At 43.2% G+C, this 72,089-nt stretch overlaps 6 protein-coding genes across 7 annotated transcripts in view; 2 read left to right on the forward strand and 4 right to left on the reverse strand.

The window, feature by feature from the left end:
* Positions 1 to 909: 909 nt before the first annotated feature.
* Positions 910 to 12,620, reverse strand: LOC308295821 (alpha-1-antitrypsin-like protein GS55-MS). The gene is made up of 7 exons (XM_080738882.1): positions 12,493 to 12,620; positions 7,915 to 8,002; positions 6,812 to 7,354; positions 3,990 to 4,060; positions 2,978 to 3,177; positions 2,283 to 2,424; positions 910 to 1,172 (listed from the first exon to the last, which is right to left on the reverse strand). The coding sequence occupies exons 2-7, from the start codon at positions 7,994 to 7,996 to the stop codon at positions 984 to 986; spliced, it is 1,227 nt and encodes a 408-aa protein (XP_080595008.1). The 5' UTR covers positions 7,997 to 8,002; positions 12,493 to 12,620; the 3' UTR covers positions 910 to 983.
* A 5,252-nt stretch (positions 12,621 to 17,872) lies between these two features.
* Positions 17,873 to 29,176, reverse strand: LOC308295820 (alpha-1-antitrypsin-like protein GS55-MS). The gene is made up of 7 exons (XM_080738881.1): positions 29,060 to 29,176; positions 26,874 to 26,961; positions 25,182 to 25,724; positions 23,758 to 23,828; positions 21,736 to 21,935; positions 19,432 to 19,573; positions 17,873 to 18,135 (listed from the first exon to the last, which is right to left on the reverse strand). The coding sequence occupies exons 2-7, from the start codon at positions 26,953 to 26,955 to the stop codon at positions 17,947 to 17,949; spliced, it is 1,227 nt and encodes a 408-aa protein (XP_080595007.1). The 5' UTR covers positions 26,956 to 26,961; positions 29,060 to 29,176; the 3' UTR covers positions 17,873 to 17,946.
* A 1,456-nt stretch (positions 29,177 to 30,632) lies between these two features.
* Positions 30,633 to 43,284, reverse strand: LOC308294991 (dual specificity protein phosphatase 26-like; the record flags this gene model as incomplete). The annotated part of the gene is made up of 4 exons (XM_080737927.1): positions 43,153 to 43,284; positions 41,244 to 41,381; positions 32,286 to 32,497; positions 30,633 to 30,829 (listed from the first exon to the last, which is right to left on the reverse strand). Exons 1-4 carry the CDS (start codon positions 43,191 to 43,193, stop codon positions 30,633 to 30,635), a joined length of 588 nt encoding a protein of 195 aa, XP_080594053.1. The 5' UTR covers positions 43,194 to 43,284.
* A 5,254-nt stretch (positions 43,285 to 48,538) lies between these two features.
* On the forward strand, positions 48,539 to 49,648 carry LOC308294992 (lactosylceramide 1,3-N-acetyl-beta-D-glucosaminyltransferase A-like; the record flags this gene model as incomplete). The annotated part of the gene is made up of 1 exon (XM_080737928.1): positions 48,539 to 49,648. The coding sequence occupies one exon, from the start codon at positions 48,539 to 48,541 to the stop codon at positions 49,646 to 49,648; it is 1,110 nt and encodes a 369-aa protein (XP_080594054.1).
* Positions 49,649 to 63,743: 14,095 nt separating this feature from the next.
* LOC308294993 (lactosylceramide 1,3-N-acetyl-beta-D-glucosaminyltransferase A-like) lies at positions 63,744 to 64,775 on the forward strand (the record flags this gene model as incomplete). Its single annotated transcript, XM_080737929.1, has 1 exon — positions 63,744 to 64,775. One exon carries the CDS (start codon positions 63,744 to 63,746, stop codon positions 64,773 to 64,775), a length of 1,032 nt encoding a protein of 343 aa, XP_080594055.1.
* Positions 64,776 to 68,539: 3,764 nt separating this feature from the next.
* Positions 68,540 to 72,089, reverse strand: part of bag4 (BCL2 associated athanogene 4) — an 18,419-nt gene continuing 14,869 nt past the window's right edge. For both annotated transcript variants that reach the window (XM_080738955.1, XM_080738954.1), the window contains exons 5-6: positions 71,565 to 71,885; positions 68,540 to 70,492 (exon numbers count right to left, since the gene is read on the reverse strand). In XM_080738955.1, the coding sequence (XP_080595081.1) occupies positions 70,274 to 70,492; positions 71,565 to 71,885 (540 nt within the window). In that variant the 3' untranslated portion in view covers positions 68,540 to 70,273. The remainder of the gene's footprint in view (positions 70,493 to 71,564; positions 71,886 to 72,089) is intronic.

The following is a 72,089-nucleotide window of genomic DNA, read 5'->3' on the forward strand; positions in this document are numbered from 1 at the left end:
TTTTACAAACCTTCTTCACCATAAAGCATATATAGCAGCAGTAGTATGATAGTCTTCCAAATCAAATGCTATGATGTACTGTATATCGGGGGATGACATATTTGCGCAATGCAAGTAGGCCTATCAATTTGCCTAATTCATTATTTGGACGCAACTGATTCCAATAGCTCTAATCTGTATTGATGTTATTTCTGTCGACGGGTTTCTTGTTTACAAACATTGAGACTAAATGCACAGCTGACTGTATCATGTAATCAATTCCGTCCAATCCCCAAACCTGTTGTTTTGGGGAGCGCTGGTTTCATTGGCTAATTTTGGTACGGACCCTGCGCACGCATCTAGTTTTATCAGTGTAACGTGGACCAGAAACCCGTCCATGGAGAGCATAGGATAGCCATGTGTAATGGTCTCCGTTTGACAGGTAACACCACTGTCACTATAATATTTAAATGACAAATGGATAATATGCAAACGTGGACAGTCTCACAGCAGAATTGAGGGTAGCCTATATGGCGAAATGGCTCTTCAACGGCGGTGAAAAGACTTGCCCCCACGGCGAAAGTGCCAGGCGAATGTACCAAATGTGTTTAGGCGAATACGTTTTAGTCGAATCGGCCTGACACCAAAACATAGAATCAACAAGAACCAACCAGAACAAGACAGACAGCCATTTAGTTACGCTGAGGGGGGAGAGGGAGTGGTGTACTGGGGGAGTTCAGGGATCGTATGGTTGTAGGATAGAAAGTGTCTTTGAAGCGGGTGGTCGAGGCATGGATTGATCTGGTATGGAGAAGGGCTTTCATAGCTTAAAAACGTACACATTTGAAACACGGAGATACAAGGTTTCTCCCTGACCGTACCACTCATACAAACAATACACATGTGGTAGAAAGAAGAGACCAGGAGAAGCAGGTTTTGAGAGGGTTTAATGTGTTGACAGGTCATCATCTGTATTTGAATGCTTGAAGGTGAGCAGACCCTCCTCAGAGGTTGGGGTTGAGGATCTTCCCCATGAACAGGATGTTGTCCGAGTCGGCGATGAGGACCATGAAGGGCCGGTTGAACTTGATCTGGGGGACGTGGTGGAAGGACAGAAGCATGACGCCGATGCCCGTGGCTCCGGTGGCGGTGGCTCCGCTTTCATCTACGTCCAGCGTGGCTTGATGGACCACCTGAAGATGAACCCAGCAATGATGATTAGGGCATTAACAACAAAGTCGACATGCCGACTGAGTCTGTAGTTCTAATGGAAGCTAGGGAGCGGGTCTGTAGTTCTAATGGGAGCTAGGGAGTGAGTCTGCAGTTCTAATGGAAGCTAGGGAGTGAGGCTGTAGTTCTAATGGAAGCTAGGGAGTGAGTCTGCAGTTCTAATGGAAGCTAGGGAGTGAGTCTGTAGTTCTAATGGAAGCTAGGGAGTGAGTCTGTAGTTCTAATGGAAGCTAGGGAGTGAGTCTTTAGTTCTAATGGAAGCTAGGGAGTGAGTCTGTAGTTCTAATGGAAGCTAGGGAGTGAGTCTGTAGTTCTAATGGAAGCTAGGGAGTGAGTCTTTAGTTCTAATGGAAGCTAGGGAGTGAGTCTGTAGTTCTAATGGAAGCTAGGGAGTGAGTCTGTAGTTCTAATGGAAGCTAGGGAGTGAGTCTGTAGTTCTAATGGAAGCTAGGGAGTGAGTCTGTAGTTCTAATGGAAGCTAGGGAGTGAGTCTGTAGTTCCAAGTGTGACAGAGTTTATTCCACAGTTTGGGGGCCAGGAGGGCAAATTGTCTAGGACGAGTGGAGGACCCCCAGGTTCTTGGTATGCATGCGGGCCATTACTATCATTTAGCTTGGGACCCCTGGAAACCCCTCAAGGACGGAGTTTGAGAACCACTGGATTAGATAAGATATTCTTTAATGATACGCATGGGGAAATGCAGGGGACATAGCATATTTAGCTATTTATTTATAGCTAACTTCTACACCAATCTTTCCTTTGGGTCCCTGGCACAAAACCTTTTCAAATGGGGGTCCAGTTCACAGTCAAATACATCATCAATGTGGGGGTCCCTGACATGAAGATGTTTGAGAATCAGTGCTGTAGTGCAGAGCACATCCCAGTGGTCCATGTGTGAATGTGTCAGAATGAAACATGAGTCTTTAATCCAAGAATAGAACACAACATATGAGGGTCAGGCTTGGTTGAGGAGCCTGATGGCTGCTGGACTGATGGACTGACTGTCCTTTGTTGTGGTATAAAAGAAGGGACAAATAGACAGTCAGACCCTCATCCTCTGTGACGGCTCTTACCTCTGACACGGCCAAGTTCTCTCCAATGCCAGTGAGATCGGCGGCAGCACCAAACACGTCCGTTATCCCCATCTGACCCAGCACATCTTTTAGGCTCATCTTGGTCTTGATGGAAAACTTGGGAACAAATACACGGTACTCCCTGAAATGGAAATACAAACTTTAAAATGTGAAAGTAATGTAAAAGTCATTACTTGGCACAGAAAGTAATATTCTAATTATACAGTACCATACCAAAGCGACATTGGGAACCTTGATAAGTGCTACAGTATATTAGTACAGTATATTAATACCTAGGACTTGCGACGTAAAAAAGACAGTGAAAAGACTTATTTGCAATGTTCCTTTTAGGCAGGGTGTTTAACTGTACTTGTACTGTACTACATTCTTTAATGTATTGACTATACTTGTTATATTCTCCACTTTTGTCTAATAAAATACTCAATCAATCAAATCAATCAGTGCCATGTAGTGTTATTCATTATTATAATTTAAAGTAACATGTAATGTACAAAGTTCCTTATCGACTTTAAAAAAAACGCAACCACTTAACCTGACGTTCCAATGTTGCGCATGTCACGTTTTCTTGACAAAATAGCCGCTTATCTACAGGTTCACAACACGCCACAACATGTAGATAGGCAATTTCCGAAAGAAATTAACATTTGTGAAAACCTTGTGTCATCATGTCAAACCTTTTCTTCATCCACTTGAGCCACTTGGCCAAGTGCATGGGGCAGATGTGCTCCTCCAGCTCGGTCAGATGACCTGCGTCAGGCAGCATCAGCAGCATGGAGTAGGAGTTGTTGAAGGGCAGACGGAGGACAGTGGTGGAGATGGACTGGTCAATGTAGACGTCGAAACCGTCCTCCACGTTCATCATCTGGACTGGAACCTGCAACAACCAGAGGGGTCACAAGGGGAGGGGGGGGGGGGGGGGATTACTAGGGCCCAAGGTGGAGGGCCCTTATTTATTTCATACTTTAGCTATTGAAAAATAGCAGATATACAAGCCCTGTGGTTATGATCTTATACTGTACTTTATAAAGACTGCAAGGCTCGAAACATTGTAGCCTATCTGCTGCCGTTTGCCGCCAAAAAAAAAACAGCACCAAGAAACCCAGGATGTGCGTTATTTCTTCTTTGAATAGGGCCTATTATCTTCATGAACAGTGAAAATCAAAGCATAACTATAGTAAAATACAAGGTACTGTACAATACACATAGGTGCCAGAGGCGTCAATTGGGTATCTTGGCTACAGGGGAAACAAATAAAATGTACTTCATAAAATAAATTCATGGTATGGCAACATGACTGATGTCTTGCACGCGCGCCTTTGCTGAACTGACACCACTGAAATGTTGGTGCAATCAGTGGTCACCAACAGGGGCGTCAATTGGGTATGGCAGAGGTATGCAGCTGCCATACCCTGGGTCCAGAGGGAAAATAAAAGTTACTTTTAAATATAAATCCATGAATGTCTCTTTGTCTATCTGTGGTGGTTATTATGTTGTTAAATTACAGTAAAATAACTACAAATGCAAAATTTAATAATATGGTCACTTTAACAAGGTAACATGACTGGTGTCTTGCACGCGCGCCGCCGCGCGCGTGCAAGACACCAGTCATGTTGTCATACCTTAGCTTTTTCTGAACTGACGCCACTGGTCACCAAACACATACAAAACGGTGGTGTGTGCTGGTACCTGGGTTTGCCCATCCACATGGAACACATCCGCCCTGGTGTCTGCAACTTCAAACGGAGTCTGCCATTTCCCTGTTTGACAAGAAAATGTAGACACGACAATGGCAATAGTCATTGAAATGAGGGAAGATGACTGTGTTCTCTGTGTGACCACCAGGGGTCCAAAGAAGAAAAGGACACTGAATGGGGATTAGACTCTAATGTTATCAAATGGGGATTAAACTCATGTTTATCAAATGGGGACTAAATTATTAAAGTTGAATAACTGAACTAATGAGCGTCACGATTGGTAGCCATTCTTGGCAATGCTTTAAGATGCTTTCTCGGAGTACCTAAGGTACTCTGAATCATCACCAAAAACAAAAGATAAATATATTGCTCATTTTATATCAATAATCCTACATTTATCCATTCATGAGTTGTCCTGACTGAAAGGTTATCAAATGGAGGTCCATGGCCTAATCTAATGTATATCTTCTGAGGGTACAGAAAATTAACACGATTAAAGAAATCAACCCATTTTAATCTCACTTAGTTTTTGCACCACAGAACCATCAGTTTCAAGCATAATGATCATAGTGATGCACCAACCAAGAAGAGACAACAAACGCAAAGGGAGAAGTGGCCGATCAGAGCGCTTTGCTTGGCCCAGTGGATGCGAAATATAGATTAAAAAAACTCACTCGTTGATTCACTTGTACAACAAAATGTGTTTTACTTGAAAAAAAATGCTTCTCAGGTCAAATATCGATGTGCGATTAAAATGCGATTAATTGTGATTAATTAATCACAGAGCCTGTAATTAATTAGATTACATTTTTTAATCGCATCCCAGCCCAGCCCTAATATATATATATATATATATATATATATATATTGTGTCAGTCTAACCAGTGTGGCTGCATGCCACAACACGAGTCACACTTGCAAATTAATTCCATCATTAGTGGCGTTTCCATAAACTTATTCGAATTAGGGAAGCGAATTATCAGAAATACGCATTAAGACAAAGCGAATTTAGCATGTTTCCATTTGCGGGTGTCATTCGAATTAGCGACGTTCGCAAGAGTTGATCGGGCTGATTTTTTTTCAGACCGAACCTGCAGCACTGCACCGTCTGCACGTCTGACTGCTGTGACTCGGTCGCTGTCTAGTAGTGGGAAGAAGGGATTATCAGTCATCATCATGGCCCCAAATAACTTTTAAATATATTACAATTGGCGACGAGTCTCTTACGAAATTGGCAAGAGTTCCTCTCAATACATAAAGCTACCGGTTCACCGGGAAAACCGCGGTCGCGTCGCTGCACAGTGCAAGTTTCAGCGTCCTCTGGAAGGTCAGGTGGCCGATCTGCAAGCTCACAACGCGGCGCGGAGACGTGGATGCGAGCTGCTGTGCCTGTGAGCTTGTAGATTGGGCACTTCAGGCACGCAACACCGTGGGATGAGGAAGGGTTCACTCGCCACCGATGGCTTGAGGTGAAAACGGGAGGAATTTACACATGGTCCGTGTCACTCCGTGTGTAACAAACAACAGGTGTGTTTTGTGGGCTAACGCTATAGGCTACCATGGACAAAGCGGCAGGGGAAATGGACCTAGAACGTCATAATCTATTCGCATTTATTGTCTGACCCGTTTCCATTCACTTAAGCGCATTTAGTTTATTCGATAAAGGCTCAAAATCCTCCTCCTCCAAGCGGATAACTTTTTTTGCGGATAATGAAAGTTTATTCGCATTTTGAAGTGTTTCCATAAAAACATTTTGCGAATAAGCCGTTAATGCGCAAAAAGTGGCTTTATGGAAACGCCACTACTGTCCATTGTATGCCCATATATGGAGATCCCTGATGTCATCAATATTAAGCCTATATCTGGGAATGCAAATGTACATTTTGTCAGTCTAACCAGGGGGGCTGCCACAACACGAGTCACACTTGCAAATGAATTCCGTCCTTGTCCATTGTGTGACCATATACAGAAAGATCCCTAATGTCATCAATATTAAGCCCATAGCTTGGAATGCCCATATATGGACACATTGTGTGTGAGTCTCATGTGGTCTATAACAAGACATATACGATGTCAGATGTCAGTCATATCCATATCTGGGAAAATATTTTATCCACATTTTGTCCAACTCAAACAACCAACCGCAACTCGAATCACACTTGCAAATGATTTCTATTCTGTCCTGCTTTTCGCACATCGGGCATCTTACTGGCAGTTATTTTAATGTATGTCTGGCGTTAGCTCTGGTCCATCGCGTCACCTCCCGGTGACGCTCTGACAGACCCGTCTCAGCCCCTACCAGGGCTCAACTTCAGTCAAAATAAACTAAACTACTTCACTACTCACCAAACCAAAGGTAGTTTTGCGTTGTTGAAAGTCTATTCTCCGCGGTGGTGAACCTCTCTGCACCCCACCTACTCTGTAAAATACATTATTTTTGTCATGAAATAAAACGCACCCACCTCGAGCCACCCAGCGGCCACCGCAGGTACAATGGTTCACAACCCGGAAATAAGTGGCGGTCGAGTTGGATGCACTTTATTTCATGCCAAAAATTGTGTATTTTGCAGATTGGGTGGGGTGCTGAGGGACTCACCACCGTGGAGAATATACTTTCAACAACGCAAAACTACCTTTGGTTTGGTGAGTAGTGAAGTAGTTTTGTTTATTTTGACTGAAGTTGAGCGCTGGTAGGGGCTGAGAAAACGTGGTCTATTCATTTGCCGACGGGTCTGTCAGAGCTGGACCAGATGCTAGTCTGGCGTATGAAAATGATATTAAAAACAATGCAGACAATAGACGGACATCTCTTACCTTTGTAGTAGATGTAACTAATGAGATACATGACAGTAGCAGGATCCAGGTCTTCCACCAGTTTGTCTATCTTGCCGTGGGTCTTCTCGCCCACATACTTGTTGATGGTAGCAGCGCTCTCCGTGGGATTGGTAAAGTCCAAACTCTTCCCGTCCGCCTGGTAGGACTGGCTCAGGGCCTGCAGGAACTCCGGCTGTGGCTTGAACTTATTGTCCACAAACACGGCGGTTCCTGCGTTAATGTCCTCGGACGAAGTCTTGCTGGCTGCGGTCAGAAGTCCATGGAAGGCCTGGTCTACGTCAGCCTGGGTCAGCAAGGAGCTGTTGAAGCCCAGACCACTGAAGAGCTGCTGGTGGGTTTGGCCCCGGGCCCCTACAGACAAGGCTGCCAGGGCCAGGCTGACACTGGAGGGGGAGAAGAAGATGTTCTTGCCCTGGTTGTTCGCAGCCAGTTTCCTGTACAGGCTGAAGGCGAAACCTTTGTTTGCCGACGTCACCGCAGAGAGGCTGGCTGCGGCGCGGTCTGCGCTGTTATCTGCATGATCTGAAGGTGATGAGATAGATCTGTTAAACACATGGAATATGAGAAATCGGACAGAACCGTCTTGATCACATGTGACAAAATCTGTACGAGTAATATAAAAACAAAACGCTATGGAAGACCCATGTGAAAAGAGAGGTTTTTCCATGGCCTCTCAGGAGTATGCGTGCAAAGTTAGATGCAGATCGGTCCAATTATGGGTACGCACGTGAAGCGGCCTGGATGCCATGAGGCTGATTTGAAAAACTGTAGGGTGGTATTTCATCCTTGGTCTAGTGGGAATTTGTTTCAAAGTGGGACCTTAATTATTTTATACTTTAGCTGCTGAAAAATAGCAGATAATATACAAGCTCACAGTGCGGCACCGAGTACTGTGCTGCACTGCTGCTGGAACTAAATATTTTTAGATGGGCATTTTGGGGGTCCTTCACATGAAAAGGTTTGAGCATCACAGACAAAGCACCTTCAAAAAACCTTAGATTTGAAATATTCAAAGACTTCACGATTTTTCAAAAATAGCAGATCTACAAGCTTGTATAGTGATGACCTGAACCCAGTCATACCTTCATGTCCTGCATGGTGATGACCTGAACCCAGACACACCAGCACTGATAGAATCAACACCCCCACGGCTCCTTGCATCATGGTGACCTGAGGTTCAAAAGGTTCTGTCGTTAATTTTGTCCAAAGTTCTTCAGTTGTGCAGGGAAAAGATGAGTCAGGAAGTGGCTAGTTGCAGGCTGTCAACAAACTTTATTTTCTTCACAGAAATATGCAGAATATGAGCATAGCGTCGCCTCTCGCATCGGATTGGAACTAAAACCTGAGTGGCTAGAGACAGGTTTCTGAACCCCGAACTCAGGTTTTGCAGCCCCTTAAGTATTCAACACTTCAAAAGCCCTGAATAGGGGTGGGGCTTTGCCCACATGGCTTCTGGCAATAGATGGGCGGGGCTGCAGTCAGTACAGAATTAAATGCAGATCATAAAATATGTTCCAAACACAAAGTTACAAGATGACAAATCATTCTACAATCCATAATTCACTCATAACTCAAATAATCATACTCATACAGCCAACTCCTGTTGAAAATGGTTAAGCAGAAGTTACTTTTTCCTCAGAGACCAATAATTAAAACTCCTCTCTCTGAGCGGGGAGCGAACAGTGGATTCCCTCCCAAGAACACTTGAGAAGTCTTCACGTCCTATACCGGTTAATCATGAATATATGTTCCTGCTTGCCACATTTCTCGTTAATGGCCTGTTAACGGCAAATTCTGGCAATATAGAACCATATTATCCATTTACCAACTTTCTGACAGCGTCAGGCTGTCAGAGAGTTGGCTCCTCTGAGTCTGCTCCCCCCGACATGGGGTCAGTCATTGTAACCAGATGGTCAACTGATTACCATCCCTATCAGCATGAGGCGGGCTTGAGTGGCCCTGCTATCTTTACGCATGTTAATAGGCTCTATGCATTTACGCCATTTTGTTCTACTTCCAGGTGTCTTTCGACTTCCTTCACAGGTGTTACTGATGATACTAATGAAGGGTCTGTTTGATTTATTGTACAGTGGTTCTTTAATTTCAAGGACCCCCATAACTCTGTACAAATGGAATCAACAAATGGAATCAAATGGACCCTTGCGGGTCCATTTGCTTCCATTTGTACACTGTCAGAGATACACACCTGTATGGGGACATTAACCCACTCAAGGACACTTTGAGACCCACTGGACTGGTGTAGCAGAGTGTTTCCAGTGAGCCAACATGCACAATATCAGCACCCTGACTCTGTTTGACCAGAATGGAACAGACCCTTCATTAGTATCATCGGTAACACCTGTGAAGGAAGTCGAAAGACACCCGGAAGTAGAACAAAATGGCGTATACTGCATAGAGCCTATTCAGCTGCTGGGGAAGGGCCACAAATCACACAGCTCTGTTGTTTGTGATCTGTGGAATTTACCAGATTACCTTGATTCACTCAAATCTCGGTGCCTTCCCGTCTAGCCCCTTGTCCTCTGCTTTCATGACTTGTACTTTATGAATATGACCCAAAATATACGACAGTTCCATCAGTCAATAGTTCACTCACTGTTAACCAAACAGACCTTTCACTCTAGGCTAGCGCTTCTGTCTGGAACTACAACTACCATGAATGTGTTGTAGTCCAGCGCTTCTCAACATTTGGCCCATGGGTCCACTTGTGGGCCTGGAGGATATTGCAAGTACTCCCCCAAATAAATTGAACAAAACACTATGATTTTAAAGGTTGGGTCAAGTGATTTTCCTTTTAATTAAGATCTTAAAGTTCTAAAAGCACTCTATAGTGTTTGTTCAGCAAGAGGGGTCTCCTCAGCGTGGTCTACCTATATGTTTTTTGTTTTTCTAGATTGATATTCCTGTGCATTTGTTGTATTGCTGTTGATGTACTGTCTGACATATTATCTTGCTGAACAAACACTCTATAGCAGGGGTCAGCAACCTTTTTGAAATGAAGTGCCTTGTTTTGATTTTCTAGATAGTGAGTGTGCCATGTCAACATCATTTTTAATGACTCTCCATCAAACATTCTGCCATATTTGTTAGAACATTGTTAAAACGATCATTAGACACAGTGAAATAACCTACCTATCTCCCCGACTCCCTTCCCAAGTCAGAATTTTAATGAATGTAGAAATATGTGCAGGATGTAATTTGCTGCAAATTAGGTAACTTAATTTCAATATCCACATTTTAAAAAATATATTTAAAAATAAAAATCCTCTGTCCACACTTCTGCCAGTGTGCCAGTCATCATCCTCCCCTGTGCCAATGCTGGCACCCGTGCCTAAGGTTGCCTACCCCTGTTCTATAGCAATGATTACTATCACAATATAGAACTATTTAACACTGTTACTAAACAAACACTCTATAGCAATGATTACTGTCAGAATATAGAGCTATTTAACACACTGTTACTGAACAAACACTCTATAGCAATGATTACTGTCACACTATAGAGCTATGTGACACTGTTACTAAACAAACACTCTATAGCAATGATTACTGTCACAATATAGAGCTATGTGACACTGTTACTAAACAAACACTCTATAGCAATGATTACTGTCACAATATAGAGCTATTTAACACTGTTACTGAACAAACACTCTATAGCAATGATTACTGTCACAATATCGAGCTATTTAACACTGTTACTAAACAAACACTCTATAGCAATGATTACTGTCACAATATAGAGCTATGTGACACTGTTACTAAACAAACACTCTATAGCAATGATTACTGTCACAATATAGAGCTATGTGACACTGTTACTAAACAAACACTCTATAGCAATGATTACTGTCACAATATAGAGCTATGTAACACTGTTACTAAACAAACACTCTATAGCAATGATTACTGTCAGAATATAGAGCTATTTAACACACTGTTACTGAACAAACACTCTATAGCAATGATTACTGTCACAATATCGAGCTATTTAACACTGTTACTAAACAAACACTCTAGTCTATAGCAATGATTACTGTCACAATATAGAGCTATTTAACACTGTTACTGAACAAACACTCTATACTATGAGTACTATCCCAATATAGAGCTATTTATTTAACAAAAAAACACTTAGCTATTTAATGATAAATTAATATTAATATTAGTTTTTCTTAGTTTTTCTTTCTTTAAAACCTTGTGAAGTGAGTTGTCATTGTGATATGGATAAATATGCTGCTGCTGTCTTAAGTGGCAACCTTGGGCACCGCGGGTGCCAACACTGGCACAGGGGAGGGTGATGACTGGCACACTGGCATTAAGTGTGAGAGAGAGGATTTTTCTCTTAAAATCTAAATATTCAAAAAGGTGTTGGTCAGTTAAATTAAGTCCCCTCACATCTATATATACGAATAACATGATTCTACATTCATTCATTCTCATAAAACTGGGGAGGGATCCGCTCAGACCAGCCAACACAGGGATGCTGACAGAGCCCTTGCTAAAAAAAAAAAAAAAAAAAAGAGGAAAATGGGACAATAATCCACTCGTCCCCCTGGCCCCAGCACACATGAAGCTAGTTAGCATTTTTAGGTTTTAGAAACGTTTTTTATTTTATTTTTATTTTATTTATTTTTTACTGCTTAGGTGTGTGGTCTACCCATGTTGTTTTTGCTAGATTGATATTCCTGTGCATTTGTTGTATTGTTGTTGATGTACTGACATATTATCTTGCTTATTATATTGATGTATTACCTGCTTATACATCAATATAATAAGTCGCTTATATAGTAAATCGCTTTGGATTAAAAACGTCTGCTATAGTAAATCGCTTTGGATTAAAAACGTCTGCTAAATGCCTAAATTGTAGGATACTGTAGGTGATGTTATTGCTGAATGATTTTAATGATCAATACATCCACTGAAGAGCTGCTGAGCTACATGTGAAAGAAAATATTTCTAAAGAATAAAAAATATAGAGAGAAATCAAGGTTGTTGACAATCAAAATGGAAATATTACATTTTGATTTGGTGTCATACTTTAACTTAATGTTAATATGGCAACACTGACTATCAAGAAAATGAACATGTCAAAAAGGGTGTCTCTGGATTAGAGATTTTCAAGCGGGACCTGATATGGAAAAGGTTGAGAACCACTGTTGTAGTCCATTCAGGTTGAGAACCACTGTTGTAGTCCATTCAGGTTGAGAACCACTGTTGTAGTCCATTCCCAAGTCAAATATGAAGTAAATAACCTGCATATAAAATTGTCTTTTCATTGGGCCATTTCACTTTCCCATTTTAAATGGACAGAAGCGCTCTAGGATTCTCTAATATTCAGAAGTGAAACATCTTAAATTGAAGATAGCAACGTCAATGCTGGAGAGACCTCAATAACCAAGTATCATAAAAGACCTCAATAACCAATATCATAAAATACTTCAATAACCAAGTATCATAAAAGGAAAAGCTGAAACAGGTACTAAATGATAATGCAAGTATGGCAGGGTCACTCAAAGAAAATGTATTATTTTTCAAGTGAATGTGATTTAATAAAGAAGAAGATATAGCCTATATTTATTTCGGTAAGCAATACATTATAAATTAGCTCATCATTTGAAGTACAGCAGTACATTACTCACCTTCCTAATGTGCAGACACCTCACCACAGACTGCTGAGAGACAGACAGAGATGTTGCCTTTTAGCAAATGCTGACATCCACTGCACTTTGACATGTTTGTTTGACAGTATGTCCTTCTCCTATTTGCTCTGCATGGCCTCTGTATTTATTCTGTGTAATGATTACTGTTAAGCAATCAAGCATGGAATCATGGCTGAAAATACAACAGGAATATGGCATTAAGTCAGGTAGCCATAGTCGTCTCTTAGGCTTATATACTGTATCTGTAGACTCTAGGAGGCTTCCATAGATCTGCTATTTTTGGCTAAAGTAAAGGAATATAGGGTCAACCAGGGTTCAAGTGGTTGATATTAAAAAAATAAAAAAAGGGGGGTTTCTATCACACAAAGATTAGGAGGACCCCCTGTAGTAACTCTTTGGACCCCCAAGGGGTCCCGGACCCCCTGTTGAAGACCCCTGCTCTAGGAGGCTATTCTAAACATTATAACAAACATAGCCTTTTCAGTTTAACCTGGATGAAGACAGCTGGTTGTAACCGAGAGACATCCTCTGGTACCTACGTTGGCACATGTAATTTAACCCTATTTATTGAAGAATGCTTGCACTTTATTCAATTTGCACAGCTATATTATGCACAGCAGAGAATTAAAGACCCAGTCATGATTGTGCTGGTTAAGGGTGTTTAACTGTAACCCCATGTACTGACATGCACTGATTTGTCTTTTTGTGCTTTTTTTCCTATAGCACCTTAATAAACGCCTGTCAAAAGGATTTCCATTGAGTGTGTGTGTGTGTGTGTGTGTGTGTGTGTGTGTGTGTGTGTGTGTGTGTGTGTGTGTGTGTGTGTGTGTGTGTGTGTGTGTGTGTGTGTGTGTGTGTGTGTGTGTGTGTGTGTGTGTGTGTGTGTGTGTGTGCATGTGTGTGTATCTGTTGGGAGGAGAGCAGCTGTAATTATTACAGGAAAACAAAATCAATAATACATTAATTCATAACATTTCCAATAAACCATTCAATTAAAACAGCATTAACAATATAGAACCTTGTGGTGTTAGGGTATATTTGTATGGTGTGTGGGTTAAATTCATACCCTCTGGTAACATTCTAACATGGTGTGGTCTCGTAGAGAAGGTCTGGAGTTCTCTACATCAGATCCACTCCCTCAACAGTGGATCCACCCTGAAGGTCAAACACAAAGGCCATAGGTCACAAACTTGTGCACAGCTATATTTATAATCTATTCATTTCAACAGTAGAATAATGATCAGATCCTACAGCTATAGGCAGTTATATTTATAATCTATTCATTTCAACAGTAGAATAATGATCAGATCCTACAGCTATAGGCAGTTATATTTATAATCTATTCATTTCAACAGTAGAATAATGATCAGATCCTACAGCTATAGGCAGTTATATTTATAATCTATTCATTTCAACAGTAGAATAATGATCAGATCCTACAGCTATAGGCAGTTATATTTATAATCTATTCATTTCAACAGTAGAATAATGATCAGATCCTACAGCTATAGGCAGTTATATTTATAATCTATTCATTTCAACAGTAGAATAATGATCAGATCCTACAGCTATAGGCAGTTATATTTATAATCTATTCATTTCAACAGTAGAATAATGATCAGATCCTACAGCTATAGGCAGTTATATTTATAATCTATTCATTTCAACAGTAGAATAATGATCAGATCCTACAGCTATAGGCAGTTATATTTATAATCTATTCATTTCAACAGTAGAATAATGATCAGATCCTACAGCTATAGGCAGTTATATTTATAATCTATTCATTTCAACAGTAGAATAATGATCAGATCCTACAGCTATAGGCAGTTATATTCATAATCTATTCATTTCAACAGTAGAATAATGATCAGATCCTACAGCTATAGGCAGTTATATTTATAATCTATTCATTTCAACAGTAGAATAATGATCAGATCCTACAGCTATAGGCAGTTATATTCATAATCTATTCATTTCAACAGTAGACTAATTATCAGATCCTATAGCTATAGACACATTTTATACGGCCCGCGGCTTCATTCCTACATTGTATTATAAAGGGCTCACCAACACCGTCAAACAAAAATATACTACTCAAAGAAATGAAGTAGAGGTGGGACGTTCGCGGAACGAATCGAGTCTTTTGAACGGCTCTTCAAAATGAATGATAGCAGGATTCGGTTCACAGTAGGGAGCCGTTCCTTTCTAAATGAACAGTGGTGGGAAAAGTACTCAATTTCTTTACTTAAATAAAAATATCAATACTGCAATCAAGTAGAAGTTTGGAATGTTAATGTACTTGACTTGAGTAAAGTAAAAAAGTATTGGTATCAAAATGTACTTAAAGTACCAATATTAGAACGTACTCATTATGCAGAATGTCCTGTTTCACAGAAAATGAGTAAAATGTAGAAAAATCTTTTGAAAATAGCAGATCTACAAGCTTACAATGCGTCACGTTGCGACGCATTGTGAGCTTGTAGATCGGCTATTTTCAAATGGCTCACTTCAAAGAGCCATAAATCCCATCTCTAAAATGAAGGGATTAAAAAGTTCCCTTAATTTATTTGAATTTATTTGAGTATAGTATACTGTACTACTGCTCAAAGAAATGAAGGGATTAAAAAGTTCCCTTAATTTATTTGAATTTATTTGAGTATAGTATACTGTACTACTGCTCAAAGAAATGAAGGGAACAAAATGTTCCCCTACTTTATTTGAATTTATTTGAGTATAGTATACTGCTCAATGAAAGCTCAAAGTACCTTCATTTCTTTGAGCAGTGTATATTACTCAGGATTCCTTGTTCCCTGTTGTCTCAATCTGAAGGGGTCAAAGAAAGGCTATTTTGTTGATTTTCTTTTACCTTTCACGTCTGGTTACATTTGGTAATGTGAGTTATTTGTGTTTTGTTCAGAGCATATTGAATATTGATGATGATAGTTAAATCAAATTAAGAAATTGACTTTGTTATGGTCCGACCAAAAGTACATTTTGTCAGGATATATAGCCGGCTCATGGGTGTTTTAATATTTTCTAATGTGGCCCCCTTTGAACAAAGTTTGGACACCCGTGATTTAAGAGGTCTAAATCGGCCTCAAATCTTAATGGGAGGAGAACAGCCCTTTGTGAGTGATTCAGATTGTAACTAAACGCCTATGTTGAAAGAAGTTAACAACTCACATTCATAATCAGTGATCTGCTGCCATTTGCTGTACAGCATTTACCCTTGAACACTCACAGCCATGGTTTTACTTTGTGTTAGTAAAATAGTCTGATATAACAACAAAATTATGCATTTATCTTATCCAGAGCGACTTACATTAAGCAAAGTAAACACATACATACACACATAGAAGTGTAGTGTCTCAGTAAACTCGGATCACATAGAGACAGCGTAGTCATGTGTCAGTAAACTAGGATCACATACAGTAGAGACAGTGTAGTGCTAAACCATGGGTCTTCAACAGGGGGTCCGGGCCCAAGGAATGTTTTCGTGCAAAACAAATGCTTGCAATGGATTCAGAATCATTAAAAAACCCTAGTTTGACCCCTCACATGCTACTTAAAGCATATTTATTTTGGTGTGTTTTATCCTGTATAGTTAAAGGACAACTCCGCCCTAAATCACTTCTAGGCTCATTTTCCTACTTAGATTGATCCAAAATTACTGTCCATGGGGTCTATTAGGCAGAAATCCCCCTGTTGTCCAGTTTCCCCAGCAGAACCCAGCAGCCCTCATAGCAATGGAGTGGAGCCTGTAAGCCTATCGCTTTTACACTATTTGTTGTGGTCAAAAGTGTTTTTATTTTTCATGAATGTGTTACTAGTTGTCATTACAAACACAGCCATGTCGTCGTTGTCCCACACAAGCCATCACACTCTGATAAAAAGATGTTATACTTGTATGTGTTTTGCCAAGTCCCGGAAAAGAGGCCCTGTGCTTGGCCAGTAAAGTCACTTTGATTGGCAGTTGTGCCGAATGCTCACCCCAAAACATGTTCTATGATATTGTGGTGGCTTGTGTGGGACAACCAAGACATGGATGTGTTTGTAATGACAACTAGTAACACATTCATGAAAAAGAAAATCAATTTTGACCGCAACAAATAGTGTCAAAGCGATAGGCTTATAGGCTCCACTCTATGCTATGAGAGCTGCTGGGTTCTGCTGGGGAAACTGGACAACAGGGGCATTTGTGCCTAATAGACCCAATGGACAGTAATTTTGGATCAATATAAGAAGGAAAATTAGCCTAGAAGTGATTTAGGGCGGAGTTGTCCTTTAAGTTAATGGGATCCCAACTTTCAGCAGCTGTCACGGATTCTCCTAGGGAAACTGAATTTCAGTCTTTGTGGGATGTGTTACTAGACACCTTTACAAACACATTGGTGAAGACATTTTTTGGTAAGGAATTTATTCCAGGACTTTTTAAGATATCCCCCGACTATATGGCTGTAGGATAGAACGTGTCTTTGAAGCGGGTGGTCGAGGCATGGATTGATCTGGTATGGAGAAGGGCTTTCATCGCTTAAAAACTTACAAATTTGAAACATGGAGATACAAGGTTTCTCCCTCACAGCACTACTCATACCAGTAAGACTCCCTAATCGGGAGATAAGCGACCGTAGGTCACATGTATACACAAAGAGGGCTGTAACTGCCATTGGTTCCTAGTTGTGTGGGCAATGTGTAGACATACTGTGTACCGATGTGTGTGATTTTAGGGCAAAATCTGTAGGAGCAGTGTCCAAAAATGTGTTTTGCAAGAATCGGCCTCATGGTGGCGCTAGAAGAGGGCCATGTGAGAAATGAGGGGTGGGGTCTCCGCGTTGCCTTGGCGGACGAATAGGTACCGGCCCCGGCTCTCCCGGACGCTCCTAGCCCGAGTTACGGCATTTTATGTGAGCTGCAGTGGAGGGGGTCCTCCACTGGGGGCGCCACCACTTTGGCGTCCGTTCTGGAGCACCAGGAGTCGGTGGTCCCCGGGAATTCCCCGTGAGCAGCCCCGTTGGGGTGGTCATTTGGTCATTTTTGCACATTTGGTCATTTTTTACATCTGGGGGTCCCCCAGGGACCTGGGGGTCCCTGGAGCTCGGGGGGTCCTTGGAGGTTGTAGTTTGGCAGGCAAGGAGTGTGTGTGCAAAATTTGGCATGGATTGGGGCAACGGTTGCGGAGATATGAGCAGGGCAATAGTGTGACGTGTGACGTGTGAGGTGTGACAGACAGACGGACAGACTGACTGACTGACTGACTGACGGACTCACTCACAGTTTGTGCAGGTTTTGATAGTAAGTGCGACCTACGGTCGCAACAAACATTACACATGTGGTAGAAAGAAGAGACCAGGAGAAGCAGGTTTTGAGAGGGTTTAATGTGTTGACAGGTCATCATCTGTATTTGAATGCTTGAAGGTGAGCAGACCCTCCTCAGAGGTTGGGGTTGAGGATCTTCCCCATGAACAGGATGTTGTCCGAGTCGGCGATGAGGACCATGAAGGGCCGGTTGAACTTGATCTGGGGGACGATGCGGGCAGAATACAATGTGATGCCGATGCCCGTGGCTGCGGTGGCGGTGGCTCCGCTCTCGTCGACGTCCAGCGTGGCTTGATGGACCACCTGAAGATGAACCCAGCAGGGAGGATTAGAAGATCAGTGATCATCACACTTCTTCATTTGGAGGACAGTTTACAGTTTAGGCATTTAGCAGACGCTTTTAATCCAAAGCGACTTACAATAAGCAGATAATACATCACTATAATAAACAAGATAATATGTCATTAACAATATAACAAATGCATAGGAATAGCAATCTATTTAAAAAAGATTCTAACTAGCTTCATGTATGTTCATTGAGTGTTACAGTAGTGCTATGGGTTTAGGTGGAGTCTGAAGAGGTGCGTCTTCAGTCCACGGTGGAAGCTAGGGAGTCCATAGTTCTAAGTGCGACAGGGAGTTTATTCCACAGTTTGGGGGCCAGGAGGGCAAATTGTCTATGATTTAGACCACGGACCCCCATAACTTTCATTTAGCCCCCAGGAAACCCCTCAAGGACAGAGTTTGAGAACCACTGGATTAGATAAGATATTCTTTAATGATACGCATGGAGAAATGCAGGGGACATAGCATATTTAGCTATTTATTTATAGCTAACTTCTACACCAATCTTTCCTTTGGGGTCCCTGGCACAAAACCTTTTCAAATGGGGGTCCAGTTCACAGTCAAATACATCATCAATTTGGGGGTCCCTGACATGAAGATGTCTGAGAAGCAGTGCTGTAGTGCAGTGCACATCCCAGTAGTCCATGTGTGAATGTATCAGTAATCCAAGAATAGAACACAACATATGGGTGTCAGGCTTGGTTGAGGAGCCTGATGGCTGCTGGACTGATGGACTGACTGTCCTTTGTTGTGGTATAAAAGAAGGGACAAATAGACCAGGGGTTTTCAAAGTGGGTGACGGGGCACCCTGGGGTGCCATGACGGCAGTCCAGGGGTGCCGCGAGAACATTTGGAATTTATTTGGACACTTGAAAAAAATATTTAGTATCATTTTAAACTTGAAGTACAAAGTTATTTTCAGTCAGTTCTAACCAAAATGGCTATTATCTCAACGCTTTCCTCGCAACATAATCACTAAAATATCGTCACTTTCGGGCAGAAACCTTGTATCTCCAAGTTTCAAATGTGTACGTCTTTTGGTAAAGCAAAGCCCTGCTTCATCATACAAGACTGTCGCACAAAACTAGTGAAAACAGCCGATCTACAAGCACAATGCGAGGCCTGCTGGGAGTGAAAGTTATAATGTAGGGGTGCCTAGGATTAAAAAAATATTCATGGGGTGCCCTGAGACAAAATGTTTGGGAACCCCTGAAATAGTACAGTCAGACCCTCATCCTCTGTGACAGCTCTTACCTCTGACACGGCCAAGTTCTCTCCAATGCCAGTGAGATCGGCAGAACCACCAAAAACGTCCGTTATCCCCATCTGACTCAGCACACCCTTCAGGTTCATCTTGGTCTTGATGGAAAACTTGGGAACAAATACATTGTACTCCCTGAAAGGGAAATGCAAACTTTAAAATGTGAAAGTAATGTAAAAGTCATTACTTGGCACAGAAAGTAATATTCTAAAATACAGTACCATACCAAAGCGACATTGGCAACCTCGAAAAGTGCTACAGTATATTAGTGCCATATAGTGTTATTTTATTAATTCGCTTTAATTTAAAGGGATCCCTAGCTAATACGACAAATATGCCTTAATACATTATAATTGTCCTCTATATCTACCAGTAAGACTCCCTAATCGGGAGATAAGCGACCGTTGGTCGCTTATCTCCACAAATAGGCCAAAAGTTTGTTTTACCAATTATCAAGACATACGGGCAGTTGACAGTTTGCCATGGTTACTCATTGAAGTTGAATCTCCATATATGGAGATAACCTACGCATCACACTAAGTCTGACCTCACCAGCCCATATTTGGGCATGAGCAACTTATGTCTCCATATATGGAGATATGATGACATCACACAGTCCTCAGCCGATGATGTGGCGTTATGTCATACAATACACAAACAAGCCCTACAGTATAAAGGGGCAATTCTTGCCAGGAAAGAAGCATTTCTTCGACTCAGACCTTATCGCCAGGGTTGGCTTATAGCAGCTGTCGGTAGGACCATATATGGATTCTGTTAGTGTGGATCTCCTAACAGGGCATCATCTGGGATACAATCCCTTTTATGCCCATATATGGAGATCCCTAACAGAATCCCTTTCATGCCCATATATGGAGATCCCTAACAGAATCCCTTTTATGCCCATATATGGAGATCCCTAACAGCATCCCTTTTATGCCCATATATGGAGATCACTTACAGCTAACAGAATCCCTTTTATGCCCATATATGGAGATCCCTAACAGAATCCCTTTTATGCCCATATATGGAGATCCCTAACAGAATCCCTTTTATGCCCATATATGGAGATCCCTAACAGAATCCCTTTTATGCCCATATATGGAGATCCCTAACAGAATCCCCTTTATGCCCATATATGGAGATCCCTAACAGAATCCCTTGTATGCCCATATATGGAGATCCCTAACAGAATCCCTTTTATGCCCATATATGGAGATCCCTAACAGAATCCCTTGTATGCCCATATATTATGGAGAAATCCCTGCTCTGAGTATCTGACATCAGTGTGATGTCACCTGTTTATGCCCATATATGGAGATCCCTGCTCTGCGTATCTGGTTGCTATGGTAAACAGTTGGTTGCTAGGGTAAAAAAACATGGTTGCTATGGTAAACAGTTGGTTGCTAGGGTAAACAGTTGGTTGCTAGGGTAAAACCATGGTTGCTAAGGTGGTTGCTAACGTACACTAACAGACCAGCAACAACAGACTGTTGCCACAGCAACGTACACAAAGGTTTGTGTACACATGTGGTGTGATGTCATACTGATGCGGAGATATGAGCAGGGCAAAGATGTGACGTGTGACGTGTGACGGACGGACGGACGGACGGACGGCCGGTGGAGGTTTTCATAGTAAACTGCTCCCTGACGGTCGCAACAATGTGAAATTAAAAACACCTTAAATATTTTATTTCTTCTAGAAATAGCTAATCTTTCACTCAATAGGGGAAATGCCTGTCGTAAGTTGATGATGTCATAAATGTAATTTGTGATCTATCCATATGGAATTTATGGCATGCATGTGCAAATAAAAACAAACGTAATACTTCCTATGGTTAATATGAGCATTAAAACAATATTTCAAATGTGTTTTTTTTTTTTTTTTTTTTTGCACATGCATGCCATAAAAATTACACATGACATTTATGACATCATCAACTTGCGACAGGCATTTCCCCTATTGAGTGAAAGATTGGCTATTTCTAGAAGAAATACAATATTTGAGGTGTTTTTAATTTTACATAGTAGTTATAGAGAACAAGTATAATGTAAGGCATATTTGTCGTATTAGCCAGGGATACTTTTAAAGTAACATGTAATGTACAAAGTTTCTTATCAACTTTAAAAAAAAAACGTAACCACTTAACCTGACGTTCCTATTTTGCGCATGTCACGTTTTCTTGACAAAATAGCCGCTTATCTACAGGTTCACAACACGCCACAACATGTAGATAGGCAATTTTCCGAAAGAAATTAACATTTGTGAAAACCTTCTTTGCAACAGTGTCATGTCAAACCTTTTCTTCATCCACTTGAGCCACTTGGCCAAGTGCATGGGGCAGATGTGCTCCTCCAGCTCGGTCAGATGACCTGCGTCAGGCAGCATCAGCAGCATGGAGTAGGAGTTGTTGAAGGGCAGACGGAGGACAGTGGTGGAGATGGACTGGTCAATGTAGACGTCGAAACCGGCCTCCACGTTCATCATCTGGACTGGAACCTGCAACAACACCGCCATGTGGATCATTAGAAGAGCCGGAGATAGGGGGTGCTCACTTCTGGCCTCCTTCTCTGGCCTCCTGAAAGGTGACTTTTGAGGGCAGTTTTGAGGGAGGCCAGCGAGCTACATGTTTTAAGGGAGGTGGTCAAGGAATTCCACACCTGGGTGGCAGTGTTGTAGAAGGAGAATGTTCCCATATTTGTCTTATGGGTTTTTGTAACCAGATCGTTGTTGTGGCTGTAGGCGTGGCTAATTCTGTGTAGATGTTTGGTCAGAAATGCAGGCATTGAGGGGATGGAGGGCAGAGTTCCATTGACTATTTTGAAAGCCAATTCCAAAAGGTTCAAGTGGTTCCAGGTCTTAATGGGTTAAATGTTCATCATTCACACAACTAGTGATACCAATGCAGACAGAATTGCATGGCACCAGAACCACATGGTTCACACATGACGTACTGTACATACAATATCAGTACATTGACAGCATTTCAAGCAAGTGTGAATAATAGGGCTGCCCATTGCTTTTCTTTGAATATTATCTTCATAAACAGTGTAAATCTTTTTTTTATACTTTCTATTGCAATGATGGTTTTAAATTTCACATTTTATATCCGTAGTTGCAATTATTTTCTTTTCTTTTTTTTTCTATAAATGTACATAACACGTGCAAAAACCCACCTCCTACTTAACAACATTAAAATTAAACAGTGTAAATCTAAGCATAACTATAGTAAAATATAAGGTACTGTACAGTACAAATAGGTGCAATCAGTGGTCACCAAACAAACACATAAAAAGCCATTCAGTTAGACCAGGAGTGTCTAAAGTGCAGCCTGTGGGCCAAATGACAAATTGAATGCGGCCAGCGGCTTCATTCCTATATTGTAATATAAACGGCCCGTCAGCACTGTCAAACAAGAATGATTTATAGTATAATTTGTCAGGATTTCTTGTTCCCTGTTGTCTCATTCTGAAGGGCTCAAAGAAAGGCTATTTTGTTGTATTTTTTACCTTGTACATCTAATGTGAGTTATTTGGTAATGTGAGTTATTTGTGTTCTGTTGAGAGCAGACACCTGACAAAAGACCATTGACATTAAATATTAATGACGACAGTTAAATAAAATATTGTAAATGTGATGCATATCTATGTGACTTTGTTATGGTCCGACTGAAAGTACATTATTATTAGTCGAAAAGGGTCTTATAGCCCCTTTTCGACTGCAGCTTTAGCACCACACCACACCACATAAAAATATCTACATTTCCATTACACAAAAGTACCCCTATCGGTAAGAAACAAATTGACCCTTTTAACTGTGATTATAATACAATATAATTACAACTATCCTAAATTATAATACTATAATGGATTATAACTGTGATTATAACACACTATGAAGTATTAATGTATTACTATGATAACTATATTACACTATAATAGATTATAATTGGTTATAAGAATAAACAATAGAATCTATTATCATGTATTACAACTATATCCTGGTGGTCTAAATGAAAAGTCAGTGAGTGATCAGTCATTATGAAGTGATTGGCCCTGTTTGGCCTAGCTCAGACCTACTCTAGATTAGATACTTTTTAGTACCACGGTTAGTACCACTTTCACACTTTCAGGTCCTTGTAGTGGAAAACCTGGCACAAGTGGGCGGTGTGGAGTGGTGTGGTGTTGGGCCAGTGGAAAAGGGGTATGTCAGGAGATATAGTCGGCCCTTTGGGTGTTTTAATATTTTCTACTGTGGCCCCCTTTGAAAAAGGTTTGGACGCCCCTGAGTTGGTCCCTGAGACGGTGGTGTGCGCTGGTACCTGGGTTTGCTCATCCACATGGAACACATCCTCCCTGGTGTCTTCAACTTCAAACGGAGTCTGCCATTTCCCTGTTTGACAAGAAAATGTAGACAGGACAATGGCAATAGTGAGACGTCATTGAAATGAGGGAAGATGACTGTAGTGTCTTTGTGGACCACCAGGGGTCCAAAGAAGAAAAGGACATCAAATGGGGATTAGACTCATGTTATCAAATGGGGATTAAACTATTAAAGTTGAATAACTAAACTATTGGGCGTCACGACTAACCATTCTTGGCAATGCTTTAAGATGCTTTCTCTGAGTACTTTGCATGTAACCTAAGTACTCTGAATCATCGCGAAACAAAAATAAATATATTGCTCTATGCTTTATATCAATAATACATTTTATCCATTCATGAGTTATCCTGACTCAAGTTATCAAATGGAGGTCCATGGCCTAATGGATCTAATGTATATCTTACTGGGGGTCTTTGAAAAAGGTTGAGAATCACTATAGAAATTAACCTTATTAAACCATATAAGGTTGAAGGCCCAGTTCACCTCTGGGACAACCAGATCTTATTGCATTTTGCATCATATGATGCAAAATGCATCACTAGTCATGCTGAAATACTAAAATATCTCAAAACACAGATTGAACACAAAAAATAACTCAGGATTTTGTTGATCGCGTCCCAAACAACAATAAAATAAGATCTGGTTGTCCCAGAGGTGAAGTGGGCCTTTAACAACTAATTGCAACAGGTCGCAGTTAACTATGAAAACCAGTACATCCTGTCTGTCTGTCCGTCCGTCCGTCCTCCCATAACGCCTCAATGTCTATAGCTGACCTGTTGTGACATCACTTTTTTGACCCATATTTAGCAATGCCCATATTTGGCAATGCCCATATATGGACGCTTCCAGGTGATGCCCTGTTAGGCTTTCATGCCCATATATGGAGATCCCTGATATCATCAATATTAAGCCCATATCTGGGAATGCCAATATACAGAATACATATTGTGTCATTCTAGCCAGTGTGGCTGCCCCGACATGAGTTCCGCCCTTGTTCCTTGTATGCCCATATACGGAGATCCCTGATGTCATCAATATTAAGCCCATAGCTTGAAATACCCACATACCGGTCTGTGGTCTATAACAAGACATCTATGATGTCAGACTTAAGTCAAATCCATATTTGGGAAAATATTTTGGCCAAATTTTGTCCAACTTAAACAACCAACCGTCCGCAACTCAAATCACACTTGTAAATGATTTCCATCCTGTGCGAATTCCATCCTGCGCGACCTCGCCCTATGGTTCGAGGTCGCTTTCCGCCCTTAGGGCGTCTTACTGGCAGTTATTTTTTATTTAATTCATGTCTGGCGTATGAAAATGATATTAAAAAACTGCAGACGATAGACGGACATCTCTTACCTTTGTAGTAAATGTAACTAATGAGATACATGACTGTAGCAGGGTCCAGGTCTTCCACCAGTTTGTCTATCTTGCCGTGGGTCTTCTCCCCCACATACTTGTTGATGGTAGCAGCGCTCTCTATGGGGTTGGTAAAGTCCACACTCTTCCCGTCCGCCTGGTAGGACTGGCTCAGGGCCTGCAGGAACTCCGGCTGTGGCTTGAACTTATTGTCCACAAACACGGCGGTTCCTGCGTTAATGTCCTCGGACGAAGTCTTGCTGGCTGCGGTCAGAAGTCCATGGAAGGCCTGGTCTACGTCAGCCTGGGTCAGCAAGGAGCTGTTGAAGCCCAGAGCACTGAAGAGCTGCTGGTGGGTTTGGCCCCGGGCCCCTACAGACAAGGCTGCCAGGGCCATGCTGACACTGGAGGGGGAGAAGAAGATGTTCTTGCCCTGGTTGTTCGCGGCCAGTTTCCTGTACAGGCTGAAGGCGAAACCTTTGTTTGCCGACGTCACCGCGGAGAGGCTGGCTGCGGCGCTGTCTGCGCTGTTATCTGCATGATCTGAAGGTGATGAGATAGATCTGTTAAACACTTAACACTTTACTTCTCCCTCGTACGACAAATAGCAAACATATGGCTGGCATTGAGTGGCATTTCCTCCTCAGCCTATAGTGGGAAAGTTCGTGCATATTTTCACAGCAATCGGGCGCTGTGTTCAGGATTTGGGGCATTTTGTTCAAAGTGAAACACCCCTGGTTCGCTGGTTCCCTTGCCAATTTTATCCAATCAGTATGGAATATGAGAAATCGGACAGAACCCTCTTGATCACATGTGTCCATGTGTTTTGACAAAATCTGTACGAGTAATATAAAAACAAAACGCTATGAAAGACCCATGTGAAAAAAGAGAGGTTTTTCCATGGCCTCTCATGCAGATCGGTCCAGTTATGGGTAAAAACGTGAAGCGGCCTGTTATAGCGCCACCATGAGGCTGATTTGAAAAACTGTAGGGTGGTATTTCATCCTTGGTCTAGTGCAAATTTGTTTTTAGGTTTCACTGCAATCGATGGATGCTGCATTGATTATTTGAGGCTTTTTGTTCAAAACCTCTCTTGCCAACTTTGGAATCCAATCTTATATTTGGACAAAATCTGTAGGAAGTAATATCAAAAGAAGTGCAAAAATCTGCCTCCTGGTAGCGCTATAACTGTCCGATGTGAGTAATTTGGAGCAGAGGTTCTGCTCTGACATCCAGGGAGGGTGTGACTGTGCATGTGCACCGTTTCACGCAACAGTCTCCAACAGCCAGGGGCGTCACAAGGGGGGGAAAAGTGGGACTGAGTTACTAGGGCCCAAGGTGGAGGGGCCTTAATTATTTTATACTTTAGCTATTGAAAAATAGCAGATATACAAGCTCACAGCGCTGCACCGAGTGCCGCACTGCGAGCTTCTAGATCTGCTATTTTTGAAAAGTCGTGAAAATGTGTGCAAATCTTTGAATATAGGCCTACAGTATGTATTTTAAGCGAACATTTGTAACTCAAATTTAGCTTCTGGGGGGTCCCTGGAACTAAATATTTTGAGATGGGTATTTTGGGGGTCCTTCACGTGAAAAGGTTTGAGCATCACTGACATAGAACCTTAAAAAATAGCAGATCTACAAGCTCTCAGCACGGCACCGCTTGTATATGATGATGACCTGAATATTTACCTTCATGTCCTGCATGGTGATGACCTGAACCCAGACACACCAGCACTGATAGAATCAACACCCCCACAGCTCCTTGCATCATGGTGACCTGAGGTTCACAAGGTTCCATCAGTCAATAGTTCACTCACTGTTAACTAAACAGACGCTTCTCTGTCTGGAACTACAACTACCATGAATGTGTTGTAGTCCAGCGCTTCTCAACATGTGGCCCTGGGTCCACTTGTGGGCCTGGAGGATATTGCAAGTACTCCCCCAAATAAATTGAACAAAACACTATGATTTTAAAGGTTGGGTCAAATTATGTTTTTTTTAAATAAGAGCTTAAAGTTCTAATAATAGCACTCTATAGTGTTTGTTCAGCAAGAGGGGTCTCCTCAACTTGGTCTACCTGTGTTTTAGTTTTTCTAGATTGATATTCCTGTGCATTTGTTGTATTGCTGTTGATGTACTGACATATTATCTTGCTGAACAAACACTCTATAGCAATGAGTACTATCCCAATATAGAGCTATTTATTTAACAAAAAAAAGACTTACCCTTCATTTAATGATAACATTAATAATTTAAACAAACACAATAAATGTCATAGTTTTTCTTTCTTGAAAACCTTGTAAAGTGAGTTGTCATTGTGATATGGATAAATATGAAGCCGCGACGGCCAGTTGATATGGCAACCTTAGGCACTGCAGGTGCCAAGACTGGCACAGGGGAGGGTGATGACTGGCACACTGGCATTAAGTGTGAGAGAGAGGATTTTTCTCTTAAAATGAAAATATTCAAAAAGGTTTTGGTCAGTTAACTCAGTTAATTTTTTTTCAAAAGCCCTGGGTGCCAATGACGTCTTTGACGTCTTTTGTGTTTTTTGTATAGATTTTTTTTTTTTTTTTTTTTCATTTCAAAACATTTAAAAAAAAAATCAAAATTCATGGGTGGCACATGAACCTTCGAGCCGTTTTGGCATTTGGCACAGAAAGAGTTAAATGAAGTCCCCTCACATCTATTATACGAATTACATCCTGCACATAATTCTTCATTCATTCATTCTCCTAACTCTGACTGGGGAAGGATCAGCTCAGACCAGCCAACACAGGGATGCTGACCGTGGTAAAAAAACACAGGACAATAATCCACTCGTCCTCCTGGCCCCAGCACACATGAAGCTAGATAGCATTTTTTAGGTTTTAGAAACGTTTTTTACTGCTTAGGTGTGTGGTCTACCTATGTTATTGTTTTTGCTAGATTGATATGTGTGTGCATTTCTTTGTATTGTTGATGTACTGACATATTATCTAGCTCAGGGTTTTTCAAAGTGGGTGACGGCTGACGGGGCACCCTGAGGTGCCGTGACGGCAGTCCAGGGGTGCCCCGAGATAATTTGATCATATTCGGAATTTATTTGGACACTTGAAAATTTTTTAAACTTGAAGTAGGCCTACAAAGTTATTTTCAGTCAGTTCTAACCAAAATGGCTATTATCTCAACGTTTTCTTCGCAACATAATCACTAACATATCGTCACTGTCGGGCAGAAACCTTGTATCTCCAAGTTTCAAATGTGTACTTTTGGTAAAGCAAAGCCCTGCTTCATCATACAAGACTGTCGCACAAAACTAGTGAAAACAGCCGTGAAAACGCATCGCGATGCGAGGCGTTGTGTGCTTTAGATCTGCTGTTTTCACTAGTACATATTATATAAATGATAAAAAACCACATAGGCCTACAAGGTTTCCACCAGACAACGACGATATGCTATAAATATAAGGTGCTGGGAGTGAAAATTATAATGTAGGGGTGCCTCGGATTAAAACATAATATTTATGGGGTGCCCTGAGACAAAAAGGTTTGGGAACCCCTGATCTAGCTTATTGTAAGTCGCTTTGGATTAAAAATGTCTGCTAAATGCCTAAATTGTACATTGTAGGGAGTCTGGAAGATACTGTAGGTGATGTTATTGCTGAATGATTTTAATGATCAATACATCCTGATGTGAAAGAAAATATTTCTAAAGAATAAAAAATATAGAGAGAAATCAAGGTTGTTGTATATACCCTATGGACAATCGAAATGGCAGGGTCACTCAAAGAAAATGTATTCTTTTTCAAGTGAATGTGATTGAATAAATTATTTTCGGTAAGCAATACATTATAAATTAGCTCATCATTTGAAGTACAGCAGTACATTACTCACCTTCCTAATGTGCAGACACCTCACCACAGACTGCTGAGAGACAGACAGAGACGTTGTCTTTTGGCAAATGATGACATCCACTGCACTTTGACATGTTTGTTTGACAGTATGTCCTTCTCCTATTTGCTCTGCATGGCCTGTGTATTTATTCTGTGTAATGATTACTGTTAAGCAATCAAGCATGGAATCATGGCTGAAAATACAACAGGAATATGGCAAAAAGTCAGGTAGCCATAGTCGTCTCTTAGGCTTAAATATCTGTAGACTCTAGGAGGCTATTGTAGTTCTAAACATTATAAATATCTGTCTCTAGGACAGGGGTCTTCAACGTTTTCAGGCCAAGGACCCCTTAGTTGAGAGAGAGATGAAGCAGGGACCCCCACAACCTGTTCATAGTCTGATTGTCAGTTTTTTAAGAGCACTATATATCCTCAGTATATTTTGGATTTATGTCAATTTCAGATATTCAACCACTTGTCTTGAACAGTCAGTACTTGATAAACTTGACCTTTCACTCTGTACTTACTTCTTTTTCCCCTCTACACCAAACCTCTTTGCCGAAAATAGCCGATCTACAAGCTCACAAGCGCGAGGTGTGGTTGTGAGCTTGTAGATATGCTATTTTTGGCTAAAGTTCTCTGAATAGGGTCAACCAGGGTTCAAGTGGTTGATATGAAAAAAAGAGAAAAAAAGTTTCTATCACACAAAGATTTGGAGGACCCCCTGTCAAAGGCTGGTGGTGTTTCTGATTTTCGGAATGGTGGGGTCTTATAGAACAATGGGAAACCCCACCATTCCGAATAATGGAAGTCAATCTTCGGAATGGTGGGGTTTCGGAATGGAGGTGTGTGTACCCGGGGGTCCCGACCCACAGGTTGAGAAAAGACCAAAAAAAAGTGAAAAAGTGAGCATACAGTAGGGATATTACACTTTCAAAACATGTTTACGTCATTTTATCGTCTACTCAGGCTTTTAGGAGCAGACAGACAGTTGCTCGATTCAGTAGATTATACATGAAGATATTCATTTTAACAGACACACCCCCCTCCTATACAAACCCACTGTAACTTCAAACTCCATTTTAACCATGTTAGATTCATCGGAAAACACTCATCCTTGGCACTGCTGACTCATACTACTGCCCTCCTAATACGTGAGGGGCCCATGTTTTTCAATGACTATTTTCAAGTATTTTATTAAAAAAGGGTAATTGAAAAAACATGGCCTCCTCACATATTAGGAGGGCAGTATGAGTCGCCAGTATGAGGACGGGTGTTTTCCAGGAATCTAACATGGTCAAAATGGAGTTTGAAGTTACAACACAGTGTTTTATGGGTTTATTTCGTCACAGCGCAACAGAAGGTGAAGTATCACTGCAACAACCCCCCGATGTAGGCAAGAGTGAAAACAGGACCGCCAAATATTCTAAAAACATTCCCCTATGTCCTTTGAGACACATGTCAAGAGAGGGCACTTTTTACAGACGGATAAAAGGGCAGGGGCCCCCTTTGATGTCTAAGGGGGTTCCAAACAGCTGTCCTCTTCAGCACTGGGTTCCAAATAGCTGTCCTCTTCAGCCCTGGGATCCAAACAGCTGTCCGTCCAGAGCACAGAGCTGGCGCAGGAAGCCTCGGTTGGGGACGATTCCCCGGTTGTCCTTGACCGCTTGGATGGCCTCCACCAGGCGGAGGCGCTGTTTCATCATCAGGTAGGCCAGGACCAGCGTGGCAGAGCGACTCACCCCCACCTGGCAGTGGACCAGCACTCTGCCTGGAGTACACGCACGCACGCACGCACGCACGCACGCACGCACGCACGCACGCACGCACGCACGCACGCACGCACGCACGCACGCACGCACACACGCACACACACACACACACACACACACACACACACACACACACACACACACACACACAAACAATGTATTTATGTCCACATAAAGGAGAAACATACAGGGACACAAATGTTATACAAGGCTTGAGCCCCTGCCATTTTAACTTGTCTGTAAAAAGTGCCCTCTCCAGTTTTCACTATGGGGAAATACATGCCAAGAGAATTGCCTTGTCCAAACTCTCCTGAACTTGAATGCAGCATCTTATGTTGAAAGAATTGCCCTCTCTGTGTAGAAATCCATTTTGTACGGCACATCTCCGTCACAGCGCGACGTGCTGTGAGGTCTGCTATTTTAAATATTTTCACCAAAAGGGACTTTCAGAAATGTCATCCCCTGCCTCTCTAACATCTCTGCACGTCCCTGGAACTCTTAGCTCTTCCTTTTTGAGCGGTGGTCACACCGTCTCCATAGCGTGGCCGTGTGTGTAGGTATGTATGTATGTTTGTTTGTATGTATGTGGGTTTGTATGTGGGTCTGTATGTAGCCTGTGGTGTAGTACCTTTTCTGACCACACATGTTAAGGGAGGGGCGCTGTTTTCAGGCCAGGCCAGACCAGGCACACACACACACACACACGCGCACACACACACACACACACACACAGGGGGGAAGGGGGGGAGGGGGGGGAGGGGGGGGTTGGTGGGTAAACCACCGCTCAGTTCACACGGGTGTGATTTTTGTCTTGTGTGTGACTGTTGTTTCCCATGTGTGATCAATGCAGGTTGATCTAATCTATTAAATTGACAGAGCGTTTGTTGAGGTTCATTCATTCATTCATACATTGGAAGGTGAAGCGGTGAACAGTGGACGCCAGCGTCCTCACTTCCCACATTCACACACAACTGTGGCAAAGCTGACACCGACCCACTCACTGGAGGCAGTGTGGGGTTCAGTGTCTTGCCCAAGGACACTTCCACATGTGGACAGGAGGAGGAGCCGGGATTCGAACCTCCGACCCACGGATGATTGGACGAACTGCTCTATCTCCTGAACCACAGCCGCCCGACAATGCTGCTATGTTATTCTGGATTCTGCTACAGTATGGAGGCATATAATGTAGATATCTTAGATTGTTTTTTGCATCTCAAGAGTAATCAACAAACTATATATAAAAGTGGAATTGTAGGCAAAATCTTATCCAACGATAACAAAATATTCTAAGTCTGAGAGATTAAATGTCATCAAAAGGTGGTTCTGTGGCTCAAATGCTGAATAAATAATGGACCTTGATGTGAAAAATGCTGAAAACTAGTTATCACGTGTATGATTTTTGTTTCTCCACCTGTAAAGCTGCCATCATGTGACAGTCAGTAAAGGTGCGCTCACCTCCTCCGCTGAGCGCTCTGTGGATGAAGTCGGAGGCCGTCTGGAAGTTGCCACTCATGTCGTAGTCCATGGCGTCGCGGGCATCGATGCCCAGGTAGGTGACGCCCAGGCTGCCGTAGAAGGCGGGCACCGCCCTGCGGGCACTGTGAGCCGCGTTCAGGATGTGGGTGATGTGGTGCTGGGACAGATCCGCCCTGTTCTCTGCACTGTGTCTGCAGCACACACGCACGCACACGCACACGCACACGCACACACACACACACACACACACACACACACGCACACATTCTTAGCTATTGTTACTGTCAGGTGTCCAAACCAAACTTTTACCTTTCAGGAATTGGGGAGAAAAAAATAACCCGTTTTAGTTATTTTGTTCTCTTGAATTTACAGAAAGGGTTTCTGCAGGTAACGATGGGGCTGATATTACTCTATACTGTATGCGCTGCCGGGTGCAGCTTAGAGGCCTCCCAGACGAATTGCGATGTTGGATCCAATCAGATGTCGTGCCCGGGGGTTTATCGGTGTTCATTTCAAACGACAGCGATCCTCTGTCTTGCGATCGGGCCCGGTATATCCCGCTGTGCCAAGTGAAATATCTCAGACCATTACAAATGAGACCGACGTCTCGCGATTCTAGCCACCCACGATCTCGGGGGGGTGGTGCCATGAGAGACGCTACTAGATGAAAATTCCGCCCCCTCAAGAGGGATAAAATCAAGAGTGTTTTTTTCTCTCTCTCTTTCTTCACTCACTTTTATTTTTTCTGGCAGTTGATTGAATAAAGAAACAAGGCTACAGCCTCCACGGATTGAGAAAGTGGCAGCGGTTCTCAAACTGTGTGTCCCGACCCAACGTGGGGTCGCGGATGGTGCCATGGGCTCGCACATTGCCGACCAATAGAATAAAAAATAAAGAATGAATAGGTCTATAACCAAGAAACGCTAAAAGTGAAGTCGTTGCGACCAGCGTGAAGCCAACGGACACGTTACCAGCCTACATATAGACCTACTGTGTAGGCTATAACGTGTATTTGCCCCTTTGCTTTTTTTTCCTTTTCTTTGTTTGCGCAGCCTCTTAAAGAGTTTTTTTTTATATTTAATGGGCCCAACCACCCTATTCTACCACCCTATTCTATCACCTCTCAAAAAAGCCTTTCCCCACACGTGGGGATATATAATATCGTTATTATATTTATGTAAGATAGGCTAATAATATATTTGGCTTGGTCGGAGTCACAACGGTGAGGTTTGGTCTGACATTTAATTACCTTGAGTGCTGCATCTGTGATGTGATGTAGTCCACATTTTGAAGAATTAATCCGGTTTTAGGTGATATGCAATAGGCCTACCCTGACAGTGTAATGGAACTAAATGAATCCTACATGTCCATTTTCCTTTTTGGACAGTTGGTTGAAGGCTTGGATGAGGCGGTGGGACAGTCAGACCGACAGAGTTCAAGTTCTCTTTTTTTTTACTTGGCCTTTGAGCGCGGAGAAAGGCTCACCTGAAAGCATTCTCACTGATTAGGCCTACTTTTACCATCACTGCTCAAATTAACTGTTAATCAGCGTGAATACTTTCAGGTGTGTATCTGATCAATAGGAAATTGCCCATTACATCTGCATGACATCAAAGCGACATGTTGCGTGAGAGAGTTTGAACTTGAAGTTGAACATGGGCTTTGCCGACCAAAATAAATAAATAATGAATATAGGCCTATAACCAACAGCGTGAAGCGAACGACGCGTCAGCAAATGTATGATCAGCCTGTGCATTCTCCATGTTTCCACCTCAAAATGCTGGACACGACAGGACCTCTCTCTCTCTGGGACATTGTTTAATGTTTTGACAATGAGGGCGTTCCAGGTGATCCCCAGCTTAATGATGGAGACCAAATGGTAACCAAATGGACTATCCTGACATTCCCTTATATATAAGGGACATATCCCTTGCACCTCAAAATAATGGATTACTTCTTCACAATGCGGACTGGATAAAAAGAGGCAGCAACAACAGGTAATGAGTTATTCTGATCCAGCAGTGGCAGAGAGCAGCAGACTCTCTTTTTTCCTCTCTCTTTTTTTGGAGTCCTTTGGCAATCTGTTCCCCGACGCACATAGTAGCGTAGCACTGGGCTGACTGGGCTGGGCTGGGCAGCATATACATTTTTAGAAGTGTCTGTCCACAGGGCTGTGAGCTTGTAGATTTGCTGTTTTCAGCGCTCTACCGTCATGTTGCACTTGCAACGTGCTGTCACAGCACTGCTGTGAGCTTGTAGATTTGCTGTTTTCAGCGCACCACTGCCATGCAACATAAATGACCAGTTGAATAAATAGCAAATAATACCAAACAACCAAACAAATAATAGCCCGGGATCTTATATAAAACATAATGAGGATAATATTAATTGCAAATAAGAAATAACGGCCCAGGCGCTTATACGAACCGTGCGCTTATTTGAAACAGGCGTTTCAAATGGTGATTTATGGTATTATCTTTTATAAATATAAAACATATATTATATATAGGTCTATATATGGGGAAAGGCTTTCGTGAGTTGATAGAATACACTGCCTTGTCGCCAAATGACTGCGCAGAAGAAGAAGAAGAAAAAAAGAACAGGCTATAACGTTTTTGAACAAGTGATTAGGCCTACAACATTTTAGAGAGAAAGTAGGCTAAAGTAAAAAGTAAGTAGGCTAATAATAATAATAAAAGTGTAGGCTGTTCTATTGTGAGGTGACAGAATATAGCCTAGGCCTACACTCTAAAAAAAGGGAGGAGCTGGCTTCATATAATCTGAAGCAATCCCGTGAGCTCATTCAGACGACAATAATTGTAAAGGATTCCTACCCGATGACCCGAAAATATCAAGCTTTTTTGATATTATCGTGAGTGCTCCCGACGAGTCCCGAGGTCATAAAAAAGCTAATTAACATAATCCGATGGTGTCGGGGTACTGTTCAAGCCCAAGACCGATTCCGGGGCCGACCAAACGATTTTCCCGGGGGGTCCTCCCGAAATCTGATCGGGGATCCTCGGCCCCGGGATCGGCTCAATGTGAAGTGGCCTTAAAGGCCACTTAACCTACTGTAATTATCATGTCTCAGTTAATGTATGTTTAGTGTTGACAATCTTAGTCTGCAAATGATCTGTAGTCACTAAAGCTTCCAAATAACGGAGGAGTAAAAAGTATAATATTTCCCCTGACTGAGATGCAGTCGAGAATAAGCATAAATGATTATGTTTATTAAAAAAGCAAATACGCAAGTAAAGAATTGTACTTAAGTACAATACTTGAGTAAATGTACTTAGTTACATTCCACCATTGACTTAAGTATTCATTATTTGATGACAAATCTATATGACAGGCTGCTGTATCACAGGACAATTACTGGATATTCACTGATCATTCACTGGACATTCACTGGACATTCAGAAGTTTGACAGATTAGAAGAGAACCCATTTCCCAGGGACTAATTAATATGAGAGATAATAGTTACCCATTTCCTCCATCGAGGGAAATTCAGTATTTTCAGCTCAACTCAGCTGATTGGCTGCCCACAAGGAGTGCGTGAGCAATTAGGGGTTAAGACTCTTGCTCAGGGACACACATCCACATTGCTACCCTGGCCTGGAATGGAACCTGGGACAACCAGGGGCTCTGGTTCCCCAGGCGGCCTCCCTATCCATTCCACTATGGCCGCCCCTATAGATCTAAGCTGCCTGCTGACAGCATTAAATTAAGGTGATGTATGAAACACATCAGGGGGCATCAGTGGAAACTCTGAGATTCCTCTACGCACGTTCCCTGCGTGGAGGAATGCAACTCCTCCAGAATCTAAAAAAGATTTACGATCAGCTCCTCTTACACACGTTGGAGGTTGTACAGTAGTCTACAGCAGCGGTGTAAAGTAGCTAAGTAGATTTATTTAGGTGCTGTAAGTACAATTTTGAGGTATTTGTACTTTACTTGAGTATCTACAATACTTTTACTTCTACTCCACAACATCTCGGATGCAAATATTGTACTTTTACTCCACCACATTTATTTGAAAACCTTAGTCACTAATTACTTTGCAGAAATAATACATACATTAATGCACTTTAGCCCTATTTTATACCTAGGCTATTTGAAAATAGCCAATCTACAAGCCCACAAAGCGTTGCGAGCTTGTAGATCTGCTATTTTCAAACATTTTGTACTTTTACTTTTGGTACTTTATGTATATTTTGATGCCAATACTTTGGTAATTTTACTCAAAAACATTTTGAATTCCAGACTTTTACTTGTAACAGAGTATTTCTACATTGCAGTATTGATACTTTTACTTGAGTAAAGAATGGGAGTACTTTTTCCACCACTGGACAGTAGCCTACAGTAAGCTACTGTAATATCATTTGGTTGGACAGAGCCTACTTAATACAGTATTTATTTGTTAACCCATTTAGAACGGGTACACATTATTGTGTATCATTATTTTATGCCTTAACTATTGAAAAATAGCAGATATACAAGCTCACAGCGCGAGCTTGTAGATCTGCTATTTTTGAAAAATCATGAAAATTTGAATTTTGACCCAAGTGTCTTTTGAATCCTTCTAAGGTTTTTTGAAAAAAAACTATGTTTCTATGTCAGCAATCTGGCTAGCCATCGTCAAAGAAAAGGTCCTTTTCACTTAACTGGAGCTCAGATAGTCTGTTATTGAGAGACTACCATGTTAGTGGTTCTCAAACCTTTTCATTTGAAGGACCCTCAAACTGATATATATTTGGCCACGGACCTGCATCTCAAAATATTTCGTTCCAGGGACCCCCAGAAGCAACATTTGAGTTACAAACGTTCGCTTTGAAATATATTCAAAGATTTGCACACTTTTTCACGACTTTTTCAAAAATAGCAGATCTACAAGCTCGCACGCGTGGCACTCTATGCCGCGCTGTGAGCTTGTGTATCTGCTATTTTTCACTAGTTAAAGCATTCAATAATTCTAGGCCTAAATAAGTGTTAACTACAGTAGCTCTATATTCTATATTCTGAGAGTGTCTCTCCAGCTCTTCAGCTCCTCATGTCCGAATGCCAATTCTATGCAACTAGAGGTTCGCGGCCCTTCGGGCCGCTCACATCTAGAGTCCACGCCCGCTTCTTTACTAAAAAACTTTTTTTTTCAAAAAAAAAAAGTTTTTTGAAAAAAAAAAAGGAAAAAAAAAAAAAGGAAAAAAAAAAAAAAAAAATTGGGGGGGGGGGAACTATTGTGGCGGAACTATTGTGCCGCAGCGCACGTTTCCGGTCGGACATATTTGACCGCCGGACGCACTGGAGAGAAGTGACTGTTATGCCTCTGCTATTTCTCTGCCCTCACTGCCCGCCGTTCCCATAGCTGGGAATGAGCCAATGGAGGGCTGTCACCATGGCGACGGGGGGCGAATGATAGCGTTAGGGGCGGTATTCCTTACGTCCTAGACGACTACCTATGAGTTGAAGTCGATGTAAAGGGGGCGTGAATGGGCTTGGAAGTGGGATGCGGCTTTTGAAGGAATGTATATATAAGATCAGGAGAGTGAGTGCACTTCCCTGGAAGTGATAAAACAAAGAAATGAACAGAGAAAGCTGGAATTGGACCTATTGATCTGTATCGATTGGAACAATAATGGTCTCTTTTTTCTAACGAGGATGGAATTGGTGAACCAGCTAGTGTTTACCAAAGTTCACTGTTCACTGAACAAACACTGTAGCAATGATATTCCAGGTCCATGTGTGTCCTCCCTCGCTGGAGGAAGTACAGCAGGTAACTATCTAACAGTACTACAGTACAGTACGGCAGGTAACCATCTAACCAGCACAATATTACAGCTTTAACTTTTGACAGCACTTTTAAATAAAACCCACCATCACAACAATATTTGAATGAACCCCCCACATATCTAAACATTAAAATGGCACATTGTCTCAACTAAACCCGTCTTGTGGATTCAATTAATGGTCTCCAATATAAAGCCTGGGCCATACTGTAGTAACTCTGTGGACCCCCTAGGGGTCCTGGACCCCCAGTTGAAGTAAAGCGTTTGAGAACCCACTGTACCGACAGACTCCTAATGTGCCATACATAGTCTTCTGAAGAAAACCTGGCATTCAGTAATCAGGTCTTATGGTCAAAATAACTTTATATTGCTAATTTGCTATGTAAAAACTAAAGCAAAAAAAAAGTCTTGCCAGAAGTTGCCAAGGAAACATTTGTCTGAACAGACATGTTGAGGACCCCTGATATTAATAAGTGTGTGATAAAACACGATGCTTAAAATGTAGATGAGTTGACCTTAAACAACGTTTGCCCTCTCCTATCACTGGGCGTATACAGTGACCTTGGCCTCACAGGTCAATCCATATGCTTATGAATCGGTACAAACAGATAAAGGTTACATATCATAAATATTAGAAAAGCACTTATTTCTGACATTTTGATGGCTAGACTGAGTAACTGGGTCTTGTGATCAAAATAAGAACATTATAATGATATGTAAAACACCATCTAAAACTTGCCAAGGACACATTACAGACCCTGCTTCTTACATAATGGTCTCCAATGTAAAGTCTATTCTAACCCAGGATTGAAAGTACCCTGTCTGAATGTTAAATACCGGCAGTTCAGTGTGAATACATATTTAGTACTTTTTTTTTCTTTTTTTCGATTTAGTGCTAAATAGTAAAACAATTAAAAGGTGCCTTTTGAAATAATATCCATTTAAGTTATAGAAACATACCTAAAATGCTGCTCCAAAAGATCTTCCATATACTGCAGTTGTAACGTCTATGCTATTTGCAATAGCAAGTGGCCACTCAACAATTTAAATTCATCGTTGTCTGTGTCATTATTGATATGCAACACTGTCTCTTAAAAACACTAGAGTGCTTCTGATACTAGTCCAGTTTGGACACGCACACTATTGACTACTACTTTCCTGTTACTCTGTTACTAGTTCTTAACTAGGGTTAACGCCTCGTAACACGAGGCGTTTTGAGCATGCAGATCGGCTATTTTGACTATTTCTGCCTCTAATATTTGACAATTTGGCCAATGTTTAATTTGTCATTTTAGAGGTATTAACAAGTCCTTAAATTGTCACTTTAGAAATGTGCATATAACCAGTCTATACACTGAAACTTTATGTTGGTTTGTTTACTGTTCAGTGAACAAACCAACAGCGTTCCCTTGTTTTTTCCAAATAATTTGGGGACTACTTACTGGTCTCCAATGTAGAGCCTGGTGGGCCAGACTACTTACTGGTCTCCTATGTAGAGCCTGGTGGGCCAGACTACTTACTGGTCTCCTATGTAGAGCCTGGGCCAGACTACTTACTGGTCTCCTATGTAGAGCCTGGGCCAGACTACTTACTGGTCTCCTATGTAGAGCCTGGGCCAGACTACTTACTGGTCTCCTATGTAGAGCCTGGGCCAGACTACTTACTGGCCTCCTATGTAGAGCCTGGGCCAGACTACTTACTGGTCTCCTATGTAGAGCCTGGGCCAGACTACTTACTGGTCTCCTATGTAGAGCCCGCCTCCTTCGACTCAGATGCATATATGCATCAATGGACCAAGGGAATCACGTGTGCATCGCTTCCACGTGCAGCTAGGGTTGCCACCTTTCAGAAATTGAAATAAGGAACACCTCTTCCGCTTTCCGTGCGCGTGGCACAGCCGCCGGCCGGCGAAAGAATGCAGTCCCAAACCCATGAAATGCAGCATAGAATAGTTATAACTATAACACACAACATGGTATAACCTATATTGTTTTGCAGTTTGAAGTGGCCAATTGTTTCTAAAATATGAATAAGTTAATTTTGTATGAAATAAAGCAATGTATGAATGATTTGAACCTGGCTCTTGTATTGGGTCACTTGGTGGTCAGTAAAGAGAAGGTAGTCAAGAAACCATTAAGTCATAATACTTAAAGTTTAAAGTGCTTCATTAGCAACGAAGATTAAACATTTTTTACTTTAGGCTGAATAGGCTTCACTAGCCTAAACCTGAGCATAGCCTATTTTATGAACATTGAACATTTTTACTTTAGGCTGAATAGTCTTCACTAGCCTGAACCTGAGCATAGCCTAGTTTAAAGTGCTTTATTAGCAATGAACATTGAACATTTTTACTTTAGGCTGAATAGGCTTCACTAGCCTAAACCTGAGCATAGCCTATTTTATGAACATTGAACATTTTTACTTTAGGCTGAATAGGCTTCACTAGCCTAAACCTGAGCATAGCCTATTTTATAAAGTGTCTACTGTCTACAATCTACTGTCTTGACACTCGAACCAAAATTGTTCTATAGATCATAATCTACAAATTGGAAGTGAAAAATAAACTTTAACACGAATTTAAAATGAAAACCAAAAATTACATGTACACGGAACCCCACTATAGGCAGAGCGTAGAGCGCACCACAGCCGCAGCGACTGCGAGCCGCCCGGGGAGCCGCCTCACAGGCGGTCCTTCGTGCCTCTCCCTCCTTTTGCTGTCTTTTCCTGTGTTTTATTACATTCATTATTGTTAAATTCTGTGTTGAGGTTTGTGTGACAGACCTTTATGGGGCATTTGGTTAAATACGGAACAAACCGCGTTCCGTATTGGTTCAATATGGAACGCATCTTTTAATTGTCCAATACGGAACGATTCCGTATTATACGGAACGGGTGGCAACCCTACGTGCAGCCTGTAAGAACAGCTGAGCCACGCAACATTGCAACTGGCTCTGTTGAATTGAATTGTAGTCCTTGGATAAGTCCCGGAGAAGACACGCTGTGATTGGCCAGTAGTCACTTGACTGACAGCGTTCCCTTGGTTTTTCCAGGAAGTCCGGACTACAACTGTTGCACGTCGCTCCAATGAACTGCAGAGGCGAACAAGGCCTCTGCAGTTCATTGTGGGCCAGTTCTGTGGGCCAGACTACTTACTGGTCTCCTATGTAGAGCCTGGGCCAGACCTCGTCAGCATGGCTGGTGATGGCTCTCCCGGTGAACAGCAGCCTCTCCAGCTCGCCCACCGCCAGGCCAGGAGAGCTCAGGTCGATCTCCACCCTGCGAGGAGGAGGCCTGTGATGATGAGGTGACATTATATTAGTATGTCATATTGCTTAGTAGTGAATACATTTGCTAGTTTGAGTTTGAACGCTGAGAACTTGGTCGTAGATAAGGTCAGGAGGTAGGGAATAGAGGATGGAAGGTCACAGCTGGCAGCCACTCAGTGGCACATTTGTTTTATGGCCGTGTGAAGGAGTTCTGGGCTTTTAACAAGCGCTGTAGACAAGAGTGTATTATTGTTTTTGCTTTAGCCAATTATAGACTGAGAGTCAGGGTAGGGACTTCAGTCTTGTCTTGTGTCTCTTTAGTGTAAGACATGTGTGTACATGTGCAGGGACATGCTGGGCCCCTGATTCAGCCCGGGTAAAAGAGTTGGAGAGGCCCTCATTGCGCGCTATAGAGAGAGATCTCTCTCCATAGCGCTGCTGCTGCTACTCAAAGATTTGTGACAAAGTGACAAGCCAGTGGGCCAATTACATGAGTTATATTTCGTCGTTGTCGGGTGGAAACCTTGTATGTCCAAAACCGTTTGTTTTGTATTTATCATTTTAAAAATGATTTAAACTAGTGAAAACAGCCGATCTACAACCACACAACGCCTCACACCTCGAGGCGTTGTGTGCTTGTAGATCTGCTGTTTTCATTACTTTTGTGCGACGGCCTTGTATGATGAAGCAGGGCTTTGCTTTGCGAAAATAATTATCAAATTTGAAACGTATGATGAAGCAGGGCTTTGCTTTGCAAAAAAAAATGTACAAATTTGAAACTTGGAGATACAAGGTTTCTGCCCGACAGTGACGATTTACCACCCAGCCCCCAAAATGGAACAAAGGCCGACATTTTAATTGATTTTTTTCCCTAATGGCCGGCCTGGACCGGCCGGGAATGAAGTTCCGGCCATTCGGGAGTTGTCCCGCTTTTCCCAATGGCCAGCACGTCCCTGTACATGTGTGTGATTGTTACAGCGCTGTAAATACACATTTTCTATTCTCTTTTAACATGGTTTCTGAGTCGCAGGTTGCTGATCTTTTGAGAGTTTCAATTCCGCCATAGACTCTTAGACTATAGAGTCCATAAATTAACTCATACAGTGCCGCCGGCCACAAGGGGCGCTAGAGTGCCAGAAATTTCTCTATAGACCTTCGCTCTTGCTTCCGTTGACACTGTCCCAAGTGCCTTGGGATTTCACTCCAGCCAATGCTATGGGTGACTAGAGGAGGAATCTAGCTGACACGTAGCCAAAATGCTAACCCATTTAGAAGCCCGATCTAAAGCTATTTCAGTCGCAAAAAACTTTCTCTTTGGGTCTGGGAACACAATCCGGAGAAAATCCTGTCTAAAGATGTGATTTATTATTGGAGTGGGCGGCGCGATGCAGCCGTTAGCGCGACTACGGCCCGTGTATGGCCGAGTGTTGGCCCGGACCATGGATGGACGTTTAGACCGGGGCTTCGTTGAGGCCTCCGATTAAATAATTCATTTTATTAAATATCCCGGACTAGTTCGGGATAGGCACCCTGGAATACGTCGCGCCGCCGACAGTATAGATTGAGGTTTTTTGGGGGGGCTCTAAACTTTATTTTAAACCATTTTCAATGGAATAAATCGTCGGACCATCTAGCGTCTCTCGTTGGCTAGCGCTGGACGAGCAAGGACCACCCACGTTGCTCCAAGCAGCTCGGGGTAAGTAAAATAGCAAATAAAATATTGTATTGGATTGAAATAAAGCCGAACTTGTTTGGGATAGGCACTAATAGGGTTAAGTAGGATTTCTATACGTCACCTGTCGTTCCAGGAGGCCGGCAGCCTGGAGGCGTAGGACATGGTGCAACTTCTTCCTCCTCTTCTCCGGCTTCAGGGAGAGACGTCGTTGCGGTCCAGAATCTACGTCCAGAATCAAATAAAGAAAAGAAAAGAAGAATCTATTCCAATCAAAACACTGCTGCCGATGTTTGCCAAGACTCTGGCCAAAACCGCTTGGAGACGTGTTCATTTATTTTTTTCAATTCCATCTATTAGATGAGCGTTGCTTTTTGGCCGGGGCTGGACTTCATTTCTAGCGGAGTGTCTGAACTGAACTCTCATCGTCAGCCTGATCAGAAGGAGAGAAACAGAAACAGGTGTATTTTAGTCTCTGGAGGCTGAGCCTCGCTTTCACTGACCACACACGCACACACACACACACACACACACACACACACACACACACACACGCACGCATGCGTGCACACACACACACACACACACACACACACACACACACACACACACACACACACACACACACGCACGCATGCGTGCACACACACACACACACACACACACACACACACACACACACACACACACACACACACACACACACACACACACACACACACACAGAAGTGTTACTGGCCCACAAATCACACTGCTTGCTCCTGCACCATGCATGCTGCTGCTGCACACTCTGTAAAACCTTCATTGCATCAAAATAGCTTCCTATTTAAAGATCTGAATGCAGGCTGGCCAGAGATACTGTGTGGTGGGGCGACCACACACACACACACACACACACACACACACACACACACACACACACACACACACACACACACACACACACACACACACACACACACACACACACGCACACACACACACACACACCCACACCTATGTATATTAGGGATGGGACGATATGAAAATTGCATATCACAATTACTGTGACCAAAGAAATCGCGATTTACGATATTATCGAGATAATTAAAATATCCCCAACATCCATTATCCTGGGGCGGAACATTTGACAAAAAAAATGCCGATCTACAAGCTCACAAGTCACAACGCGTCGCAGATCAGCTATTTTATGGCAAGGAGTGAAAAAAGACTGTATCAAGTACGTCTATTATAAGTATGTTTTACCAATAGAGGGTTTAACCTGTTAACAATCCTGTATAATTTGCAAAAAACGCCTATACACAACGTACCCAAAGATTGTTGTTTTTAAAAGATTTGGAGTAATGCATTGGGCATGGTCTCATTTTGAAGGAAACATTTTGAAGTTTTACCCAGCAATAAATAATCACTCTGTGTGCAATTGACATTGAGTAATGCAAGTTTTAACTTACTGGAATAGCAGGTTTTTAATCCTCGCCTAAATATTTTCAGTAAATAGATGCCTGCCCTGCATAACACTGTTATTATCATATAGGAGCTGAAAAACACAATGTGGACACATTTTGAAGCCTTACCTAGCCCAATTTCGAAGGACATGATAAAACTACAGAATATGAATATTTTACACATGTTTTACTAAGTGTATGTTTATGCGTTTTCATTTGGAGACATTTGCATATATCATATAAAAAGGTCAAAAAGGGCTAATAGACTGGATTTTTTATTTTATTTATTTTTTATTTTTTTATTTTTTTTATTATTATTTTATTTATTTATTTTACTGACAGCCCTAACACTCTTGGTCTGACATTCGGCGCACTGCTGCGTATTTACGCACGTCCAGTGGTGCTGTTACGCAGGGGTTTTTGGGTATTGTAGTTCACTTCAGCCAAAATAAAGTAGACACATTTTGTGGAGAATTTCATTGGCTATAAGAAGTGCCAGTCATCAGAACAATCTGCTGCCATTGGCTGAATATATGGGCCATGAAACGGAGTCATGGACCTCCTCTGAGAACATACTATTGGTTGCTATTGGGGGACTGGGAGACGACTGAGACAGGACTAGAAGCTCCAATTGGGTGAAATGAAGTGTCAATCATTGTATGGAGCTTGGAAGCCATGTTAATAGTATTGAGTTGTAATACTGAAAACCTGAACTGGAGTTAGAAGCAAACACGTGAAAGATTGTCATACTCTGACATCACGCTTGTATCCGTGACTATAGTTGTACAGTGGTTTCTTGGCAGAAAATGTGGTTTGGACTTTATACAATCAATGGATTTTATCATGTTTACCCTTCCTCTACACAAGAACATCATTGTTGTGGAAATATATGATGTTGTTGGAGTACAATCCAACTCTAAACGTGAGTAGCAGCAGATTTATGAATATTTGTTTGTTTGTTTATGTCGGACTTCTGCGTTGTTTGCGGCGTGAGTTTCGGTGCTATAATCAAATGGTTTGCGGATTCGGAATCACAAGAATCTTAGCTTTAAAATGGTATACAGCTTGGCAATGCAGGTAACACAGAGGCTTGTCTAAACGTGATTGTTTGTCAAAATACGGCCGGCGGACCTGTTAAGAGGTTAAATGGTAGCGGATATGCAGCTCTGCAAATAAAAGGTGAATTGATCCCAGTGCATGACGGAGGACGATTTCACGATAAATTTAATCTCCAAGATACGATTATTGTGAGTGTTTTATCACGATAAACGGCAATATTGTTTATAGTCCCATCCCTCATGCATATTAGACCTGAGGCTGAGCTAGTAACACCTTCCAAACCTAACCCTAAGGTCAGTGTTGTTTTTGACAGCAAATTTTGATTTAGTTTTAGTCATAGTCTTTTGAATACAATTTCATTTTGTTTTAGTCATAATTTAGTCACCTGATTCTTTTTAGTTTTAGTCTAATTTTAGGCAACTAAATCTACAGTTGGCAGGCCTTGATGGCATCGTAATGACTGATTTTACACTTGGTTGCATGCTGAAAATAGCCGATCTACAAGCTCACAACGCGTCGCACTGCGACACGTTGTGAGCTTGTAGGATCGGCCATCTTCAGCACGCAACACCTGAGACCAACCGAACATAAAAGGACTCTTCTCCACTAGTCCTTCCCGTTTTAGTCTAGTTTTTATTTTGTTGACGAAATTGTCAATATATTTAGTCTTAGTCATCACAGCTTACTTTTTTTTTTTTTTCAGTGAAAAAAACGCAGTCGACGAACATTTTTCGTCATAGTTTTAGTCGACAAAATCAACACTGCTTAACTCTATAACTGCCAGATTTAAAACATCATCTATTTGCCAGCAAATCCCAGTGTTTTCAAGTACCTTTGAAAACTCATAGAATATTTTGTCTCGCGACGATCTGGTTAAAAAAAAAGAAACTAGAAGCAGTGCTCTTCCGAGCACAGGTCTCCACCAGGTCAGGTAGGTCCTGGTGGTGCTAAATGTGAAAAGGGTGCCTTCTTTGGCCTTTAACAGCAATGTGACGCTGCATGGATGATTTGAGGCATTTTGTTCAAAAAATGTGTTTGGCAAAAGTGGACCTGCTGGTGGCGCTATAACAGGCCAATGTGAAAAGACTGCCATTTGTTCCTTGGCCGAATATGCGTGCAGAATTTCTCTGTAATCACAAGCTGCATTCATGATTCAAGTCATTTTGTTCAAAATGGTTGCCCCGATGTTCTGAGTAGGATCTCCAAGGCAAGGGGAGTTTTTGCCATGCTGAAAACCATATGGAGATGGAGAAGATCTTTTAAGAGCAACGTCCTTATTGGGGTTCTCCTGTACGGGGCAGTCATGGAAAGTGACACAGGCCACCTGTCACAAGCTGGACGTGTTTCAGACAAGATGTCTTAGGAGAATACTTAAGATATTTGGCCAATGACAGTCTCCAATGAAGATATAAAAGGGATATGAAAAATGCAGGGCAAATGTTTTTCCTTGGCCTCTAGGGAGCGCATATACAAAGTTGTACACTGATCATTGGAGTTATATATATAGTAAGGGGATTTTATAAGATATTTGACCAATCTGCGAAGTAAATCGTTACCAAGACATTTCTTCACCAATGTGTTTCTAAAGGTGTGTAATAATATGTACTAAAAGGTTGAAATTCAACTCCCGGGGGAAACCTCTTTAAAAACTGATTTGTGTTTGTGTCCCATTAATTCACTATAGGCCTACAGGAAAAAAATACAAAAAATAAATCTGCTTTAAGTAGCATGTGAGGGGTCAAACTAGGGGTTTTTCATGATGCTGAATCCATTGCAAGCATTTGTTTTGCACGAAAAACATTCTTTGTGCTAAAACCGGACCCACAAAACGATGGTTTGGGTCCGTTCAGGAAAGACTTCAGGTATGGCATGGAAAGAGGGCATTTGCATTTCTGTCATCATAGTAAAAATGCATTCATTGTCTGGAGAGGGCACTTTTCACAGACAGATAAAAGGCTCTATGTGTGCACGTGCCTGCATAGAGCCCTGATGGGACTCATGATGTCACATGATGATATTGTCCAATCAGCTGGTTGGTATAGGTGATCAAATACTTATTTCATGCAATACGGATAGGGAACTTAAAAATCAAACCTCGGTTCGAATTGAGGCGGTGGACAGATAAAACTTCTATTCTGAATGTATTTGGAGAGCTGGTATGACAGTTGGTATAATAGGTTTAAAAAATAAAATAGATTAAAACACATACATTAAAATAAGAATTTGTAATTAAATAAATACATAAATAAATATAAAGTGTTTAAATAAGACAGATAAACCCTGAAGGCCAAATTATCATGTGAAGCTTGACCAATCCTCAAAGTATCCATTCATCTGACCAGGAGGGACACCGCACACATATTCTAGATGTACAGGACATATAAAGCCTATTCATTCTGAACTGAAATGACCATATATGGACATGGGACACACATTTTGCTTTTTGAAAAAGCCTATTCATTCTGGACTGATATTTTACACGTACGGGACAGGAAAAACCTGTTCATTCTGGCCTGGAGTGACCATATATGGACATAAGGTAACGGACATTCTGTTTTTGAAAAACCCTGTTCATTCTGGACTGAGATCACCATATATGGTAATTAAACGGACATTCTGTTTTTGAAAAAGCCTGTTCATTCTGGACTGAAATGACCATATATGGGCGTGATACACACAAAGCCACTCATTGGAAGCGGTTTCCACCGCTTCAAAAACATGGACAGCGCCCAAAAAGGCTATAATTGTCCCAGTTTGCTCCATAGTGCCTCCCATCTTCTTACACACACGTCACCTTGGCCATATTTGGAGTCATACGTTGTCTACTGAAGTCATAGTCTATGAGTGACATCACAGGCTAAGAACATAAAAGTGTGAGCTCACGTCTACTGCACAGACACAGCTCACGCAAGCCAGAGAAGAACAGAGGTGAGGTATTACTATTTTCAGTATAATTTCAGTGCGTGCCATTCCGTTTCTGCTATAAATTGCGCAGTGTGCCAAGCCATGCAACGCCATGCAGCGGACAGGGCCGTCGTGGCTGACCCCACCCCCCGTCCGTTGCTTAAGCACGTAGCATTCCTCATGGCCACCATTCTGTTGACGTTGCAGATGAGCCACGTCCAGGCTCTCGTCGCGGACGTCCACAAAGTCGAAGAGGCTTTCACCATCACCCGCCAGGAGGCTCTGCGTTTCAGCAACTTTACTTATTTGCTCCAACACCAGGACAAGTGTTCTGGTCAAGACGTACACCTTCTTCTCTTCGTGAAGAGCGCCCCAGAGAATTTGGACAGACGCAACGCCATTCGAGCGACCTGGGGCGACGAGAAGTTCATCCAGCGTTCCAAGGGAGTCGCGGTTAAGGTGTTATTCGCCCTGGGAGCGCCGAGGGGCCCGGGGCGCCAAGCCATGCAAATGCAGGAGGATTTGGAGCGCGAGGACCGCCTCCACGGTGACATGATCCAGCAGGACTTCACCGACAATTTCCGTAACCTGACACTCAAGGTGGTTATGCAGTTCCGCTGGTCTAACCAGCATTGCGCGCACGCACGCTACTTCATGACTGCCGATGACGACGTTTTGGTCCATACGCCCAACCTATTGGACTACCTACAGGACGCGCCCCAGACCGACCTGTGGGTCGGCCATGTGGCTGACCCACACGACGGGCCCACTCGAAACAGGGAGAGCAAGTACTATTTGTCCCCCGAAACGTACCCATGGTCAACCTTCCTTGACTATACGTACGGGTCGGGGTATGTCGTTTCGATGGACGTCGCAGAGAAGATATACCAAGCAACTCTGACCCTCAATGCTTCCATCCATATCGACGATGTATTCATTGGTATCTGTGCCAACGTCATGGGCGTCAAGCCGCGGGATCACGTCTTCTTTGGAGGGGTGGCCAAGGCGGCCGACCACCCATGCATTTACAAGCAGATGCTGACCTCACATGGTCATCCCGCCCGGGACATGTACGAGTTCTGGAAGAAGGCAACAGATCCGCAGGTCAAGCAGAAGGCATCTGAGACAAACTGCATGTTGACGAAACTCCTCCTCCTGTGTAAACCCTACCATGACCCTTACTCTTATCCTTGTAATGCAGCCTTTGTGTAGAGCAGGGGTCTTTAACAGATTTTGACCCAGGGACCATCCTTAGCCTCGTAAACCAGACCAGAAGACAGGGGGAGTCTAGTTCCATCCTGGACCACCTCCAGGGACATGCTGGGCCCCTGATTCAGCCTGGGAAAAAGAGTTGGAGAGGCCGTCATTTTTAAAAAAAAAGTTATATTTCGTCGTTGTCGGGTGGAAACCTTATGTCCAAAACCGTTTGTTTTGTATTTATCATTTAAAAAATGATTTAAACTAGTGAAAACAGCCGATCTACAAGCACACAACGCCTCGCGGTGCTGTTTTCACTACTTTTGTGCGACGGCCTTGTATGATGAAGCAGGGCTTTGCTTTGCGAAAAAAATTATACATTTGAAACTTGGAGATATGAGGTTTCTGCCCGACAGTGACGATTTACTGCCCACAAAATGGAACGAAGGCCGACATTTTATTTTAATTTTTTTCCTAATGGCCGGCCTGGACCGGCCGGGAATGAACCGGCCGTTCGGGAGTTGTCCCGCTTTTCCCATTGGCCAGCACGTCCCTGACCACCACTACATTAGTGGTCTTTTCCATGGGGCCACATGAACAACAGAAAACATTGTGGAGGGCCGCTGGGCCAAAAGGCAGTGCTCCCTGCAAGATGTGCTCCCTGCAAGATGTGCTCCCTGCAAGATGTGCTCCTTGCAAGATGTGCTCCCTGCAAGATGTGCTCCCTGCAAGATGTGCTCCCTGCAAGATGTGCTCCCTGCAAGATGTGCTCCTTGCCAGATGTGCTCCCTGCAAGATGTGCTCCCTGCAAGATGTGCTCCCTGCAAGATGTGCTCCCCGCAAACTAAACACACGGCTTGACCTCCGACTTCAGTGAATAAATACTTAGCAGTCCATGTTTTTGAGCGGTGCAAACTGCTCCTATAAGTGGCTGTGCGTGGTGTGTCCGTAGCCTTTTTCCTCAGCGTTTTGCCATAGCAAAATGTGTGTGCGTAGCATCATGTTTGTCTAGTGATGTCATATGTCATATGTCTGTAGCCTTTTTCCTCAGCGTTTTGCCACCGCAAAATGTGTGTGTGTAGCATAGCCTGTACATCCTAGACTTAAATCCTAGTATGAAGATGTTATGCAAGCACGACCACCGCTCACTTCACATTGGGTGTGTTTTTTTTGTTTGTTTTTTAAAGCCTTTTTTTTGAAAAACTTTTCTTTTTTTTAGCCACTTTAGGCATTTTTGATGGGTAAGGTAAGGCAGGTTGTCTTGACTTGTGACCATCCAATGATCACACAAACGTGCTGATGTACACATTGCGTCCATAAGTACTTGAATAAAAAAACGTCAAAACTAGAAGAAGTGCTCTTCCGAGCACAGGTCTCCACCAGGTAATAGGTCCTGGTGGCACTAAATGTGAAAAGGGTGCCATGTCTTTGGACTTTAACGTCAATGGCTTTTCCTTGGCCTCTAGGGAGTGCACATACAAAGTTGTACACTGATTGGTGGAGTTATAGGTAAAAACACAAATCAAACTGTTATAGCGCCACCATGAGGCTGATTTGATTTTTTTTATAGCATTTATTCCTCTGCCTATTGGGAATGTGCATGCACAATTTCATTAAAATCGCACACTGCGTTCATGATTTCAGGCATTTTATTCAAAACGGACCAATCCTGCAAACTTTGGAAGCCAGTTTTAGCCAATCAGGATGGATATTGGAAAATCAGACAGATCCATGTCGATCACATGACTGTCTACCGATTTGCGAGATTTTTGGACAAAATTTGTAGGGGTACTGGCAAAAGTAAGTTAGAAATTGGCCTCCTGGTGGCGCTAGAACAGGCCCGTGAGAAAAATGTGGGGCAGAGGTTCTGAATTGGCATCCAGGGAGTGTGTGCACACAGTTTGGCAGCGACCGGGCCAACGGCGCCGGAGATTAGCTGGTAACGGACGGACGGACGGACGGACGGACGGACGGACGGACGGACGGACGGACGGACGGACGGACGGACGGACGGACGGACGGACGGACGGACGGACGGACGGACGGACGGACGGACGGACGACAGACAGACAGACAGACAGACAGACAGACAGACAGACAGACAGACAGACAGACAGACAGACAGACAGACAGACGCACACACGCACGGACAGACGGAGGCGAAAACATAGTCTCTCCCATGGCTTCCGGCTGGTGGAGACAATAAGATAATACAGTAAAAAATAACATTCACTTGACCACAGTTTAAAAAATATCCTGACATTTAATTATCTTTCCATTTTTTGGATCTTTTTTTTTTTATAGCAGTCAGGCAAAGATGTCCCCACCATGTGTTGAACATGCATTACATCAGAAACAGACAGGCCACACGGTCCTGTTCTTGTATTTTCAAGGTGATTCTTTTTTTACACATGTATTTCATGTTATACAAATATTTGCCCCATAGTATTGAAGTGACGCGTGATGACGGTGATCCACCTAAACAAAGACAAACGTGAAATAGGTTTTTTTCTTCTTCCATGCAAAAACCGGGTGACCTTATTTATTTATCTAAATGCTACAAAAACAACCCCACCCACGCACCCTAAATATGGCACTCTGTTTTTCTAAATCAATATATATCAAGCATGGTCCTCCTCGTTTAACACAAGACTAAAGGAACAAAGGGCTTTGCAAAAGTAGACTTCATATAATAATAATATTAATAATTATAAGTTGATCAGTTTTCATAGTGAGACAAGAGGTCACCCTCATACCGAGATCTAGATCAGGGGTCTTCAACAGGGGGTCCGGGACCCCCTAGGGGGTCCTCAGAGTTACTACAGTCCTATCACACAAAATCTTTGTGTGATAGGATAATTATTTTAAAATGAACTTGAGCCCTCGCATCCCTACAGTATATTCTGAGGAGAACTTTAGCCAAAAATAGCAGATCTACAAGCTCTCAACGCCTCGCAGCGAGCTTGTAGATCTGCTATTTTTTAGCAAATAGGTTTGGTGTAGAGGTTAAGTGGTTAAATGTCGGAAAAAACACATTAACACAAATCCAAACTAGACTGATGACAGTGCTGTCAAACTATGTCTATGCATTTTATACAATATGTAGTGGGGGTCCCTGCTTTATCTAGATCTCAGCTAAAGGGGTCCTTGGCCTGAAAACGTTGAAGACCCCTGATCTAGATCGAATCGTGGGACCCGAGTGGATACACACACGCACAAAAATAACTTCCAACTCATCAAACATACTCAAGTATGTACTGTAGTTCTGCTATGCATTCTTGTAAGAACGCCATTTAATTTCCTACAATGATAAAAATAAAAAGGTACACTGCTATCTAGGGCTTCCACCTGCGAGGCACAGCTTGCACCAAAGCTGCAGAAATAATTGGGACAGTGGAGATGCTCAAGGCGCTCCCACTCATCGGGCCCACGCCAACCTGGACAGTCAACTATATCATTGCATTTCCCTCAATTTGACAAAGAGATTAGCGTTTATATAATAATAATAATGATGGCACTTACACCGCACGTGCCACTGGACTGATAATCAAATGTGGGAGATTAACCCATTTAGGGCTAGAATTATTGAATGCTTTAACCAGTGAAAAATAGCAGATATACAAGCTCACAGCGCGGCACCGAGTGCCGCGCTGTGAGCTTGTAGATCTGCTATTTTTGAAAAAGCCGTGAAAATGTGTGCAAATCTTCGAATATATTATGTATTTTCAAAGCGAACGTTTGTAACTGAGATTTTGCTTATGGGGGGTCCCTGGAACTAGATATTTTGAGATGCGGGTCCGTGGCCAAATACATATCATTTTGGGGGTCCTTCACATGAAAACAAGTGAGAACCACTGACATAGTAGTCTCTCAAGAACAGACTAACTGAGCTCCAGTTAAGTGAAAAGGACCTTTTCTTTGACGATGGCTATAGCCAGATTGCTGACGTAGAAACATACTGTAGGTTTTTCCAAAAAATCTTAGAAGGATTCAAAAGACACTTATAGAATCGGGGTCAAAATTCAAATGTTCACGCTTTAAAAAAAAAATAGCAGATCTACAAGCTCGCAGCGCGGCACTCGGTGCCGCGCTGTGAGCTTGTATATCTGCTGTTTTTCAATAGTTAAAGCATAGAACAATGATACACAATGTGTACCCGTTCTAAATGGGTTAAAAGAACAAAGGAGGGAAAAAAAGCACTGTGTCCTATAGAGTGTCGCAGCGGAAGTGGATTCCTGGGGTCATTTAATATTCCCCATTCATTTTCGCCATAGACTTTTACAAATATATTTATAACAAGCCTCGAACCAAGCCATCCAGGATGGAGGTGAATCATGATCATATAACCTTTGATCCTATGTGAAAACATATTTTAATATTACATTATTTGATATACAGGTACTACATTTAATAACTACCCTTTGTTTAGCGATTTTCAAAATGTTCTTTTCATAGAAAAAAAAAGGTTATATGATCATGATTCACCTCCATCCTGGATGGCTTGGTTCGAGGCTTAACATAATTGTTATAAATATTTTTGTAAAAGTCTATGGCGAAAATGAATGGGGAATATTAAGTGACCCCAGGAATCCACTTCCGCTGCGATGCTCTATGTTGATTCATTTGGAATAATCATGGTGTCCATTGTTCCTCCGCTGATTTGCAATACTACAGTGAAGTGGTTGCGTTATGTGACAGGTGAATGACAACAGGGAACAGGTAAAGAACATGTCCTATGGCTTGTGAGTTGAGTGACATGTAGTGAGACAGCATGGCTGAGGCCAGCCCTGATCCTGAAGACACAGAGACATCTGGACGACTGAATCTGTGCCCGAGAGAGAGAGAGAGAGAGAGAGAGAGAGAGAGAGAGAGAGAGAGAGAGAGAGCGAAGGCCTGATTTACGCTCCGTCGCAAGTTCCGCTGCGTTGCATGGTGGCCAAAATAGCCGACCTCACCAAGCTCACAATGTGTCGCACATGTTGACATGGTTCTGTATCGCTGCTAGACCAACCAAAGTTACAAACCTTCTGATTTTTTTTTGGTCTCCAGGAGGTGACAGAGACGACTGGAAACCAGTCAGCAGAGTATGGAATAAAGCACAAATAAAAAAATCTCACGAGTGAGAGACTTTTCACGTCCAAGTCCTACGTCCAATGTGTGATTTGTGAAAAAGGTGTGAAAGGAGCCCCCTCCCCCCACAAACACACCCGGTGCTGCGATGTGAGCTTGTAGATCTGCAATTTTCAAAAGCTAAAGCATCAATAATGGTTAAGTGGCTCACAGATGTCTCAGTGGCTTCAGGGCAACCAAACAGTCCTCTTCCACTGGACCCTACTCTCTTACACTTGTGGTTCTCAACCTTTACAGACCGCGGCCCCCAAAATAATCATATTTTACCCAGGGACCCCCCCAAAATAATCATATTTTAACTGGGGATCCCCCCCCACCCAGACGAGCAAGATTTGAGGCATTTCATTTTGTATAACATGCTATTTTCTATTGTGAAAATAGCATGTAGATCGTCTATTTTCACAATTTCTGCCTCTAATATTTGACACATTTGTCGTTTTAAAGATATTACAAAAAAGTCCTTAAATTGTCACTTTAGAAATGTGCAGATACCCTCTATATAGACCTAAACCAATATGCTGGTTTGTTTACTATCGAGTGAGAAAACAATGTTGCACATTAAGTTAATCATCTGGGGACCCCCCTAAAGAAAATAATAATTTGGGGACCCACCTGGGGGGTCCTGGCCCACAGGTTGAGAACCACTGCTCTAGTGGACTCTCGTCTCTTACGCCACGCCGGCGGGAGGGCATGGCGGGGTCGGGGTGTACGCGGTGTCGCCCACAGTCTGGTTGTGACGACATATTATTATACAACCCATCGCTTCGCAGATGTTATGTCACAACGTCTGCTCTGTGGAGAGAGTCAACAACAGAGGAAATAAAATGCCCCGTCATCCAGACGACCACTGCTCCTCCCATAATAATATATCCTTTTGCCGATTCCAGCGCGGCATTTATAAATCAAGGACGTGGCCCCGGGGGTCGGGAGTGGGGGTAGGTAGGCGGAAGGCAGGGTTCCCCAATAGGCGGCCCGCGGGGGGCTGTCGTGGCCCTCGGCTTGGTACCCTAGACATAACTCGGCCCTTGGGGGAAAACTAATTGGGGAACCCTGGCGTAAAGGGGAAGCGAGATTGCAAGAGGAGGGACCCCCGGAAAAGTTGTGGACCGAATCCAAGCTCTCTTTTGTCATGTCCGCGGAAAAAAATCATTTGGTACCTCGGAGCCGGAAACAGGAGCAACGATATACAAAATAAGAAAACCAGACGTTAGGTCATTATTGTTTGCCCTCAGAAAGCGCTAGAAGAGTTCAGTGGCGTTGCGGTCTGGTTGGGTTCAGAAGGCCTTCTTCTCCAGGCGGTCCAGGATGGCCTGGATGCGCTGCACGGCCTCCTTGCGGGCCGTCCTGACCGCGTCCAGACCCCGCGTCTCCACAGAGTCCAGCAGGAGGAGCTCCTTGGTCAGCAGCTCCTCCAGGTAGCGGTAGCTCTTGTCGGACTTCCGGCCCACAAACTCGTCCACGTCCTCCTCCAGCAGCTGCGTCCGGGCCATGACCTGAATGAGAGTTAAATGGTTAGGAATTATTAAGAACGGGTACACATTATTGTGTATCATTATTTCATGCTTTAACTATTGAAAAAATAGCAGATATACAAGCTCACAGCGCGGCACCGAGTGCCGCGCTGCGAGCTTGTAGATCTGCTATTTTTTTTTGAATCGTGAAAATTTGAATTTTGACCCGATTCTATAAGTGTCTTTTGAATCCTTCTAAGGTTTTTTGAAAAACCTATGTTTCTATGTCAGCAATCTGGCTAGCCATCGTCAAAGAAAAGGTCCTTTTCACTTAACTGGAGCTCAGTTAGTCTGTTCTTGAGGGACTACTATGTCAGTGGTTCTCAAACCTTTTCATGTGAAGGAGCCCCAAAATGATATGTATTTGGCCACGGACCCCGATCTCTAAATGTTTAGTTCCAGGGACCCCCAGAAGCAAAATTTGAGTTAGAAACGTTCGCTTAAAAAATACATATATTAAAGATTTTCACACATTTTCACAACTTTTCAAAAATAGCAGATCTACAAGCTCGCAGCGCGGCACTCGGTGCCGCGCTGTGAGCTTGTATATCTGCTATTTTTCAATAGATAAAGTTATTAGGGCCCCTCCGGCTTGGGCCCCAGTAACTCAGTCCCACTTTCCTACCCCTTGTGACGCCCCCGCGTGCGCCTGCGCGCGTGTGTGTATGTGTGCCATGCCTGCAGTGCAGTGTGGTGCCAACCTTTGTCCCTCTCTGTGTTCTAGATAAGTCAGGAGGATCAGAGGATCCCAAACCTCTTCAGCTCCAGCCTTAAAACATCCAAAACTCTTATCTCCATGTTCTAACCTTTTGTGTTTTCTTTGTGAACTGGTCAGTAGTAAATGGTGCATTTATATAGCACCGTCATCCAAGGCTCTTTACATAGATTGTGCATTACATTCACCCATTCACACATTCAGCCCAAAATAGCACATCTACGTGTCACGCTGTGTAGATGGCCTAATTGTTCACCGACCAGAGGTTTGGTCGGTGTAGAAGCCAGGTAAAAAAAAAGAGCAGAATGAGTACAGAGGACCCCCATCTAAAAGGATTCTAGGGGGTTTCTGTGTTTTCAGGATGTGTACTGGTAGCTCACAGGAGAACACAACACTTACATAAATAATGGCAACATCTCCGGTTGGATTCCCTTTCCAACGCCTGCCTTCAATGAACCTTCCAAACGTTGGACTCATAAATTATGAATGGTCGCAGCTTTGGGTATCAAATCAATCCTGCACTTCATTTGACAACCTATTCTGTTACTACTGTATAGTACTACTGCACTTTATACACAACACACTTTAGTAGGCCTTTACCAATATAAATGAATTGCCCTCTAAAATGCTGCTATTTTCTTACGTGCAATAACATGAGCCAAGTTAAAAAAAAAAAAGAAAAGTTTGCCTTAGCTTATATACTTTGCACCCGTTTTCTACCCGATGTAGGATTTATTCTTTGTTTTTACCTGTGTAATGTAATGTAATCTATTGTCTGTTTTTTTTTGTGGAGTAAATTAGCAGCATCTTTGCTCAATGTAATGTATTTACATTGATATGCGATGTTTCTCAACTAAAGGGTACTTTGCCTGAAAACGTTGAAGACTAAAAAAACAGGTTTAGAAATACGGTAGAATGGACGATATCACGAGGCCTTGGTAATGTCTCTCTGTACATGGTTTTTATTTACATGATACAATTCTGCTGTAATGCTGGATAGCAAGATTATATGTAATACATAAATATCAACACAGTTTGTTGTTTTTTCTTTTTTTGTACAAATTTGCATATAACTAAGAATCATAAAAGGAGGGGAGAAAACAAAAACCTCAAACGGATACATACAGTTGTTGTTTTGTCCTTTCTTTTAAATGAAAAAGGGAAGAAAAAAATCTCATCCTCACAGAAATAGAGAAAAAATAAAAGAAACGGGATCAACACAAGTTACAAACATTTAGTTTTCCTCAGGCAGCCATGAAAACATCACACTTCTCACAACTTGTCCCCATTTCTTTTATACATGAACTGACCCATGAATTATTTTAGACCCATGAGATTATTTTAACAGGTGACAATTATTTAAATATTAGAGCAAGTGACCTAAACGACATAACAGTCACAATATAGAGCTGTTTGACACTGTTACTGAGCCAACACTCTATAGCAATGATTACTGTCACAATATAGAGCTATTTAACACTGTTACTGAACAAACACTCTATAGCAACGATTACTGTCACAATATAGAGCTATGTGACACTGTTACTGAACACACACTCTATAGCAACGATTACTGTCACTGTTCCGTTATTTTAGAATTTCCCCCTAGGGGGTCCTCAGAGTTACAACAGGGGGTCCTCCAAATCTTTGAGTGATAGAGAGTTTTTTTCTTTCCTTTTTTATATTAATCACTTGAACCCTAGTGTCCATATTGTGAGAACTTTAGCCAAAAATAGCCCATCTACAAGCTTGTAGATGGGCTATTTTCAGCACAGAGGTTTGGTGTAGAGGGGAAAAAGAGCAGACTAAGTACAGACTAGTGAAAAGTCAAGTTTATCAAGTATTGACGGCTCAAGTGGTTAAATATGTGAAAACACAAATTGACATGAATCCAAAAGACACTGATGACAATGAAACTATATGGAATCTATGAACAGGTTGTGGGGGTCCCTGCTTCATCTCTCTCTGCTAAGGGGTCCCTGCTTAAAACCCCGGATTTTTAATCGTTCAACACAGGAGCCCAACAAACACTATAGCAATGATTACTGTCACAATATAGAGCTATTTAACACTGTTACTGAACACTCTATAGCAATGATTACTGTCACAATATAGAGAGAGCTATTTGATTGAAACTTGCTAAATTAAAGTAAATGAATATACAGCACAAGCAGCATTCCCCTAATGTAAAAAAAAAAGGGAGGAAAAAACAAAATGCTGACATTGATGTGACTTCTAAATAATAGGACTTGTTGTGTCGCATTGGGTTCAGCCCTCTTTTCATCTCAGTGAGTTGAGAATGGAAACACTGCCCTCATGTGGATTCTTTCATATCACACTGTAACACTGTTACTGAACAAACACGCTATGGGAACGATTGATTCCTGTCACAATAGAGAGCCGTTTAACACTGTTACTGAACAAGCACTCTATAGCAATGATTACTGTGACAACGTGGGGCAGTTAGTGTTAGTGAACACACATACTGATTCTTCCTACCTGCAGCAGCAGTGCAACATGCATGCTGCTTCTCCAACACAGACTGGTGCACTGCACTGAGTGACTGGGGGAGAATTCCTTGGGTAGAGCGACATCTGTTGATGGGGACCTACTGATAGGTTTTATTTCACCAGACTCTACCTGGCTCCAGGGGGTTGAGGGGGGCCGCGGCCGCTTCGCGGCTGCAGCCAGAGAACGCAGTCCGGCTTGGGTGCCCTCCGAGACCTCGGTGTCTGAGTCTGGAGCTCTGAGAGAAAAAAAAAAAAAAAAAAGCCAGCTGCTAAGCTGAGCTGACCTGTGCTTGCGTGCATTCAGTGCAATGTGAATGCATGTGACTAATTGATAGGAAGATAGAGAGATAGATAGATACGTAATAAACATGATTTGGTACAAGCCCAACTAAAAGGAGATCCCAGTAATGTTGTTGGCTTATTTCCACAGGGAAGTCATTCATGAATGAACTAATTATTGATATAGGACTGTCATAGGTATACAGTGTCATTGACAGTACAGTTCACTGGTACAAGGTCAACTAAAAGGAGATCCTAGAAAAGACTAAGCTTATTTCCACAGGAAACCATTGAAGTATCTCATATAACATTGAATGACGGATAGAACAAACTGCACTATGCAGGGGAAACAATTTAAAAAATAAAACAATAAAAACAGCCGATCTACAAGGCTGCATATGTGAGCTTGTGGATCAGCTGTTTTGGGCGCCGCCACTGTCGAGGCTGACAAATGAATGATTGCGACCGTCAGGTCGCAGTTACTATCGAAACCTCGACCAGCTGTCTGTATGTCCGTCACACTTTTGCACTGCTCATATCTCTGCAACCTATCTCTGCAACCGCTGGCCGATCCGTGCCAAATTTTGCACAGACAGTCCTTGCCCTCCACCCATCGATTCTCTCCTCCTCTTCTAGCGCCACCATGAGGCGAAACCCATTCTGGACACTACTTACTTTCTTTCTTTCTTTCTTTCTTTCTTTCTTTCTTTCTTTCTTTCTTTCTTTCTTTCTTTCTTTCTTTCTTTCTTTCTTTCTTTCTTTCTTTCTTTCTTTCTTTCTTTCTTTCTTTCTTTCTTTCTTTCTTTCTTTCTTTCTTCCTTCCTTCCTTCCTTCCTTCCTTCCTTCCTTCCTTCCTTCCTTCCTTCCTAAAATAAATAAATAAATAAATACATAAATAAATAAATAAATAGCGGTCCCCGAGGGTGTCATCGCGTGCAGGGCGGCGAGCCTGATTATCATGTATATGAGGCTGCATTAATTATGCTAATGAGGTTGGGGGCGTGGTTTGCATTAATTATGTTAATGAGGGGCGTGGTCTGCATCAATTATGTAAATGAGACTGCACAACATGCATTTGACGCGCGCTTCTTGTTGCTAATTACACGCGAATGCAGGGGGACGGGGCTAATTCGCCTAATTATTCAAATTGGGGGCGTGGTCTGCATCAATTATGTAAATGAGGTTGGGGCGTGGTCTGCATCAATTATGTAAATGAGACTGCACAACTTGCATTTGTTGCTAATTACACGCAAATGCAGGGGGGCGGGGCTAATTAGCCTAATTATTCAAATTGGGGGCGTGGTCTGCATCAATTATGTAAATGAGGTTGGGGCGTGGTCTGCATCAATTATGTAAATGAGACTGCACAACTTGCATTTGTTGCTAATTACACGCGAATGCAGGGGGGTGGGGCTAATTAGCCTAATTATTCAAATTGGGGGCGTGGTCTGCATTAATTATGTCAATGAGGTTGGGGGCGTGGTCTGCATTAATTATGTAAATGAGGCCGCATGACAAGCGTTCTCGTCACCGCGCTGACGTGTAATTACACGCAAATACAAGGGGTGGAGTCAAACTTAATGAGTGGGAGGAGTCTAACTTAATGAGTGGGCGTGGTTTCAACAAGAGGAGGAGTCTAACTTAATGAGTGGGCGTAACGTAATGATCTACAAGCTCACAACGCGTCGCATCGCGACGCGTTGTGAGCTTGTAGATCTGCTATTAATGAGTGGGCGTGGTTTCAACAAGAGGGAGGAGTCTAACTTAATGAGTGGGAGGAATCTAACTTAATGACAGACAAATGCAGACGACCGTATGTAAATGAAGGGGAGGAGCTTAGTGGACGTATGCAAATTGGGGGCGGGGCATTTTTGGAAATACGTGTGGGCGTGGTGCGCATACATTATGCTCGCATACATTATGCTAATGAGGGCGTTAAGGCAGGTTTTGCAGCGCGTAAAAAAAGCAGACAACCGTATGTAAATGAAGGGGAGGAGCTTAGTGGACGTATGCAAATTGGGGCGGGGCATGGTTTGGAAATACGTGTGGGCGTGGTGCGCATACATTATGCTCACATACATTATGCTAATGAGGGCGTTAAGGCAGGTTTCCCAGCGCGTAAAAAAAGCAGACGACCGTATGTAAATGAAGGGGAGGAGCTTAGTGGACGTATGCAAATTGGGGGCGGGGCATGGTTTGGAAATGCGTGTGGGTGTGGTTCGCATTAATTATGCTAATGAGGCTGTTAAGTGGCATTTCCCAGCGCGTAAAAAATGCAGACGGCAGTATGTAAATGAAGGGGAGGAGCTTAGACGACATATGCAAATTGGGGGCGGGGCATGGTTTGGAAATGCGTGTGGGTGTGGTTCGCATAAATTATGCTAATGAGGCTGTTAAGTGGCCTTTCCCAGCGCGTAAAAAATGCAGACGGCAGTATGTAAATGAAGGGGAGGAGCTTAGACGACATATGCAAATTGGGGGCGGGGCATGGTTTGGAAATGCGTGTGGGCGTGGTGCGCATACATTATGCTCGCATACATTATGCTAATGAGGTCGTTAAGGCAGGTTTCGCAGCGCGTAAAAAAAGCAGACGACCGTATGTAAATGAAGGGGAGGAGCTTAGTGGACGTATGCAAATTGGGGGCGGGGCATGGTTTGGAAATGCGTGTGGGTGTGGTTCGCATACATTATGCTTGCATACATAATGCTAATGAGGGCGTTAAGGTGTGTTTCCCAGCGCGTAAAAAATGCAGACGGCCGTATGTAAATGAAGGGGAGGAGCTTAGTCGACATATGCAAATTTGGGGCGGGCGTGGTTTGGAAATGCGTGTGGGCGTGGTGCGCATACATTATGCTCGCATACATTATGCTAATGAGGGCGTTAAGGTAGGTTTCCCAGCGCGTAAAAAATGCAGACGACCGTATGTTAATGAAGGGGAGGAGCTTAGTCGATGTATGCAAAAAAGTTTTGTCACCAACGCACGCACGCACGCACGCACACACGCACACACGCACACACGCACACACACACACACACACACACTTTAACCTTTTATTTATGTCCACACAAAGGAGATGCATACAAGGACGTGTTGATCCATGAGGACGCGTCTGGCACCTGTAGCTGTTAGCAGGTGACTGTGACCAGCAGGTGGCTGTTGCCCTGACCTGGATGAGGGGGTCTGTTATAAAGTCCTCTGAGACCCTCACAGTCCCAGAGTCAGACCCCACCCATTGTAGGGACACTCCAGTACGGACACAGAGGTCATTAAGGTCTGGCCAATCTGACCAGACCCCGAAACCAGCAGAATGGGTGTCCAGTTTCCCGTTTGGTTTCCTCCTGAACCCAAGGAAATGGGGCTCTGAATTCCTGGCCAATGGGACCTTACGCCTCCTCAGGTCCAGGAACAGGGAGGATGGAGCCAGCTCCCTAACATCCTTGTCATCGTTATTCAGCATTTTTAGAAGGTGGGAAATCCGCATGCTGGTGTAGATCCATTCCACGTTTGGCAGGCCTAACCCTCCCTCCAGGGACATGCTGGGCCCCTGATTCAGCCCGGGAAAAAGAGTTGGAGAGGCCCTCATTGCGCGCCCTCTATAGCGCTGCTGCTACTCAAAGATTTGCCGTTTCAGATCATGACAAGCCAGTGGGCCAATTACTGTACATGAGTTATATTTCGTCGTTGTCAGGTGGAAACCTTGTATGTCCAAAACCGTTTGTTTTGTATTTATCATTTTAAAAATGATTTAAACTAGTGAAAACAGCCGATCTACAAGCACACAACGCCTCGCACTTGTAGAAGATATCAGTATGATTTCAGTGAGTGCCGTTCCGTTTCTGCAGGACAGCTTGGGAAATTGCGCAGTGCGCCAAGCCATGCAACGCCATGCAACAGACAGGGCCGTCGTGGCTGACCCCCCCCCCCCCCCCCCCCCGTCCGTTGCTTAAGCACGTAGCATTTCTCATGGCCACCATTCTGTTGACGTTGCAGATGAGCCACGTCCAGGCTCTCGTCGCGGACGTCCACAGAGTCAAAGAGGCTTTCACCATCACCCGCCAGGAGGCTCTGCGTTTCAGCAACTTTACTTATTTGCTCCAACACCAGGACAAGTGTTCTGGTCAAGACGTACACCTTCTCCTCTTCGTGAAGAGCGCCCCAGAGAATTTGGACAGACGCAACGCCATTCGAGCGACCTGGGGCGACGAGAAGTTCATCCGGCGTTCCAAGGGAGTCGCGGTTAAGGTGTTATTCGCCCTGGGAGCGCCGAGGGGCCCGGGGCGCCAAGCCACGCAAATGCAGGAGGATTTGGAGCGCGAGGACCGCCTCCACGGTGACATGATCCAGCAGGACTTCACCGACAATTTCCGTAACCTGACACTCAAGGTGGTTATGCAGTTCCGCTGGTCTCACCAGCATTGCGCGCACGCACGCTACTTCATGACTGCCGATGACGACGTTTTGGTCCACACGCCCAACCTATTGGACTACCTACAGGACGCGCCCCAGACCGACCTGTGGGTCGGCCATGTGGCTGACCCACACGACGGGCCCACTCGAGACAGGGAGAGCAAGTACTATTTGTCCCCCGAAACGTACCCATGGTCAACCTTCCTTGACTATACGTACGGGTCGGGGTATGTCGTTTCGATGGACGTCGCGGAGAAGATATACCAAGCAACTCTGACCCTCAATGCTTCCATCCATATCGACGATGTATTCATTGGTATCTGTGCCAACGTCATGGGCGTCAAGCCGCGGGATCACGTCTTCTTTGGAGGGGCGGCCAAGGCGGCCGACCACCCATGCATTTACAAGCAGATGCTGACCTCACATGGTCATCCCGCCCGGGACATGTACGAGTTCTGGAAGAAGGCAACAGATCCACAAGTCAAGCAGAAGGCATCTGAGACAAACTGCATGTTGACGAAACTCCTCCTCCTGTGTAAACCCTACCATGACCCTTACTCTTATCCTTGTAATGCAGCCTTTGTGTAGAGCAGGGGTCTTTAACAGATTTTGACCCAGGGACCATCCTTAGCCTCGTAAACCAGACCAGAAGACAGGGGGAGTCTAGTTTACTAGGCTACACCATCCTGGACCACCACCAGGGACATGCTGGGCCCCTGATTCAGCCCGGGAAAAAGAGTTGGAGAGGCCGTCATTTTTTTTTTTTAAGTTATATTTCGTCGTTGTCGGGTGGAAACCTTATGTCCAAAACCGTTTGTTTTGTATTTATCATTTAAAAAATGATTTAAACTAGTGAAAACAGCCGATCTACAAGCACACAACGCCTCGCACCGCGAGGCGTTGTGTGCTTGTAGATCTGCTGTTTTCACTACTTTTGTGCGACGGCCTTGTATGATGAAGCAGGGCTTTGCTTTGCGAAAAAAATTATACATTTGAAACTTGGAGATATGAGGTTTCTGCCCGACAGTGACGATTTACTGCCCACAAAATGGAACGAAGGCCGACATTTTATTTTAATTTTTTTCCTAATGGCCGGCCTGGACCGGCCGGGAATGAACCGGCCGTTCGGGAGTTGTCCCGCTTTTCCCATTGGCCAGCACGTCCCTGACCACCACTACATTAGTGGTCTTTTCCATGGGGCCACATGAACAACAGAAAACATTGTGGAGGGCCGCTGGGCCAAAAGGCAGTGCTCCCTGCAAGATGTGCTCCCTGCAAGATGTGCTCCCTGCAAGATGTGCTCCTTGCAAGATGTGCTCCCTGCAAGATGTGCTCCCTGCAAGATGTGCTCCCTGCAAGATGTGCTCCCTGCAAGATGTGCTCCTTGCCAGATGTGCTCCCTGCAAGATGTGCTCCCTGCAAGATGTGCTCCCTGCAAGATGTGCTCCCTGCAAACTAAACACACGGCTTGACCTCCGACTTCAGTGAATAAATACTTAGCAGTCCATGTTTTTGAGCGGTGCAAACTGCTCCTATAAGTGGCTGTGCGTGTGTCCGTAGCCTTTTTCCTCAGCGTTTTGCCATAGTAAAATGTGTGTGCGTAGCATCATGTTTGTCTAGTGATGTCATATGTCTGTAGCCTTTTTCCTCAGCGTTTTGCCACCGCAAAATGTGTGTGTGTAGCATAGCCTGTACATCCTAGACTTAAATCCTAGTCTGAAGATGTTATGCAAGCACGACCACCGCTCACTTCACATTGGGTGTGTTTTTTTTTGGTTTTTTTTAAAGCCTTTTTTTTTTAAAACGTTTCTTTTTTTTTAGCCACTTTAGGCATTTTTGATGGGTAAGGTAAGGCAGGTTGTCTTGACTTGTGACCATCCAATGATCACACAAACGTGCTGATGTACACATTGCGTCCATAAGTACTTGAATAAAAAAACGTCAAAACTAGAAGAAGTGCTCTTCCGAGCACAGGTCTCCACCAGGTAATAGGTCCTGGTGGCACTAAATGTGAAAAGGGTGCCATGTCTTTGGACTTTAACGTCAATGGCTTTTCCTTGGCCTCTAGGGAGTGCACATACAAAGTTGTACACTGATCAGTGGAGTTATAGGTAAAAACACAAATCAAACTGTTATAGCGCCACCATGAGGCTGATTTGATTTTTTTTATAGCATTTATTCCTCTGCCTATTGGGAATGTGCATGCACAATTTCATTAAAATCGCACACTGCGTTCATGATTTCAGGCATTTTATTCAAAACGGACCAATCCTGCAAACTTTGGAAGCCAGTTTTAGCCAATCAGGATGGATATTGGAAAATCAGACAGATCCATGTCGATCACATGACTGTCTACTGATTTGCGAGATTTTTGGAAAAAATTTGTAGGGGTACTGGCAAAAGTAAGTTTGACAGAAATCGGCCTCCTGGTGGCGCTAGAACATGGGCCCGTGAGAAATATGTGGGGCAGAGGTTCTGAATTGGCATCCAGGGAGTGTGTGCGCACAGTTTGGCAGCGACCGGGCCAACGGCGCCGGAGATTAGCTGGTGACGGACGGACGGACGGACGGACGGACGGACAGACAGACAGACAGACAGACGGAGGCGAAAACAGTCTATCCCATGCCTTTCGGCTGGTGGAGACAATAAGATAATACAGTATAAAATAACATTCACTTGACCACAGTTTAAAAAATATCCTGACATTTAATTATCTTTCCATTTTTTGATCTTTTTTTTTTATAGCAGTCAGGCAAAGATGTCCCCACCATGTGTTGAACATGCATTACATCAGAAACAGACAGGCCACACGGTCCTGTTCTTGTATTTTCAAGGTGATTCTTTTTTTACACATGTATTTCATGTTATACAAATATTTGCCCCATAGTATTGAAGTGACGCGTGATGACGGTGATCCACCTAAACAAAGACAAACGTGAAATAGGTTTTTTTCTTCTTCCATGCAAAAAACGGGCGACCTTATTTATTTATCTAAATGCTACAAAAACAACCCCACCCCCGCCCCCTAAATATGGCACTCTGTTTTTCTAAATCAATATATATCAAGCATGGTCCTCCTCGTTTAACACAAGACTAAAGGAACAAAGGGCTTTGCAAAAGTAGACTTCATATAATAATAATATTAATAATTATAAGTTGATCAGTTTTCATAGTGAGACAAGAGGTCACCCTCATACCGAGATCTAGATCAGGGGTCTTCAACAGGGGGTCTGGGACCCCCTAGGGGGTCCTCAGAGTTACTATAGTCCTATCACACAAAATCTTTGTGTGATAGGATAATTATTTTAAAATGAACTTGAGTCCTCGCATCCCTACAGTATATTCTGAGGAGAACTTTAGCCAAAAATAGCAGATCTACAAGCTCTCTCAACGCCTCGCAGCGCGAGGCGTTGAGAGCTTGTAGATCTGCTATTTTTTTAGCAAATAGGTTTGGTGTAGAGGTTAAGTGGTTAAATGTCGGAAAAAACCTAGACTGATGACAGTGCTGTCAAACTATGTCTATGCATTTTATACAATATGTAGTGGGGGTCCCTGCTTTATCTAGATCTCAGCTAAAGGGGTCCTTGGCCTGAAAACGTTGAAGACCCCTGATCTAGATCGAATCGTGGGACCCGAGTGGATACACACGCGCAAAAACAACTTCCAACTCATCAACATACTCAAGTATGTACTGTAGTTCTGCTATGCATTCTTGTGAGAACGCCATTTAATTTCCTACAATGATAAAAATAAAAAAGGTACACTGCTATCTAGGGCTTCCACCTGCGAGGCACAGCTTGCACAGGCTTGCACCAAAGCTGCAGAAATAATTGGGACAGTGGAGATGCTCAAGGCGCTCCCACTCACTCATCAGGCCCACGCCAACCTGGACAGTCAACTATATCATTGCATTTCCCTCAATTTGACAAAGAGATTAGCTTTTATATAATAATGATGGCACTTACACCGCACGTGCCACTGGACTGATAATCAAATGTGGGAGATTAAAAGAACAAAGGAGGGGAAAAAAAGCACTGTGTCCTACGTTGATTCATTTGGAATAATCATGGTGTCCATTGTTCCTCCGCTGATTTGCAATACTACAGTGAAGTGGATGTTTGTGTGACAGGTGAGTGACAACAGAGAACAGGTAAAGAACATGTCCATATATGGCTTGTGAGTTGAGTGACATGTAGTTGAGACAGCATGGCTGAGGCCAGCCCTGATCCTGAAGACACAGAGACATCTGGACGTCTGAATCTGTGCCCGACGAGAGAGAGAGAGAGAGAGAGAGAGAGAGAGAGACAGAGAGAGAGAGAGACAGAGAGAGAGAGAGAGAGAGAGAGAGAGAGAGAGAGAGAAAGAGAGAGAGAGAGCGAGAGCGAAGGCCTGATCTACGCTCGGTTCCAAGTTCCGCTGCGTTGCATGGTGGCCAAAATAGCCGACCTCACCAAGCTCACAATGTGTCGCACATGTTGACACTGTTCTGTATCGCTGCTAGACCAACCAAAGTTACAAACCTTCTGATTTTTTTGGTCTCTAGGATGTGACAGAGACGACTGGAAACCGGTCAGCAGAGTATGGAATAAAGCACAAATAAAAAAATCTCACGAGTGAGAGACTTTTCACGTCCAAGTCCTACGTCCAATGTGTGATTTGTGAAAAAGGTGTGAACGGAGCTCCCCCACACACACACACTCGGTGCCGCGCTGTGAGCTTGTAGATCTGCTGTTTCCAAACGCTAAAGCATCAAATAATGGTTCACAGATGTCTCTGTTGTCACAGAGTCAACTAAACAGAGTCCTCTTCCACTGGACTCTACTCTCTTACACTAGTGGTTCTCAACCTTTACAGACCGCGACCCCCAAAATAATCATATTTTACCCAGGGACCCCCCCCAAAATAATCATATTTTAACTGGGGACCCCCCCCACCCAGACGAGCAAGATTTGAGGCATTTCATTTTGTATAACACGGTTCTATTGTGAAAATAGCATGTAGATCGTCTATTTTCACAATTTCTGCCTCTAATATTTGACACATTTGTCGTTTTAAAGATATTTAAAAAAAAGTCCTTAAATTGTCACTTTAGAAATGTGCAGATACCCTCTATATAGACCTAAACCAATATGCTGGTTTGTTTACTATCAAGTGAAAAAACAATGTTGCACATTAAGTTAATCATCTGGGGACCCCCCCAAAAGAAAATTATAATTTGGGGACCCATCTGGGGGATCCTGACCCACAGGTTGAGAACCACTGCTCTAGTGGACTCTCGTCTCTTACGCCACGCCGGCGGGAGGGCATGGCGGGGTCGGGGTGTACGCGGTGTCGCCCACAGTCTGGTTGTGACGACATATTATTATACAACCCATCGCTTCGCAGATGTTATGTCACAACGTCTGCTCTGTGGAGAGAGTCAACAACAGAGGAAATAAAATGCCCCGTCATCCAGACGACCACTGCTCCTCCCATAATAATATATCCTTTTGCCGATTCCAGCGCGGCATTTATAAATCAAGGACGTGGCCCCGGGGGTCGGGAGTGGGGGTAGGTAGGCGGAAGGCAGGGTTCCCCAATAGGCGGCCCGCGGGGGGCTACTGAAAACAGCAGATCTACAAGCACACAACGCCTCGCACCGCGAGGCGTTGTGTGCTTGTAGATCGGCTGTTTTCACTAGTTTAAATCATTTATGCAAAACGAACGCTTTTGGATATACAAGATTTCCACCCGGCAATGACGATATCTGAACCGTCGCTGGAGTAGCGGGAACGCCACCGTCGCCCCCCCTGCAATGTCGTGGCCCTCGGCTTGGTACCCTAGACATAATTCGGCCCTTGGGGGAAAACTAATTGGGGAACCCTGGCGTAAAGGGGAAGCGAGATTGCAAGAGGAGGGACCCCCGGAAAAGTTGTGGACCGAATCCAAGCTCTCTTTTGTCATGTCCGCGGGAAAAAATCATTTGGTACCTCGGAGCCGGATACAGGAGCAACGATATACAAAATAAGAAAACCAGACGTTAGGTCATTATTGTTTGCCCTCAGAAAGCGCTAGAAGAGTTCAGTGGCGTTGCGGTGCGGTCGGGTTCAGAAGGCCTTCTTCTCCAGCCGGTCCAGGATGGCCTGGATGCGCTGCACGGCCTCCTTGCGGGCCGTCCTGACCGCGTCCAGACCCCGCGTCTCCACAGAGTCCAGCAGGAGGAGCTCCTTGGTCAGCAGCTCCTCCAGGTAGCGGTAGCTCTTGTCGGACTTCCGGCCCACAAACTCGTCCACGTCCTCCTCCAGCAGCTGCGTCCGGGCCATGACCTGAATGGTGGATACATGGTTAGGAATTATTAACCCGTTTAGAACGGGTACACATTATTGTGTATCATTATTTCATGCTTTAACTATTGAAAAAATAGCAGATATACAAGCTCGCAGCGCGGCACTCGGTGCCGCGCTGCGAGCTTGTAGATCTGCTATTTTTTTTTTAATCGTGAAAATTTGAATTTTGACCCGATTCTAGAAGTGTCTTTTGAATCCTTCTAAGGTTTTTTTGAAAAACCTATGTTTATATGTCAGCAATCTGGCCAGCCATCGTCAAAGAAAAGGTCCTTTTCACTTAACTGGAGCTCAGTTAGTCTGTTCTTGAGGGACTACTATATGTCAGTGGTTCTCAAACCTTTTCATGTGAAGGAGCCCCAAAATGATATTCATTTGGCCACGGACCCCCATCTCAAAATATTTAGTTCCAGGGACCCCCCAGAAGCAACATTTGAGTTACAAACGTTTGCTTTAAAAATACATATATTCAAAGATTTGCACACATTTTCACGACTTTTTCAAAAATAGCAGACCTACAAGCTCGCAGCTTGTATATCGGCTATTTTTCAATAGTTAAAGCATATTATTATTAGATAGTAATAGTTAGAAAATGTATATAAAATTTAACTAAATAATAATAAAAAAGGATTTTACGACATTTAGTAAATGGCATCCACCAATTGTTTAGTTTTTCATTTGTCTTTTTGTTTGTTTTGGTTTGCAGCTTTCTTTTATGTGTTCAACGCTAAGCCAAAGGTTTCTTCAGTTTTTCCTGATATGTAAGACACATGTAACGGAGGTGAATCGGACCTCCCCACCCGGGCTTCGAACCCGGGCCTCCCGTGCGAAAGTCCAATATCTTAAACAATGCCTCAAGGGCATATCCCTATGGGACGAGGGAGATACTAGACTTTTGAGGCTTCAAGGCTGGGGCTGCGACTCTCTCCGTCACACATATAGCTAAGTTAGAAGTTTTCAAACTTTTGCTCTTTGTTATTTATTGTCTCTACGTACTCTGTAATATCGTTGTTTGTATTGACCGAGATAAACTAACTAAACTAAACCAACTAACCTGCTCGACCGTGGCCAGGCCCGGGTCGTAGTTCTGGGGCGCTGGCATGGGGCCCTGGGGCTGTGGCTGGGCGGGGCCCTGTGGCTGGGCGGGGCCCTGGGCCGAGGCCGGGCCCTGGGCAGGGGCCTGGGCCGAGTGCGGGGGAGGAGGGTCGGCCTGTGAACCGTTGGGCTCCGTGGGTCCGGCTCTGGGCGCCCCGGTCCGGCTGTACATCTGCGGAGGCGAGCTGAACTCAGCAGGCTTGTTGCCGTTGGGCGGGTTGGGGGAGGGGGCCGGTCTGGGTCGGGGTCCCACCTGTGGAGCACGCTGGTGCTGCTGGTCCTGAGGGGAGAACAACCATGTTAGAACAAGGGATGGGACCATAAGCCATATTATTTAGCGTGATAAAAAACACTCACGATAATCGTATCGTGGAGATTTAATTTATGGTGATACTGTCCTCCGTCAAGCACTGGGATCAATTCACCTTTTATTTGCTGAGCTGCATATCCAGTACCACTTAAACCCTCTATAATTAGTAAAAGA

Source organism: Nannobrachium achirus (assembly GCF_963921795.1).
Source record: "Nannobrachium achirus genome assembly, chromosome: 12".
NCBI classification, from domain to species: domain Eukaryota; kingdom Metazoa; phylum Chordata; class Actinopteri; order Myctophiformes; family Myctophidae; genus Nannobrachium; species Nannobrachium achirus.

Coding starts and splice junctions, on each gene's coding strand:
- LOC308295821 (XM_080738882.1), bottom strand. CDS start 7,996: ATGATGCAAGGAGCCGTGGGGGTGTTGATTCTATCAGTGCTGGTGTGT. Junction 7,355..7,914: donor TCACCATGCAGGACATGAAG/GTATGACTGGGT, acceptor CATCACCTTCAG/ATCATGCAGATAACAGCGCA. Junction 1,173..2,282: donor AGAACTTGGCCGTGTCAGAG/GTAAGAGCCGTC, acceptor GTTCATCTTCAG/GTGGTCCATCAAGCCACGCT.
- LOC308295820 (XM_080738881.1), bottom strand. CDS start 26,955: ATGATGCAAGGAGCTGTGGGGGTGTTGATTCTATCAGTGCTGGTGTGT. Junction 23,829..25,181: donor TAGTTACATTTACTACAAAG/GTAAGAGATGTC, acceptor CTTGTCAAACAG/GGAAATGGCAGACTCCGTTT. Junction 19,574..21,735: donor CTCAAGTGGATGAAGAAAAG/GTTTGACATGAC, acceptor TTTCCCTTTCAG/GGAGTACAATGTATTTGTTC.